This window comes from Crinia signifera, chromosome 1, assembly GCF_055691185.1.
Source record: "Crinia signifera chromosome 1, ASM5569118v1, whole genome shotgun sequence".
Taxonomy (NCBI): Eukaryota; Metazoa; Chordata; class Amphibia; order Anura; family Myobatrachidae; genus Crinia; species Crinia signifera.
The window spans coordinates 384,436,145-384,508,233 of NC_139217.1; the positions used below are offsets into that span (position 1 = coordinate 384,436,145).

The 72,089-nt window shown below is 42.7% G+C and overlaps 3 protein-coding genes across 4 annotated transcripts; 2 read left to right on the forward strand and 1 right to left on the reverse strand.

Annotated features, from left to right (window-relative positions):
• The first annotated feature begins 517 nt into the window (after window positions 1-517).
• LOC146031018 (selenoprotein M-like) lies at window positions 518-8,550 on the forward strand. The gene is made up of 4 exons (XM_083158427.1): window positions 518-732; window positions 3,105-3,181; window positions 5,369-5,447; window positions 8,271-8,550. Exons 1-4 carry the CDS (start codon window positions 610-612, stop codon window positions 8,412-8,414), a joined length of 423 nt encoding a protein of 140 aa, XP_083014553.1. The 5' UTR covers window positions 518-609; the 3' UTR covers window positions 8,415-8,550.
• Window positions 8,551-18,648: 10,098 nt separating this feature from the next.
• Window positions 18,649-31,883, reverse strand: LYRM7 (LYR motif containing 7). 2 transcript variants are annotated; one of them, XM_083151542.1, is made up of 5 exons: window positions 31,708-31,883; window positions 31,018-31,090; window positions 27,539-27,609; window positions 26,027-26,108; window positions 18,649-19,017 (listed from the first exon to the last, which is right to left on the reverse strand). In XM_083151542.1, the coding sequence occupies exons 1-5, from the start codon at window positions 31,714-31,716 to the stop codon at window positions 18,953-18,955; spliced, it is 300 nt and encodes a 99-aa protein (XP_083007668.1). In that variant the 5' UTR covers window positions 31,717-31,883; the 3' UTR covers window positions 18,649-18,952. The 2 variants fall into 2 exon arrangements, with proteins under 2 accessions (XP_083007668.1, XP_083007670.1); XM_083151544.1 differs by having other exon boundaries at window positions 31,689-31,881.
• Window positions 31,884-31,957: 74 nt separating this feature from the next.
• HINT1 (histidine triad nucleotide binding protein 1) lies at window positions 31,958-39,504 on the forward strand. The gene is made up of 3 exons (XM_083151541.1): window positions 31,958-32,148; window positions 36,837-36,941; window positions 39,196-39,504. The coding sequence occupies exons 1-3, from the start codon at window positions 32,038-32,040 to the stop codon at window positions 39,358-39,360; spliced, it is 381 nt and encodes a 126-aa protein (XP_083007667.1). The 5' UTR covers window positions 31,958-32,037; the 3' UTR covers window positions 39,361-39,504.
• The last annotated feature ends 32,585 nt before the right edge of the window (window positions 39,505-72,089 follow it).

The window sequence follows — 72,089 nt, forward strand, 5'->3', positions numbered from 1 at the left end:
CTGTCACATAGCTTGTAGTGCTAGCCTACATGTTCCCAGTCCTATGCCTAACATACAGCAGAATGGAACATACATGCAGGGCAGTAGCAGGGTGAACTTTCACCCTGTGGTGGCCTTGCCCCCTGCCCCTGATAAAATTACTCGGCACAAAACATTTGAAGTAAGACAAATTAGAGACATCGAAAATGAGCACATGGGAAACCGATAGTTTTCCGCAAAATTGTTTGGAGGAGAGGAGCTGAATGATAGGAATAAAGGGGGAATATAAAGCTAATAATTATTTTGGTTTTATAATAATTGCAATTTTAAATATATTACCATTAGCATTTCTACCCTCGGAACAATTTTGTAACTCATTGTCTTTATGTGTGGTTGTTAATGATTAACTTATAGTAAATACACTGTAATGTATTTTATAAATAACATCTTGATAAACAAGGCCTGATTCATCTGAGAAAATGTGACTGTGAAACACCTGGCTAATCACATGGTACAGTCTGTGCCTGTGACTTGCATCATCAGCACGGTGGAAACACCCCCGCTGAGGAGATGGCTCAGCCGCACAATATTTGAAGCTGATGTGTATTTTGCTCAGTGACAACTAGAAGTATGTTGTGGGGAGCTTTGCTGTGTGTCCTGGCCTGCTCTGTCTGGGCCAATGACTCTAACAAAACTGACACTCTCGTAAGGACGCTTATTGAAGACACTGAGATCGCCAGGGGCACTGTCATTGTAAGTATATCATATCTACTAAATTATATTGCTGTTTAAACTGGTTTAATGTAACAATGGAACTGATTTCATGAAATGAAATAGCTTTTTGGAAGGTATACGCAATGTTTGTATAATAAGTAGTAATAAGAAAAGAGCTTGAAAAAGTGATATTTTTGTCAGATACGGTAAAATAAACAAGGTTTTTTTAAGCATTAATAGAGAGATAAAACTGTGAGAGATAAAGTACCAGCCTGACAGCTCCTGCTTTTTTTAAAAAACACTTTTTTTGGAGCACTGTTATACCCCTTTCACACCAGAAGCAAATTCCCGGGTTAAAGTTTTTCAACTCGGGAATTTGCTGAAAAACCCAGGTTATGGTGTAAAAAGGGTCAACACGGGTCTTAAATCCCGGCAATCCGACCCTGCTCTTGATCAGAGTTGGAGTGCCAGGATTTAAGATCGGTGTTGACCCTTTTACACCAAAGAAAACCCCGGGTTTGTCAGCAAATTTCCGGGCTGAAAAACTTTAACCTGGGAATTTGCTTCTGGTGTGAATTGAGGCCAGGAGATATCAGGTTGGTAACTACTATTTATTGGCGGAAATATAATTAATTCTGTTTTTGAGATATTAAGTTTGAGGTGGCGAGATGACATCCAGGATGAAACAGCAGAAAGGCATTCAGAGACACGGCTCAATACAGATGGGGACAGGTCCGGGGAGGATAGGTAGAGCTGAGTATCATCCGCATACAGATGATACTGAAATCCAAAGGAGCTGATTAGTTTGCCAAGAGATGAGGTATAGATTGAGAAAAGCAGGGGACCTAAAACTGAACCCTGAGGTACTCCAACTGAAAGAGGTAGCGAAGAGGAGGTAGAATCAGATAAACGAACACTAAAGGAGCGGTTAGAGAGGTAGGATGAAAACCAAGAGAGGGCTGTGTCTTTAAGACCTATGGATTGTAGTGTTTGTATGAGAAGTGTGTGGTCAACAGTGTCAAAAGCAGCAGAGAGATCTAGAAGAATTAGTAGTGAGTAGTGGCCTTTAGACTTAGCAGTGACCAGATCATTCACAACTTCAGTCAGTGCTGTCTCTGTGGAGTGTTGGGCACGAAAGCCTGACTGATGCGGGTCCATTAAGTTGTGCGAGTTAAGAAAGTGTGTGAGGCGAGTATAAGCAAGTCTTTCAAGTAGTTTGGAGGTGCATGGAAGTTGAGAAATGGGACGGTAGTTTGAGAGAGAGCTTGGATCAGAATTCTGTTATTATGGCCAAAACCACATGCACTGCAGTTATGGCAAATGTAACATGTGCGGATTGAGTAGGATTTGGGTGAGTTTCCTTGTTTCTGTGCTGGGTAAATATTGGCTTCTTAATTTTTACACTGCAATTTAGATTTCAGTTTGAACACGTCCCACCCAAATGAAACTCTCTCTGCCCATGTTACATTTGCTTCACTTGCAGTACACATGATTTTGCCCATTAGCTTTACACTAATTTTGCTTTTGAGATCCTTACTGAATTACCCTCAATGTGGAGACACTAGTCTGGCAGCTATTATTAGGCCCTTATTCTGGTTCACTCGCAAAGGCAAATTCCTTCTCAAATGGACAAAACCAGGCATGTCCAAACTATGGCCCTCCAGCTGTTGTGAAACTACAAGTCCCATCATGCCTTGCCACAGTTTTGCTATTAGGAAATGCTAAAACTATGGCAAGGCATGCTGGGATGCCTAGTTTCACAACAGCTGAAGGGCCACAGTTTGGACATGCCTGGACAAAACCATGTGCACTGCAGGTGGGGCAGATGTAACATGCAGAGAGAATTAGATTTGGGTGGGGTTTTACTTCAAAGTGAGATCTAGATTGCAGTGTAAACATAAAGCAGTCAGGATTTTCCCTGCACAGAATCAAAATAACTCACAGAAATCTAACTCTCTCATGTTACCCCAAATGGTTTTGTCCATTTGAGAAGGAATTTGCCTTTGCGAGTGAACCAGAATAAGGGCCTTAGTGTGCTGCAGGGGCTGGCATTCCTGCTCCAATGTTTCTACTGGGTCAGCCTAAATCACAGACTGAGAATCTGGGATCAGAGGAGTGTGTTGAGTCCTAACTGTATGGAATTATCACCTAGTTTTTAGCAATGTGATTTTGGAAGCAGCACAGATGCTGTATTGTCTTCTCTCTCTGTCTCTTTTTTTGCACACTATATTATACCCTGATAAAATGACCCATGAGATTTGCCAAAGGCTGGACAAAGGAGATAATATAACCCATGCACCCAGAGCTTATTTATCCTTTTACATTTCTATTAATGCTATATGTATCTGACAGTAACATCCAGAACAGTGCTAAGTTTAATTTGCTATTATTTTCCTCTAATTCTTTTGCAGGCACCTAGTGTTGTAGGATGTGGAATAAAGAGTAAGCCGGAGCTTTACAAATTCATGATGGAGATCTGGGCACTGTAGTATCCTTTTATTATACATTTTACTATACAGTATATTAATTTTACCAATGCACTAGGAACCAATGACATCACTAAGAATGCAGCCTATCAATTTACTTAAAACCAGTGACATCACTAAGAATGCAGCCCATCAATTCACTAAGTACCAGTCACATAATTTTCAATGATGCCAATTAATTTACTAAGAACCAGTGAACATCACAAAGGATGCAGCCTATGAATTTACTAAGACTCAGTGTCATCACTGAGAATGATGCCTATTTATTCACTAAGATTCAATAAAATCCCTAGGAATGCAGCCTATCAATTAAGAACCAATAACTAAGAAAGTATCTTAGCAGTCACTGGTTCCTTAGTGAAAATGATTGGCTTGTGCACTTCCCAAGATACTATGAAATATTATACAGATACAAACTCCAGGTTCTTGCACGCAGTGGCTGCATTTGCAGAACAGGGGCAGCATTATATTGCAGAATAATTGCTTCAGTATATTGTTTTGTATACTATAGACCAGGGCTGGGCAACAGTGGCCCTCCAGATGTTGATGAACTACACATCCCAGGATGCTTTGCATTAGTTTTGCTATGTAGTCATGCTGAAACTGATGCAAGGCATGCTGGTATGTGTAGTTCATCAACATCTGGAGGGCCGCTATTGCCCAGCCCTGCTATAGACAATTCTGTAGCAATGAGCGATATAAAGGCTCCTGTAGTACTGTAGCAAGGATCCATATAAAGTTTACATAAACCAAAACCATTGGCTATTTTTATAGGGCTTCTTGGTTGTCAGTGTCTGTGTTAAAGTACCGTTACACAGAGGTGCCACTAGGGGAATGCGGACCGAACCACTCCGAGGGGTGACACCATATCATAGTGCCAACTCCTCAGTAACAGGGAAAAAAGATGGGGTGTGCCAGCGCTGGCTGAATAATTAGAAAGACCAGACGGTATCTCAAAAATATATAACAAATTTAATTTACATATATAAAAACAATCAATCAATCAAGAAAAATAATAAAACAAAAAAAAAATAATATAATAAGGATTATAAAAAGAGCACAGTTTTGCTGGTAATTATTGCGGAGCTCCACACTTGTGGAATAAAAGATAAAAGTTGGGTGATATTACCATCTGTAGATAGAGGTGTATTCAGATTAGAACACCTGGAGGGTAGTGATGACAAAGTCCCATTGAAATAGACCTGGATGGAAATACAGGTGGGGTTCTCCCTATTTGGCCCCATCTTTTTTCCTTAATTACCATTTGGGTCTGACAACCCAGTGCCAGCCGCTGTTGATAGCGCACCACTCACTCCCTTTTCTTGTTCCTCAGTAACAGGAGCCAAGTGCTGCACTGTACCATGTATATGCAGCACCCTTCTCCTCCCCCTGTGTATTAGCTGGCACTGCAGCCAAGACCCTCTCTGTGGGCAGCCTGCATCCCCCAGACAATGGAGTGGCAAAAATGCCATGCTCCCAGCTTGCGAGGCCCCACCCTTAATCCACAAGGTGACGTGCCCCTTTTTCCAGTGTACAGCTTTGCTGCACGGACTGCAGACAATGCTGCACCGAGTGTTATAAGCAGGGCAGCTGAGAGGTATGCCGGGGCTAGAAAAATTTAGGGGGTGTGGCCTAATCACAGGGGTGTGGCCACCTCCTGCAAATAGGTCCCACCTCAGCAGCAGCACACACCTACAGCATGTTCTGTGCTGACAGCAGGCTCAGCATGAGCTCTCACGCTGTCAGCGAGATGTTCATGCTGATCATGCTGTCAGCACAGCAGATGCTGTAGGTGTGTGCTGTGCTGCTGCTGCCCAGAGGGACGGAGGGGGAAGTTATGGGGGTTTGAACCAGGGCCTCTCCAGCAAGCTCGGGCCCGGGTAATTAGTTGCTCGTTTGGGGGACAAAACAACAATCTTGTTTACATCTTCTTTTCCAGTGAGTATGGTATACTGGCATGCAGTAGTGGAACTTGTGAGTGGTTGGACAGGTGTAAAAATATAATTTGGGGCCCCTCTCCTCCACTCAAACCAAAGTTCATAATATGCCACACAGCAGTCCTGCACCAATGGTAGGTCCGCCTCTTCTGGCTTGGTATAGTTTTTTCATAACATAGAAAAAGATGGTTAATGAAACAAAGTGTTTTTACATGTTGCAGTTTGTGTTTCCTTTAACACTCGATTTCACAGCCATAACCTAGAATATGACTCCAGGGAAGATGTTGAACCTCAGATAATTTTCTACAATTACAAAAATGAAGTTCTCAAGGTTGGCTTAATGTTGTAAATGTCAAATAACTACTGTTAACAATTAATAAATTAATAACTAACTATCTATAATGACTAACATACTGTACACCATTCAATGGAGAAAAAAACACAAGAAGGCTGCAGGGAAACAGACAGAGATAGTTTCAGTAATTCAAAGCCTGAAAATTGCTGCATACTACCTGAGAATGTTCCGACAGAGTCTAATTAATAATATTATCATGCCTTATTAATGATGCTCCACACAAGTTGCAAATCACAAAAATAGGGTAAACATGTAAGTTGCATAAATACAAAAGACTGCAGAGAAGACCATATATATATATATATATATATATATATATATATATATATATATATATATATATATGCTGTATATATAAGTACAGTTCTCAAATGACATAACTATAGAGGGGAGAGGGCTCATGGGGGCTTGCAGTTTAGCAGATGAGCAGGGTGAGAACACTGGGTGAGTATAGATGGTTGGCCAGTTAGGATTATAGCATTGTACACTTCAGTGAAGATATAAGTGTATAGGACACACAAATACTGAGAGGTTGAGGACAAGTTTAATTAGTTGTTGAATGTCATTGAAAAGGTTGAGGATGTTTCAGGAGAGAGAGTGGAAGTAAGGGAACAAGAATGAAGAAAGGATGCGGTCATTGGCAGAGCAAAGTAGGTGGGAGGAGCTACTAATAGACATGATGCTGGAGATTTTGGCAGCACTGGATCAGCGTGTTGTATTTACCTTGTGTTGACCCTTCCCCAAATATGTGGTGTCATAAAATCACATTGAGTGGGCATGGCCACAGGCGGCAGGAGAAAGAGAACTTCTTGAAAAGTCCTTAGAGCGGCTCTATAGGATGCAGGGTTATATTCTAGGTATCCTGCAAGGCAAATGCAGGTTCTGTGGGAGATTGATGGTGCCACCGCCAGAGTTTGGGAACTGGGCAGCTGTACACCCCTAGCTACAGTCCCTGTATTAGGTATGAGACAGGTGATTAGAGTTTTGTAGATGATTCTATAAGGGACAGGGAGCCAATGGATTGACAGGTTTTGAGTTGATCTATTGTCCGAATGCCCTAGAAATGATATGTGATTTAGATATGTCATATATTCTGTACAGCAAATACGTTGTGAATTAGTTTTATTCATCTGGAATCTAAAAATGTGTATTTATAAAACCTATAGTCATATAAAGCCATGTCCCATCCTAATGAATGTATATGTAGTATAGTGTTGCAGTGCTGTAATTGCATACTGAATACAGGAACATATTATTCTAAGCATAACTACAGTCAACCTAAAATCTGAAATGTCATAAATAAAGCATAAAGACAACATGAATTATTCACTGCTATCCTGACTTCCTATTGCAGCTTGTTATTAATTAAAGCATAAAAACTGTTTCTTCCTCCTCTAATTGCAAAAGATTCTAGTGCCCAAGAAAAGTCTAAAGGTGGCCATACACACGCAGATTTATCTTCAGATCTGGCTGGTTGGAACAAAAACATGGTTATGGATGAGAGCAAATGACAGTTGACCATTTGCTTGGAAATGCTGGAAAACTGACAAACTGTCACTCACCATGTTTTTGTTCCAACCAGACAGATCTGAAGATAAATCTTACTAGTGTATGGGCACCTTAAGCCTTGTCCCTTGTCTTTCTTTTCCCTGCCCTCATTGTCTCTGTTGTCTCCTGTCTGTCATTGCTAACTTGTCAGTTGGGATGCTGGCAGCCGGAATACCAATGCCAGAATCCTGACACTGGTCAGAAGGGTATTGGTTTGAAATCCCGACGGACGGAATCCCGGCGGTCAAAATCCCGATGTCGGAATCCCGAACGCCGCACACTAATTTATTCTCCCTCTATGGGTGTCGTGGACACCCACAGAGGGACAAAGTGCTGGGATTTCGGCGGTCGGGATTTCGACCGCCGTGATTTCAACTGCATCCGGTCAGAAGTCTAGTGCCATGATCCCGACACCACCTACAGTGAAAGAGCCATAATCCTGACTGGTAGAACCTCAGTTTTAAGTATGCTGCACTGGGACGGGATAAAGGGGGGGGGGGGGGGTTTAGGGGGAGGGCAATTAAGATTAGGGTTAGGTTAGTGGGGGGGAGTGCGTAAGGTTATGGTTAGTTTGGGGGGGGGGGGTGTGCTGAGAAGGGAGGTATAGGGTTATGCACTGGGGCGAGTTAGGGTTAGACGGTGGAGGGGGTAGAGGTTTAGAGTTAGGACACTCCATAGATGAACTAACAACCAAGCCGATCCTGTCATTTTTCAAACCCAGTCTGTAAGATGGCAGTTAGGGTCTGATAGGTTGATACTTTATCTTTCTCCACTTTATGACTTTCTAAAGGTGCATACCCACGGTACGATTTATGTTCCGTAAGATATCATAAACAATTCCCCAGAAAAGTCCTGGTGGTTAAAAAGCATAAGATTTGTGCTTAAAATAAGGTACGATGTGCATAAGATATAGCAAACGATCTGACGTCACAGCTATACTACACTATACTATCTTATGCTTTCTAGACAGAATTGGGTTGCATGTTCACCCAATCAGCTCCCTCCCATACGACCTGCGGGAGCGCGCATCGTACGTCGGATAGTGCATACCCACGGTAAGATATAGTGCACGATCTAGCATGCTATTCGAAACTGGCTAGATAGTGTGCTAGATTGTGCACTATATCTTACCGTGGGTACGCAGCTTAAGGCTTAGTGCTACATGCATTGGATGATTGGAGGCTATGCAGAAGCATATCAAGCTATCCTAACTTCATTTCCATGTATCCCACTCACCATTATATTTTGTAGGTGGTGAAAATAAGAGAAAAGACAGTTGATGAGATTTCTGCCATCCTGGATGAAGCAGGATTTTACAAGAAATCCAAGAAAGGAGAAGAAGTTCCAAAGGAATTCCAGCATTTTCCACTGAAAGCACCAAGAGACGAGCTGTGAGCTACTGACGCACTGATAGGGATAACCAAGACATCTGCCGACTTCTCCTGTACACTGCGGCAATAAACTACAAACTGATCTCCTAGAGCAAAGGGACAAGCTTGTCTTTTTATAATAAACTTTTTGTAATCACATGTATATTATAAGGGTATTGTTTCTGAATAACTGTATAGCTAGAACTTGATCAAATGATTGTTGAAAAACGTAAGAATTAAGTTGGTGAGGATTTCACAGTAGTGAGAACCGAACAAACAAGGATCATCTATATATGTCTAGTGTCCATTTGTGTGTCTCACTCACACTGCCATCTGTTGGCAGCGAGTGAAACTACATATCTTTCTCTCTCTCTCTCTCTCACACACATACACAAACACAGAGACAATCACAAGGTAGAACCGTAGCAGAACCAGTGACCTCCTCCTCCCTAGCACCTTCTGGGTGCACAGACGAGGAGCCCGGTAGTCCCTGCAGCAAATGAGCAGCAGTGCCGTCGGCCATGCCATGAAATGGGCGGGGCCACCAGAAGAAACATGAGGGGGTGTGGCCATCACAATTGCATCATCGCGGTCACGCCGCTAATGGCGTAATACCGGTATTACAGATGATGCGGTTTGCATCATCAATTTCCCGCAGATACCCCACCAAGGGAGGATTGTGGGAGGCTGCCGCCATTGCTTTCTGAGGAGCCGGAAAATGACCCAATTTTAGGGAACCTCCCTGCTATTTCGAGAGGTTATGCAGGTATGATTCAGAGTCTAGGTGGATCAGTCAATTTTGTCCTGATTTTCATTATTAAGGTCTGTTGGGAAGTACAATATGCTACTACAGGGTGAGGCAAAAAAACCGGTACTCTTTACCTAGCACGGCGCCCATCGCGGCCATCGCGGGCATTGAATGCATTAAAAAATCGGGTGCGATGCGACCGACGCGATGCCCGCGATTTCCCATAGGGAACAATGTTAAATTTGAAGGTATCCACGTCCCCTCGCGGGGCTCGCTGCGCTCGCCACGCTTCGGGCTCGCCACGCTTTGGGCTCGGTGTCTCGCTGCGCTCGCCACACTATTCTATTCTCAACTCCACGCCGACGTGGATAGTGGGGGTATGAAAAGGTCGTAGGACGCGTACCGCCGCCCCTCGCGTGCTCGCTGCGCTCGCCACGCTTCGGGTTCACATTGATCGTGGGGTGGCGTTAACAATTGTGGGGGCCATTTCACACTTCAGGGTGCCTATTTGGCCTCTGTGGGCAATTTAACATTGTTTCCTATGGAAAAATCAGGTCAATTGAGGCATTGAACAGGAAAATCGGGTCAATTGAGACATTTAACATTGTTCCCTATGGGAAATCGCGGGCATCGCGTCGGTCGCATCGCACCCGATTTTTAGTGCATTCAATGCCCGCGATGCCCGCGATGCCCGCGATTTTTTTACCTGCGATGCCCATGATCAAAATCGTGGGCGCCGTGCTAGGTAAAGAGTACCAAAAAAACCTCCCAAATTTAAAGGTTAACAAAAAAGGTATCATCAAAATTTTAGTACATAATCTAATGATGCAGTTTATTTTCAGTTGGTTTAGAATATGATATCATACCTCCCAACTGTGCTATGGTGGAGGGTTAGTTAAGAGGACCCCTGTCACTGCATGCAGCACCTGTCACGGAAGAGAGAAATTGTGGGCATGCCAGCAGCTCCCAGAGCATTGGGCATGTCCCCACAGTCACGGCAAATGGGAGGCGTGGCTTGCGATTGTGTCATTTGCGTGAAGGAATGCTCCCTTTGTAGACGCATGTGAGCGGAGTCCTGACTGAGACATTTATAATGTTTGGAAGTATGTGATATTGCCATTTATTGACTTAAAACAGCCTTCAATTCATTAATGATCCTTGGATAATGTTTGTAGACCTCAGCTTTCAGATAGCCCCAATGGCTGTGTAGAAGCCTTTCATGAAGCTGAGGAGGATTGTATAGCATATGTACTAACATTTACAAGAACATTAACCATGTCTTTTTTTTGTTAGCTTTTACAATTTGGGAGTTAGTTTGCTCACCCTTGTACGCCAGAGTCTGGGACTTTCACATTGAGCACTCGGGATTTCATTGCACAGTGGGAAATGGCAGCTGCAGAGTTATATCTCATTCAGCACTGGTCAAAATAGCTCTCCGACACTGTAAGGCTGAAGGCCATCTTATCTTATATAAGCAGCTGGCCAGAATATCATGTGGAAAAACACAGAAAACTGAGAATGAACTGAGAACTTTGAAGTAAAACCCCACCCACATCTAATTCTCTCTGCACATGTTACATCTGCCCCACCTGCAATGCACATGGTTTTGTCCATTGCCTTTGTGAGTGAACCAGAATAAGGGCCTATATCTTACATTTATATCAGAGGCATCACTGAGTGTGGTGTCACCCTGTGTGACCTCACAGCACACCTCCATTTTCATTACTCTGGGAGCGGGCCCAACATTCCCAAATGCTGAGCTACCCATGCAGAGTTTGGCTTCACTGCCACCTACTTCTCAGTGAAGCGCTGCAGATATTAGTCCTGATTCTGATATGAAAACACATACCCTCGCATGTGCCCGCAGCATAAGAAATCATTTGATGGTCAGCAACCATCGAACGATTTCTCCTGGGCTCACAAATATAAGTCAGTGGAGACATGGGAAAGTCCAGCATTTGTATGGGGTTTGAAATGCGTTCCCATGAATGAGCACCGCCACCGCTCCCCCTGTGTGAGCATCACGCTGACAGTGCCGGTCCACAAAGGCTCCCGCACAGAAGCCCTGCAAATGTGCATATGAGAATACGTGCATGCGCAGGGCAGAAACATCGCCCCCCCGTACAAAAACGTGGGGGAACGATGAGATTAGATTCAGGGCCAATGTCACAGTGTAGCACCAGGGTCCTGATCACAGTGTAGGAGCTGGCTTTTTGGTGTCATGCCCTCTGAGGGTGACAACCAGGTGCGGTCCGCACACATACACATAAAATGTGTTGAGAAAACTACATCAGATGAGACTTAAGTTGCAATTACACTGGAGGGACAGCAGGCGGTGCTGTCACATTTGTGTTTGTGTGTCTTACAGTCTGTGATGTATGTATATACTTGTTTGTTGTTGTTTCCTGTGTCTGAAGGTTACATGAAGGAGAAAGACAGATGCAGCATGCAGTGAAAAGTTATTCATGTACAGTTACCTTGTTCTCATTACAAGTTCATGTTATGACCAGTTCCAGTTTATATAAAACCAATCATACCACAAAGACCTTTCCAGTGTGTGTCTACTGAATGAAGCTTGATACAGAAGGTGATCCTGACTGCGTGGGTAAAACTCAACTGCCAACAAAATGTTTGAAGTAAATAATAAATATAATCTGAGTGGTTGCTATGAGCAACGTCTCCACTTTCCTTCTTTGGAAGGTTTGACCCTAACTTCTTACATATGTACATAAAAGCTGAATAATCCGATGTGATGCCATTATTATGGCGACGGTACCTATAGGAGTAAGCCAGCACAAAGATCCCAACACAGTTAAAATGCTACTTAAATCCTTATAAGCGTGCAGGCCGTATAGTATACAGCTATTAGGTTGACACACTTAAGTGTGACATGGATGGAAAGTCGACACAAGCATTAGGTTGACATGGGGTTTTTCACCTTTTTTGAGCCTACATGTGCCAACAGGCGGTATTTCATGCCCTGCCATCTACTAGGGCATGGAGGGAGAACAGAATAGTGTGCCGAGCGTTTCGAGGAACGGTGCCGGAAGTATGGCGAGCGCAACGACAAGGTGCACCGATATGATGTACAAGTCGACATTCCGGTCACGACGACCTTTTGACTGTCGACCTAGCCATTTTCAACCTAATGCTTATGTCAACCTTCCATCCATGTCGACCTTAAGCATGTTGACCTATTTCAGGTGTCGACATAAGCCATGTCGGGTCAGTTGACCAATTACCCATACCTGTGCAGGCATTGTAACTTTATACATGCTCCTAACACGTACTACTGTCTACATAGCAACTGTCAGCATCGGGACTGTAGACTTATCATGCATTCCAATTAGATGCAATCTGTGCACGTTATTGATAAATGACAGAGCACTATTACAATCTACATCCTATTTATTTTTCTTCTTGAAAAGCTTTTAGGATAAAATATAAATTCCAGACGAAGATGCAGAGGCGTATTATAAAATACCGGAAACCTTTTAGAACCTTGAACGTGTGGAGTTATTATTCCAATCTGGTAACATTTGGTGCGGCTGTGAGCGCGGTTTTGAATGTTTAATGATTTCATAAATCAGAGGCTCGTGTCATACATTGTAATGTAATCTGTTTGCTGTCAGTGTTAATGTGGTAATTGGCATTTCATTTTGACTTTGCTGGAAACCAGTTTCCGAATGATCCTCATTCCGCTGCTTCTGAAATCTTGAAGGTGAAACAGAACCTGAGTCAGCGCCAGTTTACATCATTCTGATATTCTATATTTCTCATTTTAAGAATTTGCCGCTGTTTTGAATATTACTTATTTTTGCTACTAGATGTGTTTAATTTGAATCGCCTCCTCACATTTATTTATATAGCGCTGTGAGGCAGTAATGCTAACCATTACATCACCCAACACATGTATACTTACAGTATATATAGGGAAAGAAGCACATTGAAAATAGTAAATCGTTCACTTGTTATGCATACGGAGCAGTAGGAAGAGTCCCCCCTGTCGGCTGCTGAGCAGCAGTGAATAAATGCTGTGCGCACGCACAGCGTCTATTCCCGCAGCCAGGGTCATGCCCCCATAGCCTCTGGGTCATGCCCCACAGAGCCTCTGGGTCATGCCCCCATAGCGTCAAAATGGGGGTATGGCCTCGCGGGGGAGCCGCGAGTATAGGCCATGCCCTCTTTAATTAGGCCACGTCCTCTAAATTTTTGGTGCGTCTACGGTGCGCATCTCTCTGTCCCTCCTCCATCTCGCTAGAAGTTGGGAGGTATGCATAATGATACAGAGCACCGCCCTTGTGGTGTAACACTGTCAACTGTGTTTTATGTTTAACAAATGATGCATTTGCGGCATCAGACACACATGAGATGGATACCCCTTATTGTACTCTCCCTGAGAGGGTTTCAAAAATTTCTGCAAGTACAGGCAAATGCATGTCCCAGGTTTCCAGCTTGTATCTTTGAACTTCATGGAAATGGGCTAAATGCTAAAAAGACAGATTCACAATGTTTGGCTCAAGAAGAACTGAGGAATGATATAAGAATGAGGTGGGATATTTGGGCCTGATTCTGGTTCACTTGCAAAAGCAAATTGGTACTTGTGGAGTATCACGGCTCCCATCGTATGGCATCGTATGCCATATGTAGTGGCATATGATTGCATACGATGGTATACGATGCGATGCGATTTTTACAGATTTTTGATCATTTCTGGTTAAAAATCGTATGCAATCGCATCGGATGCCATACGATGCGATGCGATCGCACCCGATTTTACAATGAAATGCATAAAAATGCATTGAAATGTGTAGTAAACTTGTGAAATGCCCCCAAATGCCATTTTTCATAGTGTACCACCCCCACTATCAACGTCAACCCAAAGCGTGGAGAGCGCAGCGAGCCCGCGAGGGGCGGCGGTACGCGTCCTACGACCTTTTCATACCCCCACTATCCACGTCGGCGCGGAGTTGAGAATAGAAAGTGTTGCGAGCGCATCGAGCCACCGAGCCCGAAGCGTGGAGAGCGTAACCTGCACTGCACTTTATTCAGCACGTTATGTAGACCAGCTGTCCTGAGGAAGGAGCGACAGCTCCGAAACTGTTGACCTACAGGCTGAGTCCCTTTGTTTGCACGCTGTTGTTATGATTTGAAATACACTTGATCCACTGTTTTTGAGAGTGCCGCCTCTTGTTTTTTTCATTTGAAAAAATTTGTCTATATATATATATATATATATATATATATATATAAAATCTTAAGCTGTGTATACACAGAGCAATATGATCGTTAGCAATATATTGCTCATCAATCATATTGCTCAAGTCCTGTTTGCATCAGCGACCAGAGATGGACGCTGATGAAAATGACACACTGCCGGGAGAAGAGGCAGGGGATGTCGCTGGTCGAAGGAGCATGCTCCTCTGACCAGCGACCATTAGGGGGCTGAAAACGGGAGCACGCACCCATCGATTTATCGCCAGTGCATACTCCAATCGCTGGCAATATGGCCACTCAGCGACCATATTGCCAGTGATTTTTTGCCCATGTGTGTACGCACCTTTATAGAGACGGAGACTATAATTAAAGCCGTACTCCACAGTAATCAATAATCCTCAGCCGATCCAAATGGAGAGTATACTCACTCATGTATCTCCTTGTTGATACCACAGAACATGATCAGCCGGAAAAGACCTGCCTGTTTGCACAGCGTCTCAGCAGAGGTCAGAGTAATGTCCAGGGAGCAACCCTTCTGGCTGCCCGTTTGTACAGCATTGTGGCAGCGGGTCAGGGTAGTATATACAGAGTGACTCTCAAAATGAGGGGCAGACTCTGGCAGCGTGATTTACATGCAGGCGCTGCAAACCATAATAGCTGCGGTTTATTGGAGCCGGCCAGTCAGCTGCATAGACAACTCCCGGCTGTTGTGCTATCGCTCAGTCCTAATTGCCAAACAGAGCCACAGGGACTCAGATATTGTTACCGTATGTCAGGGTCCAGGGTCCCCTGGTATGGAAGATATTGGTACAGAAACAGCTATTTATATCTGAGCTGTATCGTGTATTATATTGTGGTGCTCTTTGTTACCTGTACTTGATTTTCGTTATTTATTTACTGTAATGTTAAATGCTCTCTCTCTGTACTGTTCTATTGTATGCCCTATGCACAGTGCTGCAAAACACTTGTGACATTTTATAAATAACATTTAGTAATAATAGTAGGTAGACACCAAAATTTGGGTGTGGTATGGGGGGTTACGATTCCTACTGCCGTTAGTCAGACAGCGGGTGAGCACAAAGATGCCTATGTCTAGTGTCCGTGTGTCTCTAAAACACTGCCAGCTGTTGGCAGCAAATGAAACTACATCTACTAGCTTTGGAAGCATTTGCTTTAAGCGGGCTTACTAGTTGTATGTATATATATATATATATATATATATATATATATATATATATATATATATATATATATATATATATATATATATATATATATACATATACATACTAGCTGACCCGCCCGTCGTTGCCCGGGAAAACCTTGGGGTTTTTTTGTTTCCAAAATTGCTGAAAAATATAATCTTACAGTATGCTGTGGCAAAGACCTAAGATTGTAATTTGTTAAAGATTCCACCATAATGTTAGAACGTGTTTGCATTCATACTCAATGACGGCAATGAAATCAGGTGTGGTGTTATTGTTTGAAACACAACGCTCCTGAGTTGATAACTTGTATGTGTCGATGAATTCCATTCCACATCCACTCCTGAGATTTAGCACCTATGACATACATCTGAGGGTCAGAAATCACCACAAAATCAGAAAGGGACGTGGCCACACCTCCATTTCTATACTTTCAATGGTAGCTCTTAGGGTGTGTAATTACAGCGCCATAATTAATAAAAAATTCACCACTCCCTGCCACTGCCGCTCCCCTCAACGATCCTGCCTGCAGCAGTCTCTGAGGTCTGGAGATCTGGAAAGCACATGCACCGGGCGTCTCTACCAAACAGTGGGGCAGCCCCTGAGTGTGGGAGCATGTCCGCGGGCCTGGCCACATGATGTCATGACGCAACGCACGCTACCCGCACCACTGCAATGCACCACTGGGAATGGGTGCAATGGGCCAAATTCTCCCCTAAACCCGCCGGGCAGCCATCGCAATCATAAATGGGTGCATTGATAAGGTTTGTAGTGTAAGAAGTTGAAGAATAAGACTAAGATAAAGATTTGCCAAGTGTACAATTTACTCAATAAATCGTGAAAAAATATATAAGTGTACATAGAAGTACAATCAAGAAATGAAAGTAGGATTAAAAAATAAGTTCTGATTCAAACTGATAATTGTTTGGATGGAGGTGGGTTGCAAAAAAAATCTATAGGTGGGGGTATGGATATTGTGGGCATAATTGGTGTTTGGTATACCTACAGGCGGTCCTCAATTGATGGGATTTTCACTAGTGTCACGGTCACAGTGTCACCATAGCGGGATTCCCAATTGGGGTCCAGGTGGTCTTTTAGGAACTCTTTACAATCCCGTAGGTCTCTTCTCTTTGAGCCTACGGTCTCCCTTAATGATAGTCAATCACTGAGGGAGACCGTAGGCTCCAGAAGAGACCAATGGGATTGTAAAGGGGTCCCTAAAAGACCACCTGAACCCCAATTGGAAATCCCCATAGGGTGACACTGTAGTGAAAATTTCTCATCAACTGGGAACCCCCTGTAGGTGTACCAAACACCAATTATGCCCAAAATATCCATACCCCCTCCACCTATAGATTTGTTTCGCAACCCACCCCCATCCAAACAATTATCAGTTTGAATCAGAATTTATTTTTTAATCCTACTTTCATTTCTTGATTGTACTTCTATGTACACATATTTATTTCACGATTTATTAAAAGTCTGGGAAACCCTTAAGGCAGAGCAGTGCCTAACAGTGCAGTGTACCCACTTTGTATTGATCAACGGGTGCATTGGCTAAGGCACAGATTTCTCAATGCAACTGGCCGGGGAGCGCAGAGACGGATATGGGAAAAAAGATTAAACGGTACATTAGGTATAGTTTTTATTTGCTGGTACAGACTGTTAAATAAACAGTAAATTATTTTTTATGTGTTTGTGTGTGTTTTACTGTTTTTGTGTGTGTGTTGTATGTATCTGTCCAATGCGTAAGTGTGTGAGGTGTTCTATGTACAGTATATGTATATTGTGCCTTTGTGTATCTGTGCAGTGTTTAAGTGTGTGTTGTACTGTTTTTTGGGTGTGTTGTGCTGTTAGAGGTATGTTATGTGTGTGTGTATCTGCCTAATGTGTAAGTGCGTAAGGTGTGCTACGTATAAATGTGTGTGTGTGTATCTGTGCAATGTTTGTGTGTGTTCTGTGTATTGTACTGTTTTTGGGTGCGTGTTGTAGTGAATGTGGGTGTGTGTTGTACCTTGAGTGGTGTGTTATGTGTATCTGCTGAATGTGAGGTGCGCTACATATATATGTGTGTGTGTAGTGTGCTTTGCGTATCCTGGCAATGCTTAAGTGTGTGTGTTCTGTGTGTTTCTGTATCTGCACAATGTTTAAGTATGTGTGTTCTGTGTGTTTGTTGTACTGTTTTTGGGTGTGTGTTGTAGTGTATATGGGTTTGTGTTGTACTGCATGTGGTGTGTTATGTGTGTGTTTTGTTGTTGTATCTGTCCAATGTGTAAGTGTGTGAGGTGCGCTACGTATATGTGTGTATGTTGTGTGCTATGTGTGCATATGTGGTGTACTGTGTGCATGTACAATGTGTACGTGTGTGTGGTCTATGTATATCCTCAACTATTCCTTATTGTTTAAAGCCTTCACCATAATGTTAGAATGTGTCATTCATACTCAATGACAGCAATGAAATCAGGTGTGGTTGTTCCTTCGTCAATCTTTTCCCCAGATCCTCAATGAAGGCAAATTAAAACTTGGTGTTTTTTAAATTTCTAAGTAAAATTTTGCAAAAACGGCTTTGAGGTGCACACCACCAGGTCCAGAGGTATCTTGATGCTGAATTTGGTGGCTCTGAGTGCCAAGGTGTGTCTGCAATGCGACAGACACGCACGGTCTTCAACTTATATATATATATATATATATATATATATATATATATATATATACACACACACACACACACACACATACACATGTACATACATATATATATATATATATATATATATATATATACATATACACACACACACACACACACACACACACACAGACACACAACAATCTTCTTATGTATGTTTAAAGATTCAGAACTAAAGGTGCCCATACACGTACTGATTACCCGGTACTTTTTGTGCTAAAATAGCATCGTTGTGCATGCGATGCGATGCTATTTTAGCACAAAGAGTACCGGGTAATTGGTACGTGTATGGGCACCTTAATTTCTTAATAATGCTCATAGCCAATTATTTGTGACTCCACAAGTGAGGACTCAGCTACCAAGTAAAACAAAGTTAAAGTGATGACTTACTTACAGCATAGTTTTTCTTACTATGTGACTACTTTATTAATGACAGATAAGGAATATCAGGAGTACATTAGTAAAAAAAATACCTAGAGCCAAATAATTTAATCACAGCATAACAAGTAATTTACAAAGTCTTCCTGGGATTGAAAGTAGAAAAAACATGTAAGTAGTACACGGACATAAAAGCATAGAACATTTCAACAAAGCATTTGTAGCAGGTTTTCCCTGTGCATTTATGATAATGTCTCCCAAATGGAAACAAAATAATTTGCCAAAATAATGTTGATAAAGTGGTTTAGAAGATGGTTGTATGGCTGTTATTTCTCCGGTGAATCACAGTATGGTGCATTGTCTAGTAGGACCTCTTGTCTCGGCTGCAGAACTGAAATGAAATGCAAACAAGCATAAAATTACTTATTTATTCTTTTTGTCATTTCAACTGAAGATGGAAAATGCCATCCACCAATAAAATGGTCTCTAAGGAAAACAACTTAGTAGATAATACAACATTTTCTAAGCAAGTACAGCAACAGAAAGCTCAAAGGAATAGATTTAAAGCCTGATTAAGAGTTGTATGAGAACAGAGTATGTTGTATGCTGCTAAGGAAGAGAGGGACCTGTTCTTCGCAGTCATGCTGCTCACCTGCAGGAGAAGTAGGGGCACAAATAAAACACACCTCATAGTTCTGCACTTTCATGTCAATATCCCTGAAGCACCTTGCTTGGCACATATGGCTGTAAGTGGAAGAGATAAACTACAGACACAAGCCGTGTGTGCTCAGAGGATGTACATGCTCACTTAAGATATTATTATTATTAGAACAGTCTTTTTTAAAGTTTTTATTTATACAACACAACGAGGGTACCATAGTGCCACACAAGGGGATCTAAATGACAACAGGATATATAGTACAAACTATTACAGTCAGTATATAGGTTTACATAGGTAGTGTTCACACCTGTGCAGGGCAGGACACTGCAGTGTGGAGAGGACATCCCGTGTGCGCTCCGGTAAAGAGGGCATGGTTTTGCAACACGCTCCTCATTCGTCACTTTAGGAAGCATGCCCAGCACTAATGGACATGCTGGGCTGACCCATAGCTCTCTATTCACTTGGTGGTGATCGGTAACGCCAAGTTTCCCCACATGTGGTCAGGCTGCTTTACAGTGCACCATGATAAGGGCAGAGAGAATTTTGACATTTCAAAATCAGTCAGGGTGTAGTGGCCTGCTAAAGCAGCCTAATAAGGGGATTTTTTGTAAGAACTTTCTCTGAATACATTCTGGTGACACAGCTCAACCATGGGATGTAGGAGGGTCCGAAGGAGCTGGGCACCTATGCTAAAGCTTTGAGGGGCAGGCTCCTCCCTTCTGCATCCCAGCATTCCTCAGTTCAATTTCCAGAGCACACTAGGATACATTAACTCAGTATAACGCCTGAACATATCATAACCATCATAACATGACAACACATGAAATGGCATTACTTACTGAGCGTAAGGGAGGGATTACTGTGTCACCAGGATGGATTCAGAGAAAGGGATTCGAACGGTAATTTCTTACAAAAATCCCCTTTTCTCTTTCATTCCTCCTGGTGACACAGCTTAACCATGGGACGTTCAAGAGCCGGTCCTTTGGGAGGGTACACTAAGGTCTGCAGTTCTGATCACTGCTCGCCCAAATGATGCGTCCTCCGACGCAAACTCATGGAACCTATAAAATTTGGTGAATGTGTGAACAGATGACCAAGTGGCAGCCCTGCATACCTGCTGTGCCGTAGCCCCGTGACGCACCACCCATGAAGTAGCAACCAACCTAGTGGTATGAGCATTAATTCTGGAAGGCACTGGTCTGCCAACTTTGGTATAAGCAAAGGCAATTACAGACCTTAACCACCGAGCAATGGTCTGCTTAGAAGTTGGCCATCCCCTTTTGTGTACATCATACAAAACCAATAGTAAATCAGTTTTACAGAGATCATTCACTCTGTCCACATAAATGCGCAAAGCGCGAACAACATCCAAATGTTTAAGTCTGTCCCTATTTCTGATCTCCTCCGGAGGACTGAACACGGGAAGAACAATTTCTTGGTTTAAATGAAACAAAGAAACAACCTTAGGGAAAAACGTAGGAACTGTTCGCAGCACAGCCCTATCATCATGAAATATCAAAAACGGAGACCTACAAGATAAGGCCCCCAACTCAGAAACACGCCTTGCAGAGGCGAATGCGAAGAAAAAGGTCAATTTCCATGTAACAAATTTCAGGTCAGCCGACCTTAATGGTTCAAAAGGAGGTTTCTGAATGACTGATAACACCAGGGAGAAATCCCAGGGTGCCACTGGTTGTTTATAAGGAGGCTTCAGCCACGTAACTCCTTGGAGAAACATCGGTACTCTTTACCTAGCACGGCGCCCATCGCGGGCATTGAGTGCACTAAAAAAATCGGGTGCGACGCGACCGACGCGATGCCCGCGATTTCCCATAGGGAACAATGTTAAATTTCTCAATTGACCCGATTTTTCTGTTCAATGCCTCAATTGACCCGATTTTCCCATAGGAAACAATGTTAAATGGCCCACAGAGGCCAAATAGCCACCCTGAAGTGTGAAATGGCACCCACAATTGTTAACGCCACCCCACGATCAACGTGAACCCGAAGCGTGGCGAGCGCAGCGAGCCCGCGTGGGGCGGCGGTACGCGTCCTACGACCTTTTCATACCCCCACTATCCACGTCGGCGTGGAGTTGAGAATAGTATAGTGTGGCGAGCGCAGCGAGCCACCGAGCCCGAAGCGTGGCGAGCGCAGCGAGCCCCGCGAGGGGACGCGGATACCTGTGAAGCCCGCGTTTACCTGTGAAGGTATCCGCGTCCCCTCGCCACGCTTCGGGCTCGGTGGCTCGCTGCGCTCGCCACACTATTCTATTCTCAACTCCACGCCGACGTGGATAGTGGGGGTATTAAAAGGTCGTAGGACGCGTACCGCCGCCCCTCGCGGGCTCGCTGCGCTCGCCACGCTTCGGGTTGACGTTGATCGTGGGGTGGCGTTAACAATTGTGGGGGCCATTTAACACTTCAGGGTGGCTATTTGGCCTCTGTGTGCATTGAACAGTAAAATCGGGTCAATTGAGAAATTTAACATTGATCCCTATGGGAAATCGCGGGCATCGCATCGGTCGCGTCGCACCCCATTTTTAGTGCATTCAATGCCCGCGATTTTTTTTACCTGCGATGCCCACGATCAAATTCATGGGCGCCGTGCTAGGTAAAGAGTACCGAAACATCTGTACCCCCGGTAACAAAGCTACTTTCTTTTGAAAAAAGATAGAGAAAGCCGACAATTGAACTTTCAAGGACTGAAGACAGGCCCGAGGAGAAACCATTCTGTAAAAATTCTAGAAGTCTGGAGACTTTAACTAGATGTGTGAACTTTTTGCCGTTTACACCATATAAATGTATGTTTTCCAAACCCCATAATAGTTTAAAGAAGAAACCGGTTTCCTTGCATTAATCATGGTACGGATAATGGCTTCTGAAAACCCCTTCTTCTTTAAGATAGAGGTTTCAAGAGCCAGGCCGTCAACTTTAGCCAAGCTAGGTCCTGATGTAAGAAAGGACCTTGACTGAGCAGGTCTGGCCGAACAGGAAGATGCCACGACACTGTCGATAACCTCAGAAAGCTGGAGTACCAAGATCTACTTGGCCAATCCGGCGCTATCAGGATGACGCATGTACCTTGCGCTCTCACCCTCTTCAGCACCCGGGCAATCATGGGAAATGGAGGGAAGACATATGCCAACCTGACCTTCCAGGGCACTGTAATGGCATCCACCGCCCAAGGCAGCGGATCCCTGGTCCTCGCACAGAACCTGTGTACTTGACAATTGTGCCTGTACACCATCAAGTCCACTTCTGGAAGCCCCCAAAGAGCTACAATCTCCTGGAACACTTGTGGATGTAATGCCCATTCTCCTTTCAGAAGCTCCGCTCTGCTTAGGAAATGGACAAGTAAGAGTCAAGGGTGAGAAGGCTGAGCCACAGTAGCAGCACTCAGGAACACAGGAGATACCAGTGGACCCTGCACTGGCCAGGAGGGGAACTACAATAGTGGGTGCCAGGAACTCCCGGCCCAGTGCACAGAGGATCCCACTGACCATTGCTGCTGGACCTGGTAAGTGCTGGGTTCTGGCAAGCTGTGATATGGTCTTTGTATTTTTAGATTTTAGGAGGTACAAAAAGACTGTGTGTTGTCCGTTGGTCTTAAATGGTCAACCGGTGGAGATTGTTGATACTTTCAAGTTTCTGGGTATCAATATTGCTAACGATCTTTCATGGAATACCCATATTAACATCATTATTAAGAAGGCCAACCAGCGCATGTATTTCCTGAGGAAACTGCGACTGGCTGGTCTGAGTGAGAAGACCCTGACCAATTTTTACTCTTGTGTCATTGAGAGCATCCTCACTTATGGGTTATTGGCCTGGTTTGGTCCTTGCTCAGCTGCGAATCGAAAGTCCCTTCAGAGGGTTGTGTCAACTGCGGGTAAGGCAGTGGGTGTTGTTCTGCCAAACCTGCACGACATCTTCCTGAGTCGACTTTCTTCGAAGACAAAATGTATTTTGAGTGATTTTACCCACCCATATAATGACTTTTTCTCCTTATTACCATCTCATAGGCGTTATCGATCAGTTTTATGTAAGACAAAGAGATTTAGAGAGAGTTTTTTTCCAATAGCTGTTCGGATTTTAAATAACTGTAAATCTTAGGGGTGAATAATGTAGGCATGTACGATTTGGTTGTCTGTTATCACTGTCTTTTTATGCCTTTGCTGTATATATGTGCTGTATGCTCTTTTATTTTCGTTTAATGTTCACTGCATGTGGCCATTTTATGATAAATAAAGATTCTGATTCTGATTGTATTTGGCTGTGAGATCATCCATTAACTTAGTAAGGATTCGGTATGAAATCCCAACGGTCATAATCCCGACAAGGGCAAAATCCCGACATATAGAACGTACAGGTGAAACGGTCAACATGACTTTCGGTCGACAGGTCGCGAGGTCGACATGGTTTTTTTCACTGGTTTTTGACCCGAATGTTGACAGAGTCGACATGGACACAGTTGGAAGTGAACCACAGCCGCTCGCTTCGCTCGCGATGCTTCGGGCATGGTGCCTCGCTGCGCTCGGCACACTATTTTGTTCTCCCACCACGCCCTGGTGGATGGTAGGGCATGAAATACTGCCTGTCAGCGCATGTCGGGTCAAAAAACAGTGAAAAAACCCATGTCGACCTCGCGACCTGTCGACCCAAAGTCATGTTAACAGTTTCACCTGTACATTCTAAATGTCGATATTTTGACCTTGTCGGGATTTTAAACGTCTGGCTTTTGTCCTTGTCAGGATTTTGACTGCATCCCCTTAGTAATGGTAGTTGTTCTGGAATGAGACTAAAGCCAGGGTAAGTGTAGGAGTGAGTGGTAGGAGAGGAAGGAGGTGAGGCAATATTCATCTACACACTTAATGAACTAATTATTGAGTTTCTTAAAAATATGGAGACAATTGCATGCTTGAAGGATGAAGGGAAGGTGATAGAAGAGAAAGACTATGACCAGTTGGACAATGTGGGAGCATATCTTAATGGGAAATTATCATTGGAGCTCAGATGGAATAGTGTCAAAGGGGCAGTAACATCAGTACCAGAGACTGGGGTGAATAAGGCCAAGTTTGGCAATCCTGGGAGTGGTGGGAGAAGGAGGTTAAACCTTAAGTGATTTCATGGTGACAAAATCAGGCACACTGAAGTTGAGAGTTGACGGTAGTGAGGGTTGTAGGCCTGGCTTTGAAGTAGAATTATTTAGTAAGTGAGAAAGTGCAGCTACAGGATGAAAGACTTTGAAGTTGAGGAAGTTGGAGTCATATCCTCCATAAGAGTTTAGTAGAGCGAGATCAATTTTGGAGAAAGCAGGGTTAATGTAGACTGGCAGAGTTGGAGAGGGGACCACCAAAGATAAATGGTAATAGCTGAGACAGAAGAGTCAAGGACAGTATCAAGGGCATGGACGTAAAACAATGGTTCCCAAACATTCCGGACACTGGAATATCAGTATGTTTTTTTCATGGCACCCCTAAGACAAATGTTTCTCATTGTAAAATTTAGCAAAAATGATTAAGAAGTGAAGTACATTTTGCTTACATGTCACCCTTAGGTTCATTTATGTGCTGGTGGAGAGGGTGCGGCTTCAGTTTGTCCAAACATTATGATTAGAAGCCACAAGCTCCGGTTTGTCCTATCACATAGACGATAAATAATTTTATTTGGTCCTTGATCACCAAATGGTAGTGCTATAGCTATAACACATTATAATGATGGGCGGGTAATGATAAATGTATAGGTGGTGGACAGAGAGAGGGAGGGGGAAGTTGTTGAAGTTGGAAACTGTACAGAGATGAACAAATAGCAGGTCAAGGGAGTGACCATTGATGTGAGAGGGGGAGAAGGTCCATTGGGAAAAGCCAAATAAATAAGAGAGATAGCAAGATTGGGGAGTCCCCAATGATGAGGATAGGAGACCCAATGGGAAATTGGATAGATCGAATGGGAGAATCAAGTGGATCTCCAGAAGAATAAATAGAAATACTTTGGGGAAATGACAGAGAATATGCAGCTAGGAGATAGGAGTTTCCTGACACTACCATGACATCTCATGTATGGGAGTGCTAGAGTCATGCTGCTTGATTCTAGAGTAGTGTATACTGCAGAATCTATACTTAGCTCAGTGCTTCTCATATCCGGGTCCCCAGGATTCCCTATAAGTGCAAGTTATACATATCTCTGTCATAGACCAAAGGTGTATACATCAACAGTCAACATATTTTATGTGATCCAAAGGTCACACTTATTATTTCACTAGATTTTACGTGATTCTGTGGTGATACCTAGAAATCCCGCAAGACTGGATATGGGAAACACTAAGTAATGTTTAACTGACCCCTATAAAGATGGATCAATTATTTTGATAAAGTATCTGATATGTAGATATCATTTATTTGCGTTATAGCTTAATACCTATGTACATATTTTAATCTACCAAGATAGTACATACACACCTCACAGGACAGGCAAAGAATAGAAAAGTCTGCAAGTCATAAGACATACATTTGCTCAACATGGAAGAAAGATCTGAAATACTATATCATTATAGGACGACTGGTGGATGTAGTCTTACCTGAAATGGCAATTTTACACATTTTGTAACTGCTAGGAACAGTATACACTGGATTCATATTATAGGTCTGGTTGTAGTCACTGTACCCTATAATAATGAGAGTCAGCTCGTAGTTTGTATTCCCTAATGACTCTCCTACTAAATGGAAAGTGACGCTTACCTATCCTGTTGGAATCAGTGTGAACGCCCTGGATAACGGTTGTTCTGAGCAGGATATCCACATCTTGCCCTATTTTTAGCAGCTAGTAAAATAAAAAAACAATCATAAATATAGAGTAGTAGCTGGTTATTAAAAATATTAAGCAGTATATTTACCTCTATTTAATGGCAAAATAGAATTAATCTGTTATCTCTAGTGCAACCTGCCTAACACATATTTTAACATCTGTAAAGCAGGTTATACAGTATAAAGAGTTAGACCAGTGGTTAGGACCTTGAAACATTCATGCTGTGTACACACGGTGCAATTCTGACTAAAGCTGACCATACATATACAGATTTATTGTCAGATCTGGCCGGTTGGAAAAAAACCTGGTAGTATCTGAATGGCAGTTTGGCAGTTTTCCAGCATTTCGAAGCAAAGGGTCAACTGTCATTAGCCCTCATCCATTACCAGGTTTTTGTTCCAACCAACCAGATCAGACAATAAGGGGGACATTTACTAAGATGTGTATTCTACTTCACATGTGATGTTGCTATGGGCAACCAATCAAAATCTGCTTCTTATTTATTTAACACCCTTTAGAAGATAGGACATCACATGTGAAGTGGAATACACATCTTAGTAAATGTCCCCCTAAATCTGTAGATGTATGGCCAGCTTAACTTTCTATTTGACTTTGACTGTGTAGTGAAATTGAATCGAACAGTTTTCTGTCAATAGCAGTTCATTCCTGAAACATGCTCTCGTGCTTCAGGATGTGGAAATCAAACAGAAAAATAGACTGTGCAGGCAAGACTGTGTAATCAAAATCAACTGTGTTTTGCCTGACGTGCGATTCGATCTCGAATCACAAAGCAATCGCACCATTTGTACACACCTCAAGGCCAGAGATCCAAACAATATGACTGCAGGAAATGCCTTACATCCCCTCATAGTAATATAGTAGACAGTAAGTGTAATCTGGGCATTTGGGAACCACTCTGCTAGGGAACACAGATAATAAATAAATATAAATAAAAGATTATTACTGCCCTAACTCACAATCAACATGAGTTGAATGTAATTTTATTTAAAGCTTAATAAACAGGCAACATCAGGAAACAGTCACTAGGTCTACAAGCATTAGGTCGACAGGGTCATTAGGTCAACATAGGGAAGTTCGACAGTCAAAAGGTTGACATGAAGTTTTTCACTTATTTTTGAGCTGACATGTGCCGACAGGTGGTAGTTCATGCCCTACCATCCACTAGGGTGTGGTGGGAGAATTAAATAGTGTGCCAAGCATAGCGAGGCACCGTGCCCAAAGCATAGCGAGTGCAGCGAGACATGCGAGGGGATGCTGTGCTACGTTTCAGTGTCCATGTCGACATTCAGGACAAAAACAGGTGAAAAATTCCATGTTGACCCTTTGACTTCCCAATGTCAACCTAATGCATGTTTATATAACCCATGTCGACCTTCAGTCATGTCGACGTAGTTGCTGTCTGTCCAGTGATCCATACCCCTTACCTCGGATATTTTTTCAGGAGAACTTTCAACTTTGCCTTTCTTGAATTCTTCATTAATTTTCTGTCTTGCGGCTAAAATGAAATAACAAAGAATTAAACTCTTCAGTCAGTATTACTGTCAAGGTAAATACACTACCGTTCAAAAGTTTGGGGTCACTTAGAAATTTCCTTATTTTTTTTTAAAAAGAAAAGCACTTTTTTCAATGAAGATAACAATAAATTAATCAGAAATACACTCTATATATTATTAATGTGGTAAAAGACTATACTAGCTGCAAATGTTTGGTTTTTAAAAGAATATCTACATAGGTGTTTAGTGTTCACGCTAGGCTGTTTTAGCGGGTTGTGCGCCCTGCCTGATTTTTAAAGGGCAAAATGCGCCCTGCCCGTTTTACGGCGCCCTGCTAAAAGAACCTAGCCTGTCCGTCCCCGCTGCGGGCTTCTGCACGCCTGCAAGAGACATTTGTGATGTTGCCGGGCAGGCCCCGCCACGTTCAAGGTGCCCCAGCAACCATCACTCCAATATTCTAAGGGTACATTGTGTTTGCTAATCGCTTTAGAAGACTAATGGAGGATTAGAAAACCCTTTGCAAAAAAGCAATTATGTTAGCACATCTGAAGTGGGTTTGCTCGTTAGAGAAGCTATAAAATTGGCCTTCCTTTGAGCTAGTTGAGTATCTGAAGCATCATATTTGTGGCAGCACGGATGGTGTAATGGTTAGCATTACTGCCTCACAGCGCTGAGGTCATGGGTTCGATCCCCACCATGGTTCTAACTGTGCCAAGTTTGTATATTCTCCCCGTACTTGCTTGGGTTTCCCCCGGGTATTCCGGTTAACGCTAGTAGAATGTCTCTGTGTGCGTGTACATGTGGTAGGGAATATAGATTTTAAGCTCCACTGGGGCAGGTACTGATGTGAATGTTCAAATACAGATGGAGCCAGAACGCGTCCATCTGACTGAGACTCACACGCTTCACGGAGACGGACAGGGTTAGGGGGGGAGGCGGTGGTGACCGGGGGAAGCCGGCGAAAGGGGATGGCGGCTGGCGTTGCCATCGCCATCCCCTGCAAAGAAGAGACCCGCTCCATCAGTACTCTCTTTAAAGCGCTGCGGAATATGCTATATAAGAAACTGTTAATAAATAAAATAAATACATTTGTGGGTTCAATTATATTCTCAAAATGGCCAGAAACTCGACAGTCTATTCTGAATGAAGGCTATTTCATGCGAGAAATTACCAAGAAACTGGACATTTCTTACAACGGTGTGTACTACTCCCTTCAGAGAACAAACAGGCTCTAACCAGAGTAGAAAGAGAAGTGGGAGACCTGGTGCACAACTGAGCAAGAAGACAAGTTCATTACAGTCTCTAGTTTGAAAAAGAGACACTTTTTCACAGGACTTTTGCTCAGGTAACTACATCCCATGACAAATAGAACTCCCTTCTTAGTAAATGTCCCCCATCACCTCTTTTTACATCTCTACCCATGTATATTGTCTTGTAATATTCCACCTACCTGGTAACTGCCATATTATAGTATATCTAGCTCCTCCCTTTATAAAATATATCAATAGGTAATAGGCCAGCTATGTGTAGTATACAGCCATTAGAGTTACAGTGTGGTTGTAGAATATAACATAGCCCCTGAATCATCTTAAGGGGTGTACACACGGTGAGTTTTGGCCAGGAGATTTTTACTAGATAGTCAGAATCACCTAGCACAGTGGTCAGGGAACTCGGTCCTCATTACCCCACACAGTGCATGTTTTGCAGGTCTCCTCAAAGAATCACAAGTGAAATAATTAACTCCACCTGCGGACCTTATACAATGTGTCTGTAACTAGTACACCTGCTGGGTTACCAGCAAAACATGCACTGTGTGGGGTAATGAGGACCGAGTTCCCTGACCACTGGTCTAGCAGATTAGTTGCTATCGCACGTGAAAGACAGTGCAGACATAGCAGTTTTGACGAAGCCACACACTGTGGCCCTTATTCTGGTTGACTCACAAGGCTGCGAATTTCACAGCCTTGAGACTCCACCAAGGCCTCCCCCAGAAGGCATGTGGATGGATGATCTGCATAATCATCCGTTTGCAGCCTTGGGTGCGGGGGAGAAGTCATACGATGGTCGGCAACCATCGAATAATTTCGTCAGTGCTCGCAGATCTGAGACACCTCTATGGTGTGTGTTCCAGACCTGCGGGCCCCCTGACATCCGCTGACGTCAGCTGCCCGCCCCTCACACCCGAGTCCCTGGGCAATTTGCATGGGAACGCCCATGAAACGTTGGTCGTTCCCATATGCAATTTGCCCTGCCCGGACTTCTGTGTGCAAGCAATGTGGGCGCTCGCACACAGCAACTGCGCATGCACATGATAACCTATGCGCAGTCGCAAACAATTGGTCCCCCATGCAAACGCGCAGGGGACCGATTGAATCTGAATGACACAGTTAAAATCACTTTGTACAAATAGACAAAATTGGCATGAAGCCAATATCTCACAGTACAGTTGTCGGTACTTGTTTCCTATCTGGGCGCCCAGGTTTTCTACGTACGGCACCGTAATGAAATCGGATCGCATCGCATCGTACACATACACGATATTGAACGATGCGATGCGATTCGATTTCCCATAGGAAACAATGTGAAATGGCTCAATTTAGCCAAATTCTCATAGGAACAATAGTAAATGGGCCAAAAACACCCCTGAACATTGAAATGTCCCCCCAAAAGTAGTTGACGCCACCCCGCCATCAACGTGAACCCGAAGCGTGGCGAGCGCAGCGAGCCCGCGAGGGGCAGCGGTACGCGTCCTCCGACCTTTTCATGCCCTACTATCCACTAGGGCGTGGAGTGAGAATAGAATAGTGTGGCGAGCGCAGCGAGCCACCGAGCCCGAAGCGTGGCGAGCGCAGCGAGCCCCGCGAGGGGACGCGGATACCTTCACAGTTATACGCGTCCCCTCGCGGGCTTCCCAGGTGTCCATGGCGACGCGGACACCTGGGAAGCCCGCGAAGGGACGCGTTTACCTGTGAAGGTATCCGCGTCCCCTCGCCACGCTTCGGGCTCGGTGGCTCGCTGCGCTCGCCACACTATTCTATTCTCACTCCACGCCGACGTGGATAGTAGGGCATGAAAAGGTCGGAGGACGCGTACCGCCGCCCCTCGCGGGCTCGCTGCGCTCGCCACGCTTCGGGTTCACGTTGATGGCGGGGTGGCGTCAACTACTTTTGGGGGGACATTTCAATGTTCAGGGGTGTTTTTGGCCCATTTACTATTGTTCCTATGAGAATTTGGCTAAATTGAGCCATTTAACATTGTTTCCTATGGGAAATCGAATCGCATCGCATCGCATCGTTCAATATCGTGTATGTGTACGATGCGATGCGATCCGATTTCTCTACGGAGAATAGCATGGTGCGCAATTAACTTAGCGGGCGCCCAGATAGGAAACAAGTACCCAGTTGTCTTACCTTCCAATGCCCTGGGGTCATTTTGGAAAACTTGTAGTCTTGTTCTGTGCAATGTCTTGAAAAGCTTAAGAACCTATAAATAAAACAATTTTAAAGCACGTTAGTCAAATTGTAAATAACATATTGTATATAAGGAAACTAGGAAGTGAAGTCTCAATGGGCCAGACAATAATACCACTTTTGCATTGCAAACACAAGGTGCCCATACACAGAGCGATCTTGTCACAGCAGCATGCTTTTTGTACTAGATGCGTTGCAATCTAGTACAAAAAGTATGGGCTGCACATACTTTATGTGCTGCTTGATATGTGCGGGAGCGCGCATCGCACGGGGAAAAGACACCTTCAGGTCTGACCCAGGATTTTATGCCTGGATCTTTTCCCATTTATTTTAAGTACCACCTACAAATATGGGTCACTTGCTTTCATCTGCCCCCTGGCTGGGACCTACCAGTCAGCCCCTGGTCACTGCTGCTTTAATTGGATATTGGTTCAGAAACTAAGGAGCTTGTTATGTGGTGGCTGCAGTGCACCATTGAGTCATATAGTAGTGTCAAGTAGTAAGTACATTATAGGCGTACTGATATCAAATGCAAAGTGCACACACTGACAGGGAACCTCACAGAACTTTGTAACAAGACATTACATTGGCAGGGATGGCAGCACACTAACCTTCATCCTGTGTCCATACCTCACTCATCCTCGGCTCCGCCTCCTCCTCAGGGTCACAGTCGCACTGCTGTACTAGCTGCTCCCTATCAGCCAATCACAGCACAGCATGGCAAAAACGCCCATAGTGACGCCAAGTTTCTAATTTAAATGAGTCAAAACCCAGGCTATGCGCCTAATACCCACGACCGCCTGTGCCCAAATCCAAGATGGCCGACAGAGAGGAGAGCACATCCGACATTGAAATGCGTCGATTTGTCGCTGAGCAATGACGTCATGCTGGCAGTCAATAGTCTCCTCCCAGAGACCAGGGAGCTACTGCTGCATGATATAGGGCAGCGCTGCTTCAGCCATGGCTGATGAGATAAGCAAAGCCCAGACAGCTCGGCCCGGGGGCGATACCATATTCGGGAAAATCATCCGTAAGGAAATCCCGGCCAATATAATCTACGAGGACGATCAGGTAGGCGGCATCCTGCCCCAGGTAGCGCCGCTGGCATTTTACTGCAGGCACTCTGCGCTATGGACTATGTCACGGAGATGTATTGTATACAGCCTGTAATGGGCAGGGGAACCTGAGCACATGGCTGAGGCAGTGATTGGCACTGGCCCAGCTGCAGCACCTGTCACTGTGGATGAGCCCACATGCCAGGCAATGATATTCCGCCTGGTGCCAGGAAGCCGGCCCCCTACACCTCTGCACTATCACAATGTGATTAGTACAGGCTTGGCTGAAATTGGCTTCTAATTCACTTTAAACTCCAGCTTCTTATTCACCTCTTCAACCTCGTTTAGTACAGAATGAGCAGTAGTCCCTCTTATTCCACCAGATAATTCGGTACTTATATGTTAGTTGGGTGCCCACTAAGCTATAGTTAGTTGGGTGCCCACTAAGCTTAGTTTTATGCGTCCCCTCACGGGGCTCACAACGCTGGCCATGCTTTGGGCTCGGTGGCTCGCTGCGCCCGCCACACTATATAAAAATCAACTCCATGCCGACATGGATAGTGGGGGCATGAGCGTACTTACTATAGTGGGCGCCCAACTAACATATAAGTACTGATAATTCTATTGGCAGAGTAGCATTTTGTACAACCCTAAATATTTACTAATTTTATATGCTTTTTAACTAATGGGGCGATTTAAGCCCCATTTCACCATCTGACTATTTTGCTTAAGGCCCCCATACATTACAACGATTTTGCACAATTTCATTAGATTATGCCGATATATCGTTTGTAAGGTGGCAAAATGTGTTTTCCTTCTGTCCGTTCGGCGGACCCATGAGTGTTAGATAGAAGCCCCTAGGTCACAAGTGCTGCATTATTGATTTATTGGATTGAAAATGTAGTGCTTTTTGTGCATGCGATATATGAAAAGGAATTTAGGGCCCCCATACACTATGCGATTTTGGGACAATTTCATCCGATTTTGGCACCTTTTGCCGATAACTGGGTGAAATCGGCCCAAAATCGCAGGTGTGTGACATCCGATGTGCAGTCCAGTGCGCATCGGACCGGATCAGGGAGGTCGGACGGTCAGCACATAAGATCACGTCCGACCTCCCTGTATGCATATGCCTGCCCACCTGACAGGCATATGCATGCAGACTGACCGGGGGGAGCAGTGGGGCGGGCAGCGGGTCCCTAAGCGCTTAGCTGGCGGCGCCGGCGAGTGCTGACCTGGCCGGGCGGTGTGACGGGCTGTGCAGTGCAGTGGCGGGTATTAGATTTTTAAAATACCAGTCAAATGACTGGCCGTTCTCTGATTGGCTGAGAGTCAGCCAATCAGAGAATGGCCAGTCATTTGACAGGTATTTTAAAAATCTAATACCCGCCACTGCACTGCCCGTCCCACAGCACTGTGTTGATATCTGTGATCACACTGCCCGGCCAGGTCAGCACTCGCCTGCACCGCCAGCTAAGTGCTCAGGGACCCGCTGCCCGCCCCACTGCTCCCCCTGGTGAGGATCACTGTCCGCCCCCTGCCCCTCACCGCCCGCCCCCCTGCTCCCCGACGTGATAAATCGCAAGCGATTATCACATGAAAAATTTGGCTCATCGAGTGCCAAATTGTATGTGAGCCTCCCGGGGAGCTGCCGGGCTGCTCACAGGAGAATTGGGTCCGACTTGTCCTAAGGACAAGTCAGCCTAATGTATGGGGGCCTTTAGACTGGCATTCCCAGCCCATCAGATATATCTTATGGTACATATGTATACCAGAAGATATTTTGCATGCGATTAATCATGGCTAGATATATCTTATGCAAAAATAGCACAAAAGTACAAAATCGTATGGAATCACTCCCTGGAATATCCAGGAGGAGTTGAAGGGAAATTGTATCCCAATACAGTGTCAGACATATCGTTGTAGTGTATGGGGCCCATTAGAAATGAAGCACAAATCGCTGTGTGTATGCCCATAGAGTCCTATTGGAGAAAGAGCGCTATATAAATAAAATTATTATTATTTATTATTATAATGTCGGTCTAACTATTTCATCTGGCGATCTGATTAGATTTAGCATGCATGCTCTAAATCAGGCTTGTCCGACCTGCAGCCCTCCAACTGTTGTGAAACTACACATCCCAGCATGCCTTGCCATAGTTTTAGCATTCCCTAATAGCATAACTGTGGCAAGGCATGATGGGACTTGTACTTTCACAACAGCTGGAGGGCCACAGGTTGGACTTTTACAGCACATAGAATATTGTTTTTTTTTTGGGTGAGGGGGCGACACTATTTCATACATCCACGTGGACTCTGATTGGGAACGGTAAAGTGTGCTGTGCACACCGGGTCCAGAGTGAGGCACTTGGCACGATACATGGCGAGCGAAGCACTACATTGATTGGGGGTCAACGTGCTCACTTGTTGAAATTGACACCAAAAAATGCAAATCTCATGTCGACTTTTTGTCAGTGTCCACCATGTGCATTTTGACTGTATTTCTAGAAACCTTAGAACTTTTAATATGGAGCAGGGGTGGCCAAACTGGTCCTCGAGATCTACCAACAGGTCACATTTTCCAGACCCTCTAGCTCCTGCACAGGTGTAGTAATTACTAACTCACATATTCAAATGTGCTGCATTCATTCCTAACTGACACATTCTACAGATCCACAGGTGGCCTAAAAAAAAAATCCATGCATTGTTGGTCGATCTCAAGGACCCCTGAGCTAGAAGCTCTTGGCTGAATAAATGGGTTGCACCTCAGACACATCATAGCACTATGGGCCCGATTCAAACCTGCTTGCAAGTCTGCATTTATTCAGAGCCTAGTGAGCAGTTTAACACTGCCATGATTAATGCACGCCACCCGAATTCCCTAGCTACGCTGCAATGCAGATGTATGCTTACACATCCGCTTGCAAGCGCCCGTACAGAGGAAAAAAACATTGGTGGTTATCTACCATCAAAGATGTTTCCTCTGCTCACAGCCGAAAGGCATTCCAGGATTTACTTTTTGGCTGCCCGGTCTTTGAATTGGGGGTGGGTGTTTCTATGGGATCAGCCACCGCGGCGGGGGTCTGCACATGCGTATTAACGCCTATGTGCTGACCCCCACCATCGACAGAGGGGACGAATTCGCTGCTCTACGAGCAGGTCTGAATTGGCCACTATGTCTCATTAACAGCTACTTTCTAATACAGATTTGTCCACATACATATAGCCTCCTTGCACGTTTCTCCATGCTGTAACTTTGCTTAGTAATGCAGAGTGTATTTTCATGCAGCTTATTCCATAAAATACTTCTACACAAAATCATGTGAATAGGACACACAAGCAGCCTCTGCTGATTAAAATGATATGCAGCATGCTTATACTCTTTGTGCGAATGCAGCTGTATCTGCATGCGAACTGCTGCATTTCTGGAGAAAACACGAATGTTCCATTTAGGCCAGTATTCAATGCTCCCGATTCACTGTTTTTTTATCGGCGAATCGGGCTGTTTTCACTACTTGCGGTGAATTTTTTTCACTGAAAATATGATTCACACTATTCATGGTTCACCGAAAGCGAACTGTGAATGCCGGCCAGTTCTCCGTTAAACCAGCGAATTGCAGCGAGCATGAATTTCAATGGGGTTTTCACTGAGATTCGCCGAGAGTGTATTCAACGCTCAAATGCAGAACTGCTTTCTCCATTGATTTTCGCCATGATTCTCCGTTTTACATTCGTCATCTTTTTTAGGTGAACTGGAATGTGATCTTTAAAAAAAAAAAAAAAAATGTGCCCCAAAAAAATCAGATTTTTACACATTCGCCAGCAGGAGGCTGGGAGCCGCTCATTAATATTCATTTATTCACTTCACTCTGGTCCCGGCTTGTTACGTGCGGGACCAGGGGAGCGGCTCCCTGCCCCTCCCGGGGGGCAGCCTCTGCTGCCTGTGCCCCGGGAGCCCTCCCCCACAAATTCTGGGGCAGGCAGGGAGGCTTACAGCTGACTAGGGACAAACTTTGTAGCTGCTAGCTGATTACGTGTTATGTTCTGTCATTTTCACTGGCTGATAACTAGTATAGATGTAATCACTGTAACTGAGGTAACTGCATTCCCTTTAGCAAAATGTTAGTGCATATGTGAATCGGATGCAACAAGTTGTGTACTCTTTAATTAATCCTCAACAAAATAGAATACATATTGCATTGGGCATTAGTTGCTATACCAAAACTTGGAATGTGAACAGCGTAATGCCTGCAACCTAATGCCAACACTGTACTAATGCTAATGAATGCATTTTAACACTATCTCTGAACATGATGCTTTTACTGTCACATTTGTCAAAAACAGTAAAAAGTAAATGTTCACATTTTGACAAATTCTTTTCTGTTTGAGCAAAGCTCCCAGCTGCCCGCTTACATGTGCAGCATGAGGATGCGCCACACAGGTTCCTGACTCCAAAGGGAACCAAGCTCTTCAGGATGTATTTAGAATTACACATAGCACAACATGCAGTAATGCTCTTTCCCATTGTGTTATTGTCGCCTTCTATATCCATGCATCCAGTCTGTCTAGACATTAGTTTGTGTTAAGCGGACTCTTTTATCGTTCTCTAGCTCATGGAGTGCATTTCACTACAAGTATTCTGTGTGTATGGAGTGCCTGAGGTGTGTTTTATTATTTACTGTCTCTTATTTTCTTCTTCTTTAGTGTGTTGCGTTCCATGATGTCGCTCCACAAGCACCAGTACATTTCCTAGTGGTGCCTAAGAAGGCCATTAGTCATTTATCTGATGTGGTCCCTGCTGATGAAGCTGTAAGTGAATGCTTGTTTTTAAATGGATGAATAACCTATTTCTCCAAAGCCCATTGCGGATACACAGCCTAAAGCTGTAGCAAAAGATACGCGTCTTCCATGTACTGTGTCTAAACAGGGCAGAACAGGATCCAACAACTGAATATATTGTAAGGAAACCCACATATACGTTGTACTATGCAATGTCTTTGCTTTATCCCTGTCACCCGGATGCAAAATATAGAAAATTAAATTTATATACCCACACCCGGTGACACTTGAATTTACAAGAATGTAATTTGGTTCAACTGCCTGGGTCACGGGATTAGCTGTTGCTTCATGTTAATCTCCTGACTCCCATCCACAGTCACAGCTGTGGCAACCTCCTTCTGCATTTCTGCCATTGTGACTCATGTCTGTCCTCAGTCAGGATCACAGATGGACATTGTCACATCTGCAACCATAGGACAGAATTGCAATGCAATGTGAGTAGGACGCACTAGCAGACTCTGCTGTGTGTTTTTTTTTTTTTATAACACTTGTAAAGTGTTCACGCTAGGCTGTTTTAGCAGGGTGCGGCGTCCTGCCCGGTTTTTAAAGGGGAAAATGCGCCCTGCTATATCATTCGGCCCGTCCGTCCCTGCCGCCGCGTGAATAAATGCTGTGTGCATTCGCACTTCATCTATTCACATTAACTAGAGAACTTGGGGGAGACCCAGCACCTCCATAGGTGCTGGGCATGCCCCCAACAGTTATGTTGCAATGCTGATGCAGGACAGCACTTGCATTAGAAAAAATCTGCAGCTGCTATATTGTAGCACTTCAGAGACTAGCATATTTTAGTAAAAGGAAACCAGATGCTAGAACATTGTCATGTGCCCTGCATGCCAAGAGGGGTTGTTTGTCATGATTTATGACGACACCTCTACTACCTGTCTGCATACAGGCCTGGTCAGCAGAAGTCAGGAGAGTCACTCTCCTTTCAGTATTGCGCTGAAGCACTATTCCAGAAAAGGGTATGTGTCATAGGGTTGACACAAGCATTATGTCGACAGTCAAAAGGCCAACACTGAGTTTTTTTAAACTTTTTCTTTTGTCCCGAATTACAACGTTAGTCAACATGGACACTATCAGTGTACCGCATGGCCCTCGCATGGTTTACGGCACTCGCCATGCTTCGGGCACGGTGCCTCTATTATATTTTCCTCCACGTCCTAGTTGATGGTAGGTTATGAAATACCGCCAGTCGGCTGAAATAAAAAAATAAAACCTCATATCGTCATTTTGACTGTCGACCTTCTTACCATGTTGACCTAATGTATGTCGTCCTTCATAGTGTCAACCTAGCAGCCGTATCCCCCAGAAAAGATGTAATCAATGTAACCCAAGACTGCTTTATTTGTATAACATATGTGGATGCTGGGTTTTTGCTTTCCACAGTATATACACAACATCAGGGCAGCTATATGTATGCACCCATTCTAGTCTTCCAAGCGTCACTGTAATATTGCATACATTTTTTACATTTTTATTACGATTTTGATCATTTACAAAATGATTTCTGCAGGACTTAAAGATTTGAGACTGGATGGTGTGCAATTCCTTAGGTTCTATAGAAAAAGTTTCGTAGGTCTTTCATCCTCTGACTAACTTAAAACTTTCAAAAAGAAAATGTAAATCAATTGAGGTTTTGGATTGGCTTGATTTAGTGTTGTTTGGGCCTCCTATGAATACATGTAGTAGAACACATAGGAGTAGTAACAGATTGCTCTGGTACTACTGCAGAAAGCCGGATAGGGAAGATGTTCTATTAAAAGTGACAAGAATGATGAAATCTAGCAATGCTGTGTATCCTGTAACCGCAGCTGTGAAATCAAAGATAAAGTACAAGTCCTGTGTCTGATTTGGCATTCCTGAGCATTAAGGAAGGGATACTGAGGAGGTGGGTGAAGTATTTGGGGTGGCAATAGTCAGAAATGTGAGGTAAAATTATGAATTTGGGGTTCCAAAGAGTTCAAATAACTTTCCTGTTTAACACAGAGGTGAAAAACTTATTAAGAAGTATACTTACCTGACCCTCCTTCAGGTTACTAGCATCAGTATTCTGACTGCCGGCATCCTGGCCCCTGGTCATCCCTATGTATCCCCTCCTTAGTTGTCCACGTTGTGTCAGAGAAGGTCTCTTGTCATGTATGTATTATGCCGTATTGCTAAATATTTGTTGAACTGTGTAAAAAATGCACTGTAGATTTCTGACTTCTTTTTCTGTGTTCAGTTACTAGGACATCTGATGTATGTTGGCACAAAATGCGCTGCTGATCAGGGCCTGGCAAAGGGCTACCGGCTGGTGTTAAATGAAGGACCAGATGGCGGCCAGTCTGTGTACCACCTCCACCTGCATATTCTTGGCGGACGGCAGCTGGGCTGGCCTCCAGGCTAATAGCCTGCAGTCTACTACATACCAACAAAGCCATCTCAAGCTTTCCTGCCAGACAAAATCAGTTCTGTCATTTGTTCAGACAGGGCTGGATCTACTGTTAATATGGCTCATGGAAAAAATAAAATGAGTTTTTTTTTTCTTGTATTTTGTGTGGAATTTTAAGTGTTTTATTTACTGTAAATTGGCATTCCATGCAGTCTTGTTATATTTTTATTTATTTGGTTGCTGCCTCCTTTGCGCGTATATAAATATAATGCTTATGATTCTAGTAGCATCTGTTGCAAATGAGATAAGAAAATTGGTAAAATGATTTTACAAATGAGTGCAGCTTTCAGAGGCGTACTCTACATCCCATTTTCCGTTCTGCCTTGCTGCATTTATCACAGTCTGTGAGATGCCCATACACATTACATTAAGCCAGTGTGATCATATTTGCGAATTATTGTTTTTAGAGTTAATATACTCTTTTAATGGAACACATGTTGATGCTACTGGCTTTTTTTATTTATTGCTATTTAACATACTTCTAATCCAATTAATTGGAATTTCCAGATATGAATCCTTAAGATAAAATGCATTATCGTGTTCAATGTTACCCTTACATCCCACTGCAAGTGTTTGCAATGTGCAGGATTACTTCCCTATGCCATTTTAGACAGCTGAAGCCAAGGGCGTAACTACCATAGGTGCAAGGGGTGCAGCTGCAATGGGGCCCAGCGCTGAAGGGGGCCCATAGTTACCATCTAAGTAATATGTTTTGCATACATTTATCACCATCAGTTGCTAAATAGGGGCCCTTATAAGCTTTTGCTATGGGGCCTACAAATATCTAGCTCTTGTATATTTAGGACTACACTGTAGGTCAGCATTTCTCAAACTGTGGGTCCCGACCTCAGTATGGGGCATGGGTCGCGACTCCATGTTGCTGACCATCAGGCTGATGACTTTTCTAATCTCAGTCAGTGATTCAAGGAGTCTGAAAAATCTGTTGGATTGTCTGTTATTTTAGACTCCTCCCATAATTTTGCGGCTCCACAACGCTGCCATGTTTGTGCTGTCTGCTGACTACACATGTCATGTGATGACCACCTGCAATAACTTGCTGGGGTCCTGTAATTATTTTTATTGTATGATGGGTTCCCAGAGCAAAATAGTTTGAGGACCCCTACTGTAGATAAATCGGACATTGGCCAAAAAGTTTGAGATCATATTATTTTTAGCTGTTATGTGATTGCTGGCGCTGTCCCTGTGTATGGGTCAACAAACCACAGTCCATTGCTGTAATGAATGCCTGCCATGAAGTAGCATGTGATCTGTCACACTGAGGGTTGAATGCTGTTGTGCCTCCTATTCAGTTGTCATGTGTTCATTAAACTAGGCCATTGCCAGTTGCTGGCTGGACTACAGCGGTAGCATATTTGCCAGGTTATGTCCAGGAAGGGAATGGTTCATAGGGTTGCCAAGCAAGAGGTCAACACTCAATAGGTTGACTACAGGTGGCTGACATGAGAAAGGTCGACATTAAAAACTTGACATGAATTTTTCAATGTCTTTGGACATAGGTCAACATGTACTGCTGCCCATTTACATGGATTCGGTATGAAATCCCGACGTTCAAAGTCCTCAATAGGTCATAATACCGACAAGGACAAAATCCCAACATTTAAAATCCTTACAAGGACAAAATCCCGACATATAGAATGTACAGGTGAAACAGTCAACATGACTTTGTGGCGAGGTCGACATGGGTGTTTTCACTTTTTTTTTTTACCTGAATGTCGACATGGACACAGTTGCAAGTGAACCGCAGCCCCTCGCAATGCTTCGGGCACGGTGCATCGCTGCGCTCGGCACACTATTTTGTTCTCCCTTGACGCCCTAATGGATGGTAGGGCATGAAATACCGCCTGTCGGCACATGTCGGGTCAAAAAACAGTGAAAAAAACCCCATGTCAACCTCGGGACCTTTCAACACAGTCATGTTGACTGTTTCACATGTACATTTGAAATGTCGCGATTTTGACCGCATCCCATTTACATGGTTGCTGCGCTCGGCACACTTTTTTTTAAATGTCAATGGAAAATAAATGTCAACTTATTTATTTACAGTTTCTTAAACAGCGCAGCAGATTCTGTTCCGCTTTACAATTATAGACCGTGATAAAACAAACTGGGTAACAACAGACACACTTGGAGGTAGGAGGGCCCTGCCTCAAGCTTACAAGATCCCGTCCAGGATAATATACACATACACATTTTAACCACTTGTTTTGCTTGCCAAATACACATTTTATTCAACTACAACAGAACTGTGGAAAGTTTTCTAGAGCTAGTTAGCAATTGTCTTTTCTCCTGAATGCCCACAAGCATTAAGAAGGCTGGGTGTTCACCAGAAAATGCTGGTTTTTATCAGCTGTTGGGAGGGAGGGCTGCTGACTTTATCAGCGACCACCTTCTCCCTACGGCCTTCACAGCACTGAGGTATTCCTGGCTCATACTGGTTCCTGCATTCAATCATCTCCTGCATTACAGTTTAATTCTAGTGTCTAAAGCCTCCAGCTGTTCAGTCGCAGTCATTCCAGCTCAATCCCATTGTGTAAACTACCAGTTATCCAGCTCCAGTCATCCTAATGTCTAAACTACCAGCTATCCAATTTCAGTCATACTCCAGTATTACTCAGAATTCCTAGTTTTCCAGAACTGTCATGTCTTTGCATTGCCATTAATTACAGTTCCTACTCCACTCCCTCATGCCTATCTTACCCTGACACATCAGAAAGTACCTCATAAGAACTCCCAGCTTCCTCCAACCCTGTTCCTGATAAAACCAGTAGTCCATTATAACAGCCAAACACATCTGTGACAGGTGTCCCGCATATATATTTTTTCCTTCAAATTGAAGGTTAAGTGACATCTTAGTTTTATTTCTGCAAAACATTACCTCATTTTTAATACCAACCAAATATGGCTGCCACAAAGTCACAGTTTGAATCATATGTGCTGGTGAAGGGGGAAGATATCACGGTTAAAGTAGCTCATATACCGTAGGTATCCAAGCTGACTACATCATACTATATGACTGGGGCTACCATGGTATTCAAACTGTATAATAAGTTGAAGAGTGTGTGATTATGTCTGTCACATTGCAGAGACACTGTGGCACTCAGAGCTGACAAATTTTGCAAGGTACCTCAAAGCCATTTTTGGGAAATTTCAGTTAGAAATAAAAAAAAACACCAAGGTTCGGGATGTGGCCTGGCAAGACGTGTTTGGGGAGAGCTCCTGCTAGATTTGAGAGGACATATTTCAAGGCAGAAGAAGAAAAAGGCTGTCTGGGGGAACGCACTGAAATGGTATTTTAAAATGTAACTTTTATTAATTTTGCTTTTAATATTCCCTATTTCACAAATTTGAGGGAAAAATTCATAAATGGCTGAAATTTAAGAGGTTAAAATGACATACAATACATACACAAATACATATAGTGTGTTTTTAGGAAGAAAGAGTGTTTGTGTTTTAAAATGCACACATATGACTGTCCCAGAAAGATGTCTGTTCTATGACGCCCTGAAGGAAATGATTTGGCTATTGGAAAGTTTTACTAATTGGTCCGTCCTGGTGTCACTATATAACAGTTTTTTTATATATAATATGCTGTTGGGACACAGGGTACGGTGGTAAAGGCTTTTTAACAGTGATCTACAGTGAGATAGGAGGCTGAATGATGTTATCTCATAGAGCTTATGCAGTCTCTTGGCGCCCTCTAATGGTCAGAATTTAATATTAGTCAAGGTTCCCATTTATTATAGGGCACATTTAGTTCCCATAAATGGGTTATAATAAGATTACTGTGGAGATCTTATTGCACTATCTCACTGATATCTAATAGTTACACTTTACTACCAAACTTTCACAGGGTGTAGTTTAATACTATCCCTTTAAAAATTATAATTCATTATCTAGCACAACATTTCTAATATATTCAGTTCAGGCTAACAGACATTCCTGGGACAGGCAAGGTGCCAACGCAACGTTTCGCTGTTTACCAGCTTTGTCAAGGCCAACCAGATAGCCTTGCTCTAACCCTATTTATCGATATCTCCAGGCCAATCAAAATACAGTATGGTGATCATGTGTTAATATCCGCCTATCGCGGGCTTGATAGTGTCATTAGTTTCAATTGCATTCCCCTGTGTGGGTGATGCAATCCCCCTGCGCGGCCGACGTCCCGCGTCACGTGACCGGCGTCCCGCATCACGTGACCGGCGTCCCGCGTCATCCGGCCAGCGCTTACTACTGACATCTAGTAGTAGCGCTTCCTGTTTACATGCCCATGTGACCTATTCCGATGGTCGCGTGGGTAATGACAACTGGTACCATGTGATGGGGCTATTCAATGGCCGGGCTTTGGTCTGTTAAACCCGGTAATTGGTATTATAGTTCCATCAGATTCCCTACCCCGGCATCTGTATTCCCTAATAATAGCGATGATTCATATATGTAAAGATTGCATTTAGAAAACCTCAAGGTATCTCATATTTTGATCAATTGTTGTCTTGTATTATTTATTAACATTCTATCGTTTAGGGTGTCGGTATCCAATGTCCCGGCTTATAGGTTATTGATACTTGTATACTAGTATACATATTCATGCTCCCACCCTGGCCCCTGTATGATGTATAGGGGGCAATTGGTTTGCAGAGCATCAGGTTTCTTATTATGTTTATCATAGATATGGGGTTTTATATGTGTACATTTCAATCTTGTCCGATTATTATACAGATTCCCATTCTCCTATTAGTTCCTGCATATTGTATATGTATTTTATCATATGTACATATTTCTTATTGATTAGATTTTTATTTGGTTTTATTTTTAAGTTTTAATTAATGTCCCTCTAAAAAAGGGGTTCAGGATATTGTCCTGAATTTTTATGCTATATCCAGCAGCAAGACTTTTATAGGGATCTTGTATATATGTCTGGCAATACTTGAAGATTATCCTGTCCTGTTATTCTAATTCTTTTAAAATGAAATAATATTCTTTTTGGTTTGACATTAAGGTAGATATTGAGTGTTTATATATAATTATCATGGGTGTATGTTAGAAGTTTTGGATATAGATTTTTCATAATTATAGTAAGTGAGAAATGATGACCATTATGATTAAAAAATCATAGTGTGATGATTTCAAAGTGACATAAATAAATAAATCATGTGGAAACAAGTGACGTGAGAAACAAAACATACCGTACCCTGTGTCCCAACAGCATATTATATATAAAAAACTGTTATATAGTGACACCAGGAAGGACCAATTAGTAAAACTTTCCAATAGCCAAATCATTTCCTTCAGGGCGTCATAGAACAGACATCTTTCTGGGACAGTCATATGTGTGGATTTTAAAACACAAACACTCTTTCTTCCTAAAAACACACTATATGTATTTGTGTATGTATTGTATGTCATTTTAACCTCTTAAATTTCAGCTGTTTATGAATTTTTCCCTCAAATTTGTAAAATAGGGAATATTAAAAGCAAAATTAATAAAAGTTACATTTTAAAATACCTTTTCAATGCGTTCCCCCAGACAGCCTTTTTCTTCTTCTGCCTTGAAATATGTACCCATTGCTGTAGGGAACAGCACCCCCGTATCTGATAAAAATCTGGGGTCTACCTAACCTGTTAAAACCAGGGAATAATTGAACTAATAGGTTGTGCGAGCATGCACCAACTCCGTATGGAGTAACCCCCCTTTTCTGTGAACTTTTTTGCTGTTAAACTCAGTTCTCCTGTATGCTCAGCACCCGTCCTTCAGATAGAGATATTTATCTACTAAAAACAACTGTAATAAATTAGCCCTAAGGGCAATTAAAATACAAGGGAGACACACCTACTGTGGTATACTCCCCTTTTTTCCTTTGAAAAAAACAACCAGATAAAAACCTTGCTCTAAACATGTCCAATTTCAGTCTAACTAAGGACTTAGCAGATAGAAAAAATAAACTCAGAAATGATATTGACTCTCTATTCTCCTGCGGGGAGGATCAACCTGACACCCTGACAGGAAGCTGGTCGGATGATTTATTTGCTCTAAAAACTGCATTAATGAAACAAAGCAAAACGAGCTGGAATAGAAGCACATTCGACAGCTACCTTAAGAACCAGCTGATACCCAGAGGGCTTAGACCCAAATTATTCCCAGCCTTCGAGCTAGCGAATGGGGACCTAAAAAAAGAGTGGGAAACGGTACTGTCAAATTGCTCACGTGATCTGATGAAAATTCTCATCCAACACGATGAAATTGTCTTATCAGAACGAACGAAGGAGATAAATCATCTAGGAGACAAACTCAAAGCATTTGAGAACAATGAATTGTTCCTCAAAAGGTATGAAAAATACCATAAAGAAATAGAGGATTTTGAAAAAGAGGTAATTGAGCGCAAAAGAAGGAAGTTCCAGCGCGATAAAACTGATTACTCTCTTAATAAAGTATTCAGATGGAATATCAAACCACAGCAATACAAAAGGAACCCCAATAACCTCAATTCCAGTACATCAGAAATGGAATCTTCTGATGGGAACAACTCAGATGTATCATCCACCCGCAGACAATACAGGAAGGCTTTTTTAGGTCAGGGCAGGAGGGACACCAGAACCGAACCTGGAGAAAGATCAGGAGGGGGAAGGGGAGGAAGGAGAAAAAGAGACACTCTAGACTGGCAGGAGGAACAGAGGGAGAGGAGGAAATACCGGAATAGGCCCAGCTCTGGGAATAGATGGGAGAAAGGAAACCGACTCATTACGAGTCATCAATTTGACAGAACGTACTCTCACCCATGACCAAGAAAACATCTTGAGTAAGGGTCTGTCCTTTTCCCCATCATCAGACTTCGACCGCTTCGAGTGCGAGAAGGATCTACAAATCTTCATAAGAAAGATCTTATTGAAGAAGTTCTTTATTAAAAAATCTCCACAAGATACACCCACTGGGAGTGACAATACAACTCTTGATGAAAATGATGCAGTGGGCCTACAAGCACTGCTAGATCTAGAAAACGAAGCAGCCGAACCTGACAACTCCAGGCTAAAAAAATCCACCTTCTTCCCTGACAATCACATCTGTCCCGCAGCTCAAGTATACCAAGACTTGGTGTCTCAAGATTTCGATAAACTCCTAAAGAAAAAAGGAAAACACAAGGAAAATATAAGTAAACAAGAAAGGAAAGCCCTATCCGAAATTTCAAAATGGGACGACGTAGTCGTCAAACCGTCGGACAAGGGCGGTAACATCGTTCTGTGGCCCAGGGCAATGTACCTAGAAGAATTAAACAAACATCTGAACGACACCACATGTTACAGGAAGCTTATTTTCAATCCGAGCCAGCAACTGACTGCACAATATAATCGGATGGTACAAACAGCCCATAATAATAATATCATAAGCAAGAACGATGTGAATTTCCTTCTGACCCCGAACCCCAAAACCCCGTCCCTGTATCTACTCCCGAAGGTACATAAAAATGACAAAAGACCACCCGGGAGACCCATTCTATCAGGTATGGGCAGCCTGACGGAAAAGGCCAGCATATACGTCGACCAACACCTGAGACACCATGAAACATCTCTACCATCGTATGTCAGAGATACCACAGATGTTCTAACCAAACTCCATGGTGTCTCTGTCAACCCAGGGGTTTGGCTGGTGTCATGTGACGTCGAGAGCCTGTATACCAGCATCAGTCATGATAGAGGTATACAGGCTACACAGTACTTCCTCAATATGGGAGTACATTCAGAATTTAATGAATTCCTGATCAACCTGCTCGATTTTATCCTGACCAAAAATTTCTTCGTGTGCCAAGAATCCCACTACCTCCAGGTTAGGGGTACAGCTATGGGGACCGCGTGTGCCCCCACATATGCTAACCTCTAACTGGGGTGGTGGGAGAAGGAAATGGTTTTTCACGAATCAATGGACCAGTACACCCAAAACATCATAATGTACTTTAGATACATCGATGATGTTCTTTTTCTATGGGAGGGCAGTCAATCTGAGCTCAAGGAATTTATATCCCATCTGAATTGTAACGATCTCAACCTCAGATTAACATCAGAGATGAGCCAAAGGGAGATAAGTTTCCTAGATCTTAAAATCATGATCGATGACGAGGGAAATATCTCCACTGACATCTTCAGAAAAAAGACTGCCACTAATAGCATACTGCATTCGGGAAGTTCTCATTTACCATCTACCATCAAAGCCATCCCTAAAGGAGAACTAATGAGAACCAAAAGAAATGTCTCCAACCCCGAAACCTTCCACTTAAGGGAAAAAGAACTTCAGTCGCGCTTCAGACGAAGAGGTTACAGCAAAAGGCTGATAAAACGCGCGGCGGACCAAGTGAAAACCATTTCACGAGAGGATCTCCTGAAACCAAAAATCAGGAATGATAAAGTAGAGCCCATAAGCTTTATAGGCACATTTAATGTACACTGGAGGGATATCAACAATATTCTCCAGAAACACTGGGAAGTACTCAGAACTGATCAAGACCTCAATGAGATATTACCAACAAGGGTTCAAACCAGCTGGAGAAGGTCCAAAAATATAAAGGATCATCTGGTTCAAAGCCATTTACATAGAATTTGTGAACCCAAATTCCACAGAAAGGGTTCTAAGAGCTGTGGCCATTGTAAAGCGTGCAGGTATATGATCCCCAAACAGGAATTCTAGATAAACATACTAGGAAATGGAAAATAGAGAGTCTAATCACCTGCACTACGGTGGGCACGGTTTACCACATGGAATGTCCCTGCGGGAAGATATATATAGGGAAAACCTCAAGACCCTTAAAAGTCCGCATCCTAGAGCATGTGGGAACAATCCGAAATGCTCAAAAAGATTCCTTAAAATTTAAAACCTTGACATCCGTGGCCAAACACTTTTTAAGACATCACGGAGGAGATCCAAGTGGCCTAAAAGTATATGGAATGCGACATATACAATTAGGGATAAGAGGAGGGGACCTGGACAAATCACTCCTGCAATTTGAAACGAAAATGATCTTTTTAATGGACAGCATGTTCCCGAAAGGGTTAAATGAAGCTAACAGCTATGCACCATATCTATGAAGTATATGAAAAAACTCTATCTGCCAATCCTACCTTCTATGACTGCAGGGCACATCTTTCAAATAAACATTGCCCTAAAGACAAGAAAGCATTTATAGATACTTACCTCCCTAAAACATCGCCCAGGCCACAAAAGTACGATTACCCCCACCATATGTCAACTACAGAAGGACATATTGGTTCTAGATTTGACATCGGTATAGCTACGTGACATTCAAAAAATATCTACATCATAGGGATCATAGATAGAAAAAAAACCCTATAAGCTCCAAATGACAAACCCAGTATACCCATACCAGAATACCCATACTTACCCTGTGGATCTAACTTACCTTGTGGATTTAACATATGAGTCCAATAATAAAAATACACCTATGAAGATATTCATTCCACCTAGCCCAGTGATCAATAGGGTACCACAGTCAGGAAGTCACTGATATCCAAACTAAACATATGTAGTGATACCTATTCCTCCAAAAAATATAATACTATACTAGGAGGTTACAGACATGAGGACACAATGACATGATAACCACACCGATACTTACCTGAATGATGGGCCCAATATATGGTAATACTGCAATTCACCCAAGGACAGATGTCCCAATATTCTCTTTTTACATGATTTATTTATTTATTTATTTATGTCACTTTGAAATCATCACCAGATCATCACACTATGATTTTTTAATCATAATGGTCATCATTTCTCACTTACTATAATTATGAAAAATCTATATCTAAAACTTCTAACATACACCCATAATAATTATATATAACACTCAATATCTACCTCAATGTCAAACCAAAAAGAATATTATTTAATTTTAAAAGAAGTAGAATAACAGGACAGGATAATCTTCAAGTATTGCCAGACATATATACAAGATCCCTATAAAAGTCTTGCTGCTGGATATACCATAAAAATTCAGGACAATATCCTGAACCCCTTTTTAGAGAGACATTAATTAAAACTTAAAAATAAAACCAAATAAAAATCTAATCAATAAGAAATATGTACATATGATAAAATACATATACAATATGCAGGAACTAATAGGAGAATGGGAATCTGTATAATAATCGGACAAGATTGAAATGTACACATATAAAAACCCATATCTATGATAAACATAATAAGAAACCTGATGCTCTGCAAACCAATTGCCCCCTATACATCATACAAGGGCCAGGGTGGGAGCATGAATATGTATACTAGTATACAAGTATCAATAACCTATAAGCCGGGACATTGGATACCGACACCCTAAACGATAGAATGTTAATAAATAATACAAGACAACAATTGGTCAAAATATGAGATACCTTGAGGTTTTCTAAATGCAATCTTTACATATATGAATCATCGCTATTATTAGGGAATACAGATGCCGGGGTAGGGAATCTGATGGAACTATAATACCAATTACCGGGTTTAACAGACCAAAGCCTGGCCATTGGATAGCCCCATCACATGGTACCAGTTGTCATTACCCACGTGACCATCGGAATAGGTCACATGGGCATGTAAACAGGAAGCGCTACTACTAGATGTCAGTAGTAAGCGCTGGCCGGATGACGCGGGACGCCGGTCACGTGACGCGGGACGCCGGTCACGTGACGCCGGTCACGTGACGCGGGACGCCGGTCACGTGACGCGGGACGTCGGCCGCGCAGGGGGATTGCATCACCCACACAGGGGAATGCAATTGAAACTAATGACACTATCAAGCCCGCGATAGGCGGATATTAACACATGATCACCATACTGTATTTTGATTGGCCTGGAGATATCGATAAATAGGGTTAGAGCAAGGCTATCTGGTTGGCCTTGACAAAGCTTGTAAACAGCGAAACGTTGCATTGCGTTGGCACCTTGCATGTCCCAGGAATGTCTGTTAGCCTGAACTGAATATATTAGAAATGTTGTGCTAGATAATGACTTATCATTTTTAAAGGGATAGTATTAAACTACACCCTGTGAAAGTTTGGTAGTAAAGTGTAACTATTAGATATCAGTGAGATAGTGCAATAAGATCTCCACAGTAATCTTATTATAACCCATTTATGGGAACTAAATGTGCCCTATAATAAATGGGAACCTTGACTAATATTAAATTCTGACCATTAGAGGGCGCCAAGAGACTGCATAAGATCTATGAGATAACATCATTCAGCGTCCTATCTCACTGTAGATCACTGTTAAAAAGCCTTTACCACCTGTGTCCCAACAGCATATTATATATAAAAAACTGTTATATAGTGACACCAGGACGGACCAATTAGTAAAACTTTCCAATAGCCAAATCATTTCCTTCAGGGCGTCATAGAACAGACATCTTTCTGGGACAGTCATATGTGTGGATTTTAAAACACAAACACTCTTTCTTCCTAAAAACACACTATATGTATTTGTGTATGTATTGTATGTCATTTTAACCTCTTAAATTTCAGCTGTTTATGAATTTTTCCCTCAAATTTGTGAAATAGGGAATATTAAAAGCAAAATTAATAAAAGTTACATTTTAAAATACCTTTTCAGTGCGTTCCCCCAGACAGCCTTTTTCTTCTTCTGCCTTGAAATATGTACCCATTGCTGTAGGGAACAGCACCCCCGTATCTGATAAAAATCTAGGGTCTACCTAACCTGTTAAAACCAGGGAATAATTGAACTAATAGGTTGTGCGAGCATGCACCAACTCCGTATGGAGTAACCCCCCTTTTCTGTGAGATTTGAGAGGACACCTACTTTGTACCCCCCTTTGGCCTGCTCCTGTGTCATGTGACGTCGAGAGCCTGTATACCAGCATCAGTCATGATAGAGGTATACAGGCTACACAGTACTTCCTCAATATGGGAGTACATTCAGAATTTAATGAATTCCTGATCAACCTGCTCGATTTTATCCTGACCAAAAATTTCTTCGTGTGCCAAGAATCCCACTACCTCCAGGTTAGGGGTACAGCTATGGGGACCGCGTGTGCCCCCACATATGCTAACCTCTAACTGGGGTGGTGGGAGAAGGAAATGGTTTTTCACGAATCAATGGACCAGTACACCCAAAACATCATAATGTACTTTAGATACATCGATGATGTTCTTTTTCTATGGGAGGGCAGTCAATCTGAGCACAAGGAATTTATATCCCATCTGAATTGTAACGATCTCAACCTCAGATTAACATCAGAGATGAGCCAGAGGGAGATAAGTTTCCTAGATCTTAAAATCATGATCGATGATGAGGGAAATATCTCCACTGACATCTTCAGAAAAAAGACTGCCACTAATAGCATACTGCATTCGGGAAGTTCTCATTTACCATCTACCATCAAAGCCATCCCTAAAGGAGAACTAATGAGAACCAAAAGAAATGTCTCCAACCCCGAAACCTTCCACTTAAGGGAAAAAGAACTTCAGTCGCGCTTCAGACGAAGAGGTTACAGCAAAAGGCTGATAAAACGCGCGGCGGACCAAGTGAAAACCATTTCACGAGAGGATCTCCTGAAACCAAAAATCAGGAATGATAAAGTAGAGCCCATACGCTTTATAGGCACATTTAATATACACTGGAGGGATATCAACAATATTCTCCAGAAACACTGGGAAGTACTCAGAACTGATCAAGACCTCAATGAGATATTACCAACAAGGGTTCAAACCAGCTGGAGAAGGTCCAAAAATATAAAGGATCATCTGGTTCAAAGCCATTTACATAGAATTTGTGAACCCAAATTCAACAGAAAGGGTTCAAAGAGCTGTGGCCATTGTAAAGCGTGCAGGTATATGATCCCCAAACAGGAATTCTATGATAAACATACTAGGAAATGGAAAATAGAGAGTCTAATCACCTGCACTACGGTGGGCACGGTTTACCACATGGAATGTCCCTGCGGGAAGATATATATAGGGAAAACCTCAAGACCCTTAAAAGTCTGCATCCTAGAGCATGTGGGAACAATCCGAAATGCTCAAAAAGATTCCTTAAAATTTAAAACCTTGACATCCGTGGCCAAACACTTTTTAAGACATCACAGAGGAGATCCAAGTGGCCTAAAAGTATATGGAATGCGACATATACAATTAGGGATAAGAGGAGGGGACCTGGACAAATTACTCCTGCAATTTGAAACGAAAATGATCTTTTTAATGGACAGCATGTTCCCGAAAGGGTTAAATGAAACTAACAGCTATGCACCATATCTATGAAGTATATGAAAAAACTCTATCTGCCAATCCTACCTTCTATGACTGCAGGGCACATCTTTCAAATAAACATTGCCCTAAAGACAAGAAAGCATTTATAGATACTTACCTCCCTAAAACATCGCCCAGGCCACAAAAGTACGATTACCCCCACCATATGTCAACTACAGAAGGACATATTGGTCCTAGATTTGACATCGGTATAGCTACGTGACATTCAAAAAATATCTACATCATAGGGATCATAGATAGAAAAAAACCCCTATAAGCTCCAAATGACATACCCGGTATACCCATACCAGAATACCCATACTTACCCTGTGGATCTAACTTACCTTGTGGATTTAACATATGAGTCCAATAATAAAAATACACCTATGAAGATATGCATTCCACCTAGTCCAGTGATCAATAGGGTACCACAGTCAGGAAGTCACTGATATCCAAACTAAACATATGTAGTGATACCTATTCCTCCAAAAAATATAATACTATACTAGGAGGTTACAGACATGAGGACACAATGACATGATAACCACACCGATACTTACCTGAATGATGGGCCCAATATATGGTAATACTGCAATTCACCCAAGGACAGATGTCCCAATATTCTCTTTTTACATGATTTATTTATTTATTTATTTATGTCACTTTGAAATCATCACCAGATCATCACACTATGATTTTTTAATCATAATGGTCATCATTTCTCACTTACTATAATTATGAAAAATCTATATCCAAAACTTCTAACATACACCCATGATAATTATATATAACACTCAATATCTACCTCAATGTCAAACCAAAAAGAATATTATTTAATTTTAAAAGAAGTAGAATAACAGGACAGGATAATCTTCAAGTATTGCCAGACATATATACAAGATCCCTATAAAAGTCTTGCTGCTGGATATACCATAAAAATTCAGGACAATATCCTGAACCCCTTTTTAAGAGGGACATTAATTAAAACTTAAAAATAAAACCAAATAAAAATCTAATCAATAAGAAATATGTACATATGATAAAATACATATACAATATGCAGGAACTAATAGGAGAATGGGAATCTGTATAATAATCGGACAAGATTGAAATGTACACATATAAAAACCCATATCTATGATAAACATAATAAGAAACCTGATGCTCTGCAAACCAATTGCCCCCTATACATCATACAAGGGCCAGGGTGGGAGCATGAATATGTATACTAGTATACAAGTATCAATAACCTATAAGCCGGGACATTGGATACCGACACCCTAAACGATAGAATGTTAATAAATAATACAAGACAACAATTGGTCAAAATATGAGATACCTTGAGGTTTTCTAAATGCAATCTTTACATATATGAATCATCGCTATTATTAGGGAATACAGATGCCGGGGTAGGGAATCTGATGGAACTATAATACCAATTACCGGGTTTAACAGACCAAAGCCCGGCCATTGGATAGCCCCATCACATGGTACCAGTTGTCATTACCCACGTGACCATCGGAATAGGTCACATGGGCATGTAAACAGGAAGCGCTACTACTAGATGTCAGTAGTAAGCGCTGGCCAGATGACACGTGACGCGGGACGCCGGTCACGTGACGCGGGACGTCGGCCGCGCAGGGGGATTGCATCACCCACACAGGGGAATGCAATTGAAACTAATGACACTATCAAGCCCGCGATAGGCGGATATTAACACATGATCACCATACTGTATTTTGATTGGCCTGGAGATATCGATAAATAGGGTTAGAGCAAGGCTATCTGGTTGGCCTTGACAAAGCTGGTAAACAGCGAAACGTTGCGTTGCGTTGGCACCTTGCATGTCCCAGGAATGTCTGTTAGCCTGAACCGAATATATTAGAAATGTTGTGCTAGATAATGACTTATCATTTTTAAAGGGATAGTATTAAACTACACCCTGTGAAAGTTTGGTAGTAAAGTGTAACTATTAGATATCAGTGAGATAGTGCAATAAGATCTCCACAGTAATCTTATTATAACCCATTTATGGGAACTAAATGTGCCCTATAATAAATGGGAACCTTGACTAATATTAAATTCTGACCATTAGAGGGCGCCAAGAGACTGCATAAGCTCTATGAGATAACATCATTCAGCCTCCTATCTCACTGTAGATCACTGTTAAAAAGCCTTTACCACCTGTGTCCCAACAGCATATTATATATAAAAAACTGTTATATAGTGACACCAGGACGGACCAATTAGTAAAACTTTCCAATAGCCAAATCATTTCCTTCAGGGCGTCATAGAACAGACATCTTTCTGGGACAGTCATATGTGTGGATTTTAAAACACAAACACCCTTTCTTCCTAAAAACACACTATATGTATTTGTGTATGTATTGTATGTCATTTTAACCTCTTAAATTTCAGCTGTTTATGAATTTTTCCCTCAAATTTGTGAAATAGGGAATATTAAAAGCAAAATTAATAAAAGTTACATTTTAAAATACCTTTTCAGTGCGTTCCCCCAGACAGCCTTTTTCTTCTTCTGCCTTGAAATATGTACCCATTGCTGTAGGGAACAGCACCCCCGTATCTGATAAAAATCTGGGGTCTACCTAACCTGTTAAAACCAGGGAATAATTGAACTAATAGGTTGTGCGAGCATGCACCAACTCCGTATGGAGTAACGCCCCTTTTCTGTGAGATTTGAGAGGACACCTACTTTGTACCCCCCTTTGTCCTGCTCCTGCTATCCTCAATATACCTAAACCCCTACCTGATCACCTGGCGTTGGTGGGTTTGTGAATTGGAGATGGGGGATGGGTTTTCCCATCCTTGCGGGTTGCAGCCTGCCCACCTCTGTGTGCCCGGGGCTCGGCTGGCTTACAACCCAGCTCCAGATGGAGTGTTGCTGCTCTGGTCCCTGCCCTGCAGGTGGGGCTCTGCTGCGGAACCTGCTTCCTCGCCTCTGCCTGATGTAGCTTACAGGACTGCTCATTGGAGTGCATGTGGCTGGAGCGCCTTTGGTTGCCATCTTGTGGAGATGGGGAGCGTGAGTCTTCTCATCACCGCTGGAGGCTGTGGATCCTATCGAAATGGCTGCTTGATTTTCACCTCCTGTTGAGTACCCTGGCTACAGAAGGTTGCTGGTCCTTGCTGTTTGAGGCCTGGGGCTTTGCATAAATAGGAGGCGTTACTCTATTAAGAAAGACACGTATTTAGGCCCACCTTGCAATTATTTAGGGCTATACTCACTTGTCTTTACCCAGCTTAACTTTGCTATGTGACACCTAATATGTATTGATCACAAAGCGGTCATGCTTAGGGGGTTCTATGTGATGTCCTGTCACTGACTGCTCTGCCCTTGTACATGATTTAGTTTCTCCTTTTCTTAACCTTAACTGCATTCATTATGCCTAAACCATGCAAATCTACGCCCCAGGCGAACCCTTCTACATTTATCTCTAAAATGCACTCCACTTCCCAAAAACAAGGTTCAGTGGCTTGTTTAGCCAACATCTGATGACGATATTGAGGAGCCAACTGCTACACTGAAAGACAGCATTGCTTCTATTCTTGCTCAAAAGAAGTCCCTTAAAAAAGCTTTTCACTTGGAAATACAGAAGCCTCCTGGACTTCAAAAGAGATTACAGACCTGGGTTCTCACACCCAAGTAGTTGTACAAACATTGGATGAAGTTGTCCAATACCAACAAACACTGGGACAGTCTGTGTCCGACATGCAAGCAGACCTCTACCTCCCCCAAAAACAACAAGAATAAATGGAGAACAGATCCAGGAGGAACAATTTACATATTAAAAATTTGCCTGAATCTGTGAACACTCTGCAAATTGTGGACATCTTAACACATTTCTTTCAACACTCCCAGACTTGAACAGCTCACTTTAGATAGAGCCCATTGAGCTTTGCATTCAAAACCCCCTGCTTCTGCTCCTCCTCGTGACGTGATACTAAGATGCCATTACTTCAAAACGTAGAAGCGGATTCTTGCCCTCTCACTAAACAGGGATAAATGCATGTTCGAGTCTTTCCAATCGGCAATATTTCAAGACCTTGCACCTGCAACACTTAAGAGACATTCAGACCTCAGAAGTTGCACCCAAGTTCTCAGAGATAACAACATTGAATAAAGATGGGGATTCCCATTCACCCTAATTGTCACCTGGGAAGGCCAACAACTGACAGCTAGATCCAAAGATGAAGCACTCCATCTGCTCTCCAAATTTAATCTCTCCCATCCGGAGGAGTCAAAGACCTCAAATTCTTCAACGACCAAGAAAGGCCAGGCATCTTCCCCTCTTCCACAACAAGCTCCACACCGTATATGGTTTACGGTTCCACCCAGTTCCTCATCTCCTTTATTTGACTCTTTTTATTTTTATTTATCTTAAGTAAATTTGTAAAGGTTACCTGTTATTGGTTTTAAATTGCGGTGTTAGGTTAAGTACTGTATTTCATCCCTTTATTGTGATGGGACTATTGTCTCTGTTATTTTTGATTTCTTCTGATAAGCTACCCTCTTGAGTATGGCCCGTGTGGGTCCAATTACACTAGGCCGATGTCAGTTCCTCAATCCCCAACAGGTCACTGTGACCCTAACTGAGCAGTTGTAAATTTGCCTCACTCCCTTCCCTATAATGGGTGCTCAAACTCATAGACTCTCGCCATTAGGGCTTAGAGTCCATGTTTATATTATTTATATTGTATTTTCTTTTCTCTTTGTCCTTCCTCCACTGTTTTTATTCTCTTTGTTTTCCCTTTGCTCTTTCTTTTCTTCACCCTCTCTCCCACTTCCTTTTCTTTCCACGAGGGCCCAACGGGCTAATGTCTAGGTTCTCTCCCAGCAGGCTTTTTATTTTACTTTACCCACCAACTGCATACCAGTAAACTTAATTACATGTAACGTTAAAAGTCTAAATAGTTCTCAAAAACGTACTAGGCTCTATATGTTTCTCCAACAGGTGAAGGGGGACATAGCTTAGGGGTACCTCTCACCCTAGTCTTTCCTTTAAAAAATTTCCCACTGTTATTCATGCCTGTGACGTATCTCTCACAAAAAACGAGGTGTAGTGATCTTTGTATCTTCACACCTACAACTAGAAGTGGAATCCACTGTAAAGGATAAAAGGTGTAGATTTCTTATTGTAAACGGCTCCTTGAACCTAGTCCCTGTGACACTAGTTAAAGTATATGTTCCCGATGTTAACCAGGCCTCTTTTTATACCATGCTGGATGCTAAAATTACCCATTATCAGGAAAGTAGCTGTAATTATGGCAGGGGACTTTAATACTGTTCTTCACCCAAAATTCGATCGTTCCCAACCCCTCCCTACATCTTTGAAGCCCTCCAACACCCGCAACACCAAAAGCCTACATCCATTACTCAAAACCATCTATTATTTGATTCTTGGCAGATACGGGACTCTTTAGCCAAAGACTATACATTTTTCTTCTACCTTCCCCATGGCAGCCATAACACTGTGATGTTCTCCTTCCCCCATCGATTTAGACAGGATAATTTTCTCTAGGACCACCCACCTTGGGGTATAATAGCCTTCTCCTCTGTGTTTTTTTTCCTGTCTCCGTTAGAGAAGGACAGAGTAGGTTGTTAATTTTGTTTTAAACAGGGTTACCTCTATCAGCATGGAAGCTGAATGGGGTGGCTCCCCAGGGAGAGGAAGATGCCAAGAATAGTTCAAACTAACCTTGTGCATTATGCCCACCTAGGAGCCTATCCATTAGGCAAAGAAATGCGGTAAAACGGACTGTAATGTACCTGATAAAATCCCTGGATGGCGTGGACGTCGGGGAAGCAGGAGGCGCTGTGTGGAGTGCCCGGACAAAGGAGTAAGCAGATCGAGTTGTAAGCCGAGTCTGCACGCTCAAACAGTACAGGCAGAAGGGGCGGAAGTTCATGCTGAGCGTCACTTCCGCCCAGAAACGCCAGAGGTGCGTGCAGAAAAATCTTCCCCGCGGAAACAAGGGGAAGCATTTTTAGTTCCACTCGGTCATCCTGAATAGGAAATATCAGCAGTGAAAGGGTTATGGCGCCCTATTTAAAAACGCTGAGGGAGATCAGCGTGTGTGGTACATTGAGGAACACTGGTTTGTGACTGCAGTTGCCATTATGGATGTGCCTTCTCCCCCTTAGCCGGATAATGCCCCTCTGAGGTAAGCCCTTTGGTTTTGGGCATTAGTTATATTATTTATAAGATACTTAGGGCCTTATTCTGGTTGGTGCGGCTGGGCCGTACACGTACGTTCCGGGGTTTTTAATGATCTGCGCATGCGTACCATCTCCAATGCGCAGGCGCGAACACTCCACAACGCTTACGGACGGGTCTCTCCGTGCGAAAAAACCTGTACGCGAGAGTACGGTCATTGGGGGTGGCATAGGGGCGTGTTGAGGGGAGCGGCCGAAATAATGAGGGAAAATGGGCGTAAACATGGGCGTACACGGGGGTGTGCACCAAAAATGAATGGTGCTCCTACCGCTCGATCGGCTACAGCACCGTTCATTTCGGACACAAAACAAGCGGCCGCCAACCGCCACCTCAGACCACCCCTACAGATACCGCATGACAGCGGACGCCTGGGTTTGCTAATTTACGCTGATTACTACTCAAACACATACACCTGAATGTAATAAGCAATGCTGCAGTCTATTAAGTCCAAACCATTATTTCACTACCTGCAAGCCACACACAGCACTGAAACACCTTGGAAGCTTATCTTTCTATACTTCTCGACATTTAAAGGTTTGTTTAATTTAACCCCTTCACGACATTTGACGTATATATATACGTCATGGCCGGGAAGTACTTCCCGACACATGACGTATATATACGTCATGACTTTAAACTGTCACTGCGTCTCGAGACGCAGTGACAGAGGGACGATGTCTGCTGTCCCTGACAGCAGACATGTCCCTGCATGCCCAGGGGGGGCTGCGATGTCGCCCCCCCCGTCGGCGATCGCTGTGATTGGCTGTTCAGTGTGAACAGCCATTCACAGCGTTTTCCTGTGTTACCAGCGAATCAGACGCTTGGTAACACAGGTGTCAATCACCGCCGGGCGTCAGGGGGCATGAGGGGGTCATCGGTGACGATGACACCTCACCCCACCCTCACCCCACCTGCCCCCAAGGCTGTGATTGGTCCGTGGGACCCACGGACCAATCACAGCCAAGGCGCGACATTTAAACTAACGGTGACTGCGCTGCAGACGCCATTCCGGTCTGGAGTAGCGTGCAGAGCGGTCACCGTGCCTATCTGCCGTGATACTGACCTGATCCTTGCTAATACTTACCTGATCCTTGCAAATACCTTACCTGATCACTTGATCACTGCTTGTAGCGTGCTGGACGCTTCCTGGATTTGACTTCCTGAGACTTCCTGCTGCTGCTGCAGTGTGATAGAGAGATAGAGAGATAGAGAGAGAGAGATAGAGAGAGATAGAGAGATAGTGACAGAGAGAGCTATATTTTGTGTCTGCTACCCCCCCTTTTTGGGGGTGCAGGGTTTTTTTATATATAAATAACTGTCGCTGCTGCTGCAGTGTCATAGTGATAGATAGTGATAGATAGTGAGAGATAGTGATAGATAGTAATAGATAGTGAGAGATAGAGAGATTTGTGTCTGCTACCCCCCCTTTTTTGGGGGTGCAGGTTTTTTTTTTATATATATAACTGTCAGTGCTGCTGCTGCAGTGTCATAGTGATAGATAGTGATAGATAGTGAGAGATAGAGAGATAGAGAGAGATAGTGACAGAGAGTGATAGAGAGTGTATATTTTGTGTCTGCTACCCCCCCTTTTTGGGGGTGCAGGTTTTTTTTTATACATATAACTGTCAGTGCTGCTGCTGCAGTGTGATAGATAGTGATAGATAGTGAGAGATAGTGAGAGATAGTGAGAGATAGAGAGAGATAGTGACAGAGAGTGATAGAGAGTGTATATTTTGTGTCTGCTACCCCCGCCTTTTGTGCTGATCACTATATCTGAGGTGATCAGCAACTTTTTGGGGGTGCAGAGGTTTTTTTTTTTTATATATACCTGTCAGTTGCTGCCAGTTGCACCAAAGGTTGTGCACCTGCTGCCCCTCACTGGTAATCAGTGTCGCATCACTGATCACCTTTTTTTTTTTTTTTGTGGGTGCTGTGTGGTCTTTTTTTAATTTTTTTTTTACACACACTGTGATTTTGTGGGTGTCCTGTGGCCACTGTGCGCTGATCAGTGACGTACATCACTGATCAGCTTTTTCGGCACAGGGTTGATCTATTTTTTTTTTTTTTTGATCAAATTCCTGTTGCCTTTGAGCGCTGTTCAGTGACAGACGTTACTGACCAACATCTGTGCTCAATTTTTGGCGCAGGACCTTTTTTTTTGTTTTTTTAACCCCTTCAATTTTTTTTTTTTTAACCCCTTCAATTTTTTTTTTTTTTAACCCCTTCATTTTTTTTTTTTTGTATAAAGTATTTTTTTTGTTCTGCACTACATACACACAACACACTACATACCCCCCGGGTTGAAATAAAGTTTGTACCCCCCCCTACACTATACACGTGTTGAAACATTTCACTACCAGTAACACAAAAATAAAAATGTCATCCCAAATGTCATCCCAAATGTCATCCCAGTCATCCAGAAGAATGTATTCAGTGGAGGAGGCATATGCCATGCTTGCCTCTGATTCTGACACAGCCAGTGATGCAAGCGGGGAATTTGAAGGATTCGTCTTAAGCTCCTCTTCCTCCTCTGGTGATGAGGGACCCCCTCAAAGACGCCCCCGTAGAGCAGCTGAGACCCCCCCCCCAATAATTGATCTCGTATGGACCCCACCACCAGACAATTTTGAGCCCCAGGTTCCTGAGTTTTTGGCCATGCCAGGAATCCAATTTGATTCCACAGGTCTCAGAGAAATTGACTTTTTCAAATTTTTTTTCTCTGATGATTTTATAAATTTAATGGTGGACCAAACTAATTTATATGCCCAGCAGTTTATTGCTCAAAACCCCACGTCATCATTTGCTAGGTGGACCCCTGTAGATGCAGTAGAGATGATGACGTTTTGGGGTCTGGTGTTTCATATGGGCATAGTAAAAAAGCCACAAATTAGGCAATATTGGAGTACAGATGTTCTGTACAGCACCCCATTTTACCGTATGGCCATGACTCTGACTCGTTTTGAGGCAATCCATAAATTTATACATTACACCGATAATGCACAGTGCCCACCCAGAGATGATCCCACCTTTGACCGGCTATTCAAAGTCAGGCCGGTCATTGATCATTTCAGTGCCAAATTTGCAGAGCTATACATCCCTGAAAAATTTATTTGTATTGACGAGTCCCTTATACATTTTAAAGGAAGGGTTAAATTCCGCCAGTACCTTCCCAGTAAGAGGGCAAGGTATGGCATAAAAATGTATAAGCTGTGTGAAAGCACCACAGGGTACACCCACAAGTTTAGGGTATATGAAGGGAAGGATTCAAGAATTGAACCACCAGAATGCCCCCCCTCCCTCGTAGGTGTTAGTGGCAAAATTGTCTGGGATTTAATGCACCCCTTCCTGGATAAGGGTTATCACCTCTATGTGGATAACTTTTACACCAGCATCCCCCTGTTTAAGGCCCTTGGTTCAAGAGGTACAGCAGCTTGCGGTACTGTGCGCAAGAACCAAAGAGGCCTCCCCAAAACGCACATTGCCCAAGTAATGAGAAGGGGTGAAAGCAGGGGAATATGCACCGAAAATATGTTGTTGGTCAAATATAAGGACAAGAGGGATGTCCTTATACTGACAACAATTCATGGAGACAGTACCACCTCCATCCCTGTACGAGGTACCAGTACCCACACCTCAAAACCAAATTGTATCCTAGATTACAATAAGTACATGGGCGGAGTGGATCTTTCAGATCAGGTACTGAAGCCGTACAGTGCCCTGCGGAAAACAAATATCTGGTACAAGAAGCTGGCCGTGTATATCATCCAGATGGCACTGTATAACGCTTACGTGCTATTCCGTTCTACCGGCCAGAGGGGGACATTTATGCACTTTCAAGAGGAAGTCATAAAGGGCCTAATATTTGGGAACCAGCAGGCAGAGGGCCCCAGTACTTCTAGTACTGGCCCCCGTATTGTACCAGGGCAGCATTTTCCCAACGAAATCCCCTCCACTGCAAGAAAGGGCAGGACACAAAAAGGTGCAAAGTTTGCTATAAAAAGGGAATAAGAAAGGAAACTATTTTCCACTGTGAAACTTGCCCCGACAAACCCGGCCTATGTATAAAGGAGTGTTTCAAAATATACCACACATCGATGGATTATTAGGTTCATCATTTCACCGTGCATCGGGGGTCTTGCTAATGCCACATAGCACCCACCATTCATTCCACCAGAATCTGAGCTGCAAAATCCAAAAATCACTCCTTCCCTTCTGAGTCCTGCCATGCACCCAACTGGTATTTTTTGGTCACATGTGAGGCATTGCCGTACTCTGGAGAAATGGGGGCACAGATTTTGGGGTGCTTTGTCTCCTTCATTCCTTGTGAAAATGAAAAATTTTGAGCCAGAAGTACATTTTTGTGTAAAAAAATGTAATTTTTCATTTTCACAGCCCAGTTGTACCAAAATTGGTGAAACCCCTGGGGGTTTGAAATGTACACTATACCCCTAGATGAATTCCCTGAGGGGTGTAGTTTGCAAAATGGGGTCACTTGTGGGGGGGTTCCACTGTATTGGTAATGCAACATAGCACCCACCATTCATTCCACCAAAATCTGTGCTGCCAAATCCAAAAATCACTCCTTCCCTTCTGAGTCCTGCCATGCGCCCAACTGGTATTTTTTGGTCACATGTGAGGCATTGCCGTACTCGGGAGAAATTGGGGCACAGATTTTGGGGTGCTTTGTCTCCTTCATTCCTTGTGAAAATGAAAAATTTTGAGCCAGAACTGCATTTTTGTGTAAAAAAATGTAATTTTTCATTTTCACAGCCCAGTTGTACCAAAATTGGTGAAACCCCTGGGGGTTTGAAATGTACACTATACCCCTAGATGAATTCCCTGAGGGGTGTAGTTTGCAAAATGGGGTCACTTGTGGGGGGGTTCCACTGTATTGGTAATGCAACATAGCACCCACCATTCATTCCACCAAAATCTGTGCTGCCAAATCCAAAAATCACTCCTTCCCTTCTGAGTCCTGCCATGCGCCCAACTGGTATTTTTTGGTCACATGTGAGGCATTGCCGTACTCGGGAGAAATTGGGGCACAGATTTTGGGGTGCTTTGTCTCCTTCATTCCTTGTGAAAATGAAAAATTTTGAGCCAGAACTGCATTTTTGTGTAAAAAAATGTAATTTTTCATTTTCACTGCCCAGTTGTATCAAAATTGGTGAAACCCCTGGGGGTTTGAAATGTACACTATACCCCTAGATGAATTCCCTGAGGGGTGTACTTTGCAAAATGGGGTGACTTGTGGGGGGGGTTCCACTCTATTGGTGCTTTGGGAGTCTTGCTAATGCAACATGGCACCCACCATTCATTCCACCAAAATCTGTGCTGCCAAATCCAAAAATCACTCCTTCCCTTCTGAGTCCTGCCATGCGCCCAACTGGTATTTTTTGGTCACATGTGAGGCATTGCCGTACTCGGGAGAAATTGGGGCACAGATTTTGGGGTGCTTTGTCTCCTTCATTCCTTGTGAAAATGAAAAATTTTGAGCCAGAACTGCATTTTTGTGTAAAAAAATGTAATTTTTCATTTTCACTGCCCAGTTGTATCAAAATTGGTGAAACCCCTGGGGGTTTGAAATGTACACTATACCCCTAGATGAATTCCCTGAGGGGTGTACTTTGCAAAATGGGGTGACTTGTGGGGGGGTTCCACTCTATTGGTGCTTTGGGAGTCTTGCTAATGCAACATGGCACCCACCATTCATTCCACCAAAATCTGTGCTGCCAAATCCAAAAATCACTCCTTCCCTTCTGAGTCCTGCCATGCGCCCAACTGGTATTTTTTGGTCACATGTGAGGCATTGCCGTACTCGGGAGAAATTGGGGCACAGATTTTGGGGTGCTTTGTCTCCTTCATTCCTTGTGAAAATGAAAAATTTTGAGCCAGAACTGCATTTTTGTGTAAAAAAATGTAATTTTTCATTTTCACTGCCCAGTTGTATCAAAATTGGTGAAACCCCTGGGGGTTTGAAATGTACACTATACCCCTAGATGAATTCCCTGAGGGGTGTACTTTGCAAAATGGGGTGACTTGTGGGGGGGTTCCACTCTATTGGTGCTTTGGGAGTCTTGCTAATGCAACATGGCACCCACCATTCATTCCACCAAAATCTGTGCTGCCAAATCCAAAAATCACTCCTTCCCTTCTGAGTCCTGCCATGCGCCCAACTGGTATTTTTTGGTCACATGTGAGGCATTGCCGTACTCGGGAGAAATTGGGGCACAGATTTTGGGGTGCTTTGTCTCCTTCATTCCTTGTGAAAATGAAAAATTTTGAGCCAGAACTGCATGTTTGTGTAAAAAAATGTAATTTTCCATTTTCACATCCCAGTTGTACCAAAATTGGTGAAACCCCTGGGGGTTTGAAATGTACACTATACCCCTAGATGAATTCCCTGAGGGGTGTACTTTGCAAAATGGGGTGACTTGTGGGGGGGTTCCACTGTATTGGTGCAACATAGCACCCACCATTCATTCCACCAAAATCTGTGCTGCAAAATCCAAAAATCACTCCTTCCCTTCTGAGTCCTGCCATGCACCCAACTGGTATTTTTTGGTCACATGTGAGGCATTGCCGTACTCGGGAGAAATTGGGGCACAGATTTTGGGGTGCTTTGTCTCCTTCATTCCTTGTGAAAATTAAAAATTTTGAGCCATAACTGCATGTTTGTGTAAAAAAATGTAATTTTCCATTTTCACATCCCAGTTGTATCAAAATTGGTGAAACCCCTGGGGGTTTGAAATGTACACTATAACCCTAGATGAATTCCCTGAGGGGTGTACTTTGCAAAATGGGGTGACTTGTGGGGGGGTTCCACTGTATTGGTGCTTTGGGAGTCTTGCTAATGCAACATGGCACCCACCATTCATTCCACCAAAATCTGTGCTGCCAAATCCAAAAATCACTCCTTCCCTTCTGAGTCCTGCTATGCGCCCCACTGGTATTTTTTGGTCACATGTGAGGCATTGCCGTACTCGCGAGAAATTGGGGCACAGATTTTGGGGTGCTTTGTCTCCTTCATTCCTTGTGAAAATGAAAAATTTTGAGCCAGAACTGCATGTTTGTGTAAAAAAATGTAATTTTCCATTTTCACATCCCAGTTGTACCAAAATTGGTGAAACCCCTGGGGGTTTGAAATGTACACTATACCCCTAGATGAATTCCCTGAGGGGTGTAGATTGCAAAATGGGGTGACTTGTGGGGAAGGTTTCTAACTTTTAGCACTTATGGTGCCTAGAAACCTACATGGTGCCTAAAAAAAAATCTCATAAAAAGGAGGCTCCAAAATCAAGTAGGTGCTCCTTCTATTATGAAGCCTGTGGTTTGGTCAACGTGCACACTAGGGCCACATATAGGATATTTTTGAAAACACAAGAATTGGGGGAATCAATTTTTAGTCACATTTCTCTAGTAAAATCTACTGTATTTGTTAGAAAAATGTATTAAAATTGAAACTCTGCAAAAAAAAGAAATTTTGAAATTTCACCTACACTTTGTTTTAATTCCTGTGAAACACCTAAAGGGTTAACAAACTTCCAAAATGCTGTTTTGAATACTGTGAGGGGTTCAGTTTTTGAAATGGCATCATTTATGGGGGTGTCTCACATACAAGTCCCTCAAAGTCACATCAGAACTGAACTGGTCCCTAAAAAAATCAGTGTTTGAAATTTTCTTGAAAATTTGAGAATTTGCTAGTCATATTTGAAGCCTCCTAGTGTCCAAAAAAATGAAAAGGGGGTTGAAATAATGATGGCAACATAAAGTAGACATATGGTCTATGTTAGTTATTAACTATTTTGAGTGGTATGATTATTTGTCTCACAAGCAGAAAATTTAACATTTTGCATATTGCTAAATTTTCCATTTTTTCACGATATTTGGGTATTTTTCACAAAAAAACACAGACTGTATCGACCAAAATTTACCACTAACTTGAAGTACAATGTGTCACGAAAAAACAATCTCAAAATCACTGGGATAAGTAAAAGCAAAAAAAAGTTATCCCCACTTAAGTGAGACATGTCAGATTTGAAAAAAAGGGCTCTGTCATGAAGGCACAAACTGGCTCTGTCATGAAGGGGTTAAGGTAAGAATCTTTTTAAGACCTGCTTATATATGCTAAGGTAGGTATTTGTTAAACAGTTATACACATTCACTACGTGCTTTCATAGACTTTACACAGTAGCACACTCAATCTACACAAGTCGACATGTGTCAACGAGTTCACTCTAATACAAACATAGGTTTCGTATTTATGATACAATAACATAAACCACATCTAACACTGAACAGCACCAGGAAAATGTGGCCCAGATTGTGCAGGAAATATTTTTAACCCTGCTTTATTTAAACATTCTTTTTTTGCGCCTGGAGGCCCTCTTTTAATTTTTTTTTTGTTTTTTTTGTTTTTATGTTTCACAAAAATAAAAGTTTATATTCAGTTAGAAGTTGCCTGTGTTTTTAATTATACAAATGTTAGAGGGTTTGTAAGGGCAGGTACATACAGATGTGTAATTTAACTTATATTTGTAATTTGAGGTGAGGGGTAACGATTGCTGTGTGAATGTGTGTGTTTTTGAGTTAAATAACACATAGTGAAAATGCATGAATGTTTAATGTTGTTAGATTAAAACATCACACATAACATCAGGGTAGGTATACATGTTACACATTTTGGACAAACTAATTATGGACATAATTTAGTACATACACACAAACACCAACATAAAATTATTTAAAAGTAAAAGCAATGTGGGGACACATAGATAGTGATTAAAATGCCACATTAGAACATAACAAATATACATGTAATGAGGGTTAAAATGTTGTTTTATTAGGGTCTTTATTAACGTAGACAATTGAGTTAATAGAAAACAATAATTGAATAACAATTAGAATAATTAATTAATTGTCTTCATTATAGTTGAAAGGCAAGATTTGCAGGTCCATATATGTGAAGGGTATGCCAGCGTGCACGGACGTACGCTCACTCTCATGAGCGGTGACATACACTGAGTTTTCCATTGAAAACAATAGAGACCCATCCGTGCACGGTGGCGTACGCTCAGATTGCCGCAAGAAGTCGGTGGGAAGACGGACGAGAGACGTCTGTAAACGGTGGCGTACGCTCTGTTGTACGCCAGTTGTCGGAGTCTAAGGGCTGATCCGTCCGTGTACGTTGGCGTATGCTCAATTGTACGCCACTCCCCTTCGACGTTGTTTCTGGCCGTACGTATGCGGCTGATTTGTGGGTGGACTTAACCTCAACGGCCGCGTACGGAGAGCGTACGCTAATATGGAACGTACGCACGTTTGGCCGCACCAACCAGAATAACCCCCTTAGTGCTTTATTTCTTTTAGTGTGCCTACAGAGCAAAGAGTGGAACAGTCTACTATTCCTAAAAAGAGGGCATCAAAAAAGAAGTTTATCCAGACCACATGCATGTCTTGTGACAAATCCTTTGCATCAGTTTAGAAAAAATCTCTATGGGCCTTATTTTGGTTCATTCTTTCTGACAAAATCCTTCTTAGATGGGCAAAACCATGGGCCTTATTTTGGTTCATTCTTTCTGACAAAATCCTTCTTAGATGGACAAAACCATGTGCACTGCAGGGGGGGGGGGGGCAGATGTAACATGTGCAGAGAGAATTAGATTTGGGTGAGTAATTTTGTTTCTGTGCAGGGAAAATACTGACTGCTTTATTTTTACACTGCAATATAGATCTCACTTTGAAGTAAAACCCCACCCAAATCTAATTCTCTCTGCACATGTTACATCTGTCCCACCTGCAGTGCACATGGTTTTGCCCATCTAAGAAGGATTTTGTCAGAAAGAATGAACCAAAATAAGGCCCCATGTGCACTGCAGGTGGAGAAGATGTAACATGTGCAGAGAGAATTAGATTTGGGTGGGGTTTTACTTCAAAGTGAGATCTATAGTGCAGTGTAAAAATAAAGCAGCCAGTATTTTCCCTGCACAGAAACAAAATTACTCACCCAAATCTAATTCTCTCTGCACATGTTACATCTGCCCCCCTGCAGTGCACATGGTTTTGCCCATCTAAGAAGGATTTTGTCGGAAAGAATGAACCAAAATAAGGCCCTACAGTATGTGAGGATTGCGAAGCAGGGCAAAATAAACTGGATAAGAAAGCGAAACAAACTGATGTTCTTAAAGAACTGATGGACTGGATGAAACAGTCTTTTGTGTCAAAAGAAGAGTTTGCACAATCACAGACTCATAAGAGATCCAGGTCCCAGGCAGAATTTAGTCAAGAGGAAGGATCATCTGAAGAAGTGGAATGTGTGGAAAAGGATTCCACGGATGAGTCGGGTGAATTAGAAGATGTGAGAACTTTTAATTTAGAATTGGTCGAAAATGTACTGAAAAATATATATAAAGCAATGAATTATAAAGAAGAACCCGGAACATCAGAGGCTAAAAAAACCTTATTTGAGGACAGAGCAAAGAAGGGTAGAACATTTCCGGTCCATAAGATGGTAAGAGAAAGGATTGCGAAGGAATCGACAAATATGGATAAAAAGCTGACGCTAGGGAACCGGGTTGAAAAGATGTATCCATACAAGGATGATGAGTTCTTAGGATGGTGCTCCATACCGAAAGTAGATGCCGCAGTGGCGGAACTCACTTCAAGTTCGACTATCCCAGTAGAAGATGAAGCAGCCTTCAAGGACTCAATGGATAGAAAAATAGAGAATGCATTGAGGAAGGTCCATACAGCATCTGCAGGATCTCTCAAATCCACGGTAGCAGTAGCATCGGTCTCTAGAGCCTTTAGATTGTGGGCATCCAATCTACACATGGATGTGGATGAAAGAATTTCTAAGCAATACTTGTTAAAAAAGTCTGGACATTATGCAAAAGTCTATAGACTACCTATGTGAGGCGTCTCTGGATTCTGTTTCTTTAGCAGCAAAGGCTATGGCAGTGGGAGTAACAGCAAGAAGAGCCTTGTGGCACAAACCTTGGAGAGCAGACGCAAATTCAAAGAACAAGATTACAACGTTACAGTTTGATAGCAACTTTTTGTTTGAGTCCAAACTGGACATAATGATACAAAAATTATCGGGTGGAAAATCGGTCCGCCTTCCACAGGATAGAAGAAATCATCTCCCTTACCCTAGCGCTACTAAACAGTCATATAAAGAAGCCAAAGGTTACAGACCTGGTAGACCTTATAACAGAAGAGGCGGATCTAATACTTCGCATCAATCTTTTCGACAGTCCTTTCGTGGGCGTTTCCAAACTGATAAAGGATGAAGATTATGACTATCCTCAAGCAACAGAAATAGGAGCCAAACTGTTACAGTTCAAAGAAGAGTGGGAAGATACAATAAAGGACAAATGGGTTCTGAACATAATACAGCAAGGTTACCACATCGAATTTGCAGAAACCCCGTATCAAAACAGATTTCTGAAATCCAGAGTACCAACAGAAAGAGAAAAAAGATCAGCTCTTTATGTGAAGATAGAACAACTGTTGGAACAGAAAGCAATCGAATTGGTTCCAGAAAGACATCACAGAAAAGGTTTTTACTCAAATCTATTTCTAGTAGAAAAAAACAATGGAGGCTTCAGGACCATCCTGGATTTGAGGGATCTAAATGGCTTCATAAAAAAGATAAAATTTCGCATGGAGTGTCTGACACCAATAGTATCAGGAATAAGAAAGGACGAGTATTTAGCATCGATCGACCTCAAGGATATGTATTACCATATCCCAATTTGTGTGGAGCACAGAAGGTTCCTGAGGTTCTATGTGGCTGGTCAGCACTTCCAATTTACATGTCTTCCGTTTGGACTATGGACTTCCCCAAGAGTCTTCACCAAGGTATTGATCACACTGGTTGCAGACCTAAGAAAGCAAAGAGTCCAAATATGGCCGTATTTAGACGACTTGTTAGTAGCTGGGAACTCAGCAGAAGAGGTGAGACAAAGGGGGAAATTTACTAAAGGAAATTTGTAAAAAATAGGTGTATTTGTATCCAGAAATATACTTATTTTTGACATTTACTATCCCGAAAATACGGCAATTCGTTTTTGTATTGATAGCACATCAATACGAATACGAATTTCCGTATTTTCGGGATAGTAAATGTCAAAAATAAGTGTATTTCTGGATACAAATACACCTATTTTTTACAAATTTCCTTTAGTAAATTTCCCCCAAAGTGTGAGTCTGACGATAAAGACTTTGCAGATCCACGGATGGATAATAAACAAAGACAAAAGTCAATTTTGTCCAACCAACAATATCCTTTTTCTGGGAGTCAGGATAGATACCAGGAAGTATTCTGTGGCTCTATCAGTGGAAAGGTGCCTAAAGATAAAGAACTTGATATAATGGATCTTACAGAGAAGGAAGATCCCTCTTATAAAGGTGGTGTAGTTATTAGGAATGATGGTCTCTTGCATAAAGATAATACCCTGGGCACAGTGGAACTCAAGACAACTTCAGTGGTTCCTGCTGCCGTTACTGAAACAAGGTTTTGGGGATCATCATATGATAGACTTATCTCATAAGGTAACACAATCTTTAAACTCCAGTTTGGAAAGTCCACACTTTATGGCACTGACGATGGATGCCAGTCTCAGGATGGGGCGCCCATCTCGGAAGTGCTTCAGTTCAAGGGATATGGTCCTGGGAAGAAGTGAGAAACTCCTCAAACGTAAGAGAGTTGCAGGCAGTTTGGGAAGCTATACGTCTTCTAAAATCAAAACTCAGAATTATGTCCGACAATGTGACAGTGGTATCCCACATAAACCATCAAGGGGGAACCAGAAGTCAGAAACTGAGGAAGATGTCAGAAAAAATTATATCTTGGGCAGAAAAGAATCTAAGATCGATCTCGGCAGTGTACATACCAGGCAAGAAGAACATAGTGGCAGATTATCTGAGTCGCAAGACGGTATTACCCGGAGAATGGGAAGTAAACGAGGAAGTGTTCCAACAGATATCAAACTACTTTGGGTTACCAGAAGTGGACCTGATGGCCACATTCACCAACAGGAAGGTGAACAGATTTTGTGCAAAATATTATCATCCTCAGGCTGCAGCGTTGGACACGTTTTCAATCAAATGGAAATGCAATCTGGGGTACATTTTTCCTCCTTTCCCGATGATAACCAAAGT

Bases quoted from the DNA above. Each gene is read 5' to 3' on its own strand.
- LOC146031018 (XM_083158427.1), top strand. From the start codon at position 610: ATGTTGTGGGGAGCTTTGCTGTGTGTCCTGGCCTGCTCTGTCTGGGCC. The intron at 3,182-5,368 runs GTATCCTTTTAT...TCGATTTCACAG, and splicing joins ATGGAGATCTGGGCACTGTA to CCATAACCTAGAATATGACT. The intron at 5,448-8,270 runs GTTGGCTTAATG...TATATTTTGTAG, and splicing joins ACAAAAATGAAGTTCTCAAG to GTGGTGAAAATAAGAGAAAA.
- LYRM7 (XM_083151542.1), bottom strand. The intron at 27,610-31,017 runs GTAAGACAACTG...ATTTCATTTTAG, and splicing joins TGACCCCAGGGCATTGGAAG to CCGCAAGACAGAAAATTAAT. The intron at 19,018-26,026 runs GTAAGCGTCACT...ATTTCATTTCAG, and splicing joins CACTGATTCCAACAGGATAG to TTCTGCAGCCGAGACAAGAG.
- HINT1 (XM_083151541.1), top strand. From the start codon at position 32,038: ATGGCTGATGAGATAAGCAAAGCCCAGACAGCTCGGCCCGGGGGCGAT. The intron at 32,149-36,836 runs GTAGGCGGCATC...CTTCTTCTTTAG, and splicing joins TAATCTACGAGGACGATCAG to TGTGTTGCGTTCCATGATGT. The intron at 36,942-39,195 runs GTAAGTGAATGC...TTCTGTGTTCAG, and splicing joins TGGTCCCTGCTGATGAAGCT to TTACTAGGACATCTGATGTA.